This window comes from Heterodontus francisci, chromosome 2 (assembly GCF_036365525.1).
Source record: "Heterodontus francisci isolate sHetFra1 chromosome 2, sHetFra1.hap1, whole genome shotgun sequence".
NCBI lineage: Eukaryota > Metazoa > Chordata > Chondrichthyes > Heterodontiformes > Heterodontidae > Heterodontus > Heterodontus francisci.
In genome coordinates this window covers 174,617,689-174,689,777 of record NC_090372.1, presented here as the reverse complement: position 1 = coordinate 174,689,777, position 72,089 = coordinate 174,617,689, and the positions used below count along the sequence as shown (strand labels likewise).

The 72,089-nt window shown below is 44.6% G+C and overlaps 1 protein-coding gene across 1 annotated transcript; it reads right to left on the bottom strand.

The window, feature by feature from the left end:
• Positions 1-32,482: 32,482 nt before the first annotated feature.
• On the bottom strand, positions 32,483-67,017 carry LOC137380946 (myosin-IIIa-like). The gene is made up of 9 exons (XM_068053360.1): positions 66,923-67,017; positions 66,289-66,370; positions 65,101-65,178; positions 55,429-55,446; positions 52,549-52,554; positions 46,923-47,128; positions 44,723-44,834; positions 39,694-39,856; positions 32,483-32,610 (listed from the first exon to the last, which is right to left on the bottom strand). The coding sequence occupies exons 1-9, from the start codon at positions 67,015-67,017 to the stop codon at positions 32,483-32,485; spliced, it is 888 nt and encodes a 295-aa protein (XP_067909461.1).
• Between the last annotated feature and the right edge of the window lie 5,072 nt (positions 67,018-72,089).

Here is a 72,089-nt window from a genome sequence, read left to right as displayed (position 1 = left end):
TATCCAATCTTTCCTCATAGCTGCAGCTTTCAAGCCCTGGCAACATTCTTGTAAATCTCCTCTGTACTCTCTCCAGAGTAATTATGTCCTTCCCCTAATGCGGTGACCAGAACTATATGCAATACTCCAGCTGTGGCTTAACCAGCGTTTTATACAGGAACAACTGTGGAAAGCACTAGAAACCTGTACAATTATAGTGACAGCCAGAAGAAATAAACCAGCAACTCACCTGTAAGCAGTTGATGAATAAAAGCAAAATACTGCAGATGCTGGAAATCTGAAATAAAAACAGAAACTTCTGGAAATACTCAGCAGGTCAGGCAGCATCTGTGGAGAGATAAGCAGAGTTAACGTTTCAGGGCTGTAACCTTTCATCAGAATGGTTCTGATGAAAGGTCACAGACCTGAAATATTACCTCTGCTTCTCTCTCCACAGATGCTGCCAGACCTGCTGAATATTTCCAGCATTTTCTGTTTTTATGATTGTAAGCAGTTGATGATGCCTTTAAATAGCGCTGATGGGTGGGTTCTTCATGCTGCACAGTATGCGTTTAGCAGTGCAAAGTGAAGAGAGGCTGTCGGCTGGTGCGTGGAGCTGCAAAATGGCATGCTGATTAACACCGTGATCTGCCTGTTTTACATACAGTAACTGTGCACGTGCTAATTTCATAAAATATTTATAAAGGGCTATTTATTACAGGAGCAAGAATATAAAAGGATACAGGGAAAGGGCAGAGAATGGGAGGTAGAGTAAAAAATTCCAGGTATACAGTTAGCACCAGCACTGACTTGATGGGTTAAATTTCTATGGAATAGCTATAAGCATAACAAGATCGAACATATGCCATATGTCAACAGACTTACATGAATGAGATTGTAGTAGGTACTGTCTTCAGGTGTATTTAGCGTCTTTGGTGGTTGGGTTCGTCTGGGGGTTCTTTGCTGTTTCTGATCCTGTCCTTTATTTGGACCTAAAGAAGTAGAAAACAGTTAATTTTCCTACGCCACCTTCCTCCTCAGGTTTCTCAAGATTAAATATATTTCCGAGGTGAAGAAGATATCCTTACAAGAGCACTTGTTTTAGGTCCAGTGTCCTCCAAGGGCCGACTAATGACGAGGGAGGTAGATCTTCAATTTTGTATCTGATTCTGCTCTCACATCATTCAAGCACTCTTCTCCTCACCAGAGACTTGTCCTGCTCCCGACCTCTCCTGCTCCATTTTCCATTAACGTCTCATCCTACTCCTGGCTCACTCAATGTGCTGGATTTTAACAGCCCGCCGCCAATCTCTGTGGCGAGCTCAAAAAATGGCAGCCCCCCTGTGAGGGCTGCATGCCAAAGAGCCGCCGCAATCTCAAGCACAGCAGCTCATTTAAATAGCCTGGGCGGTCTGACCCCCCCTCCCCCCCACCCCCAATCTCGTGTAGGGGGTGGGCTGTTCATCCCTGGCAATGGCATCAGCTGCCTGTGCACAGGCCCTGGTGCTATTTTTAAAGGGCAGCTAGCCCTGCCACCCAATTTAAATTTTTAAAGTCCTACCCCACAAAATTAAATAGATAAATTTCTAAAGCACCTTTCCCACCCCCCCCCAGAAACAATTACACTAACTATTTGCCCTTCCCTCCCAAAACATTTACTTTTTACATCTGACCTTCTGCCCCCAAACTGCACAAAGTTTAAGGTTCAACCCTTCCCACTTTCTCCTACACCCATTATGTATATTTGACCCAACCGCACAACCCCTACCCCGGCACTGACAAATTTACCTCCTCCCCCCACCACCGATGTGGTGATGCGTTTCCCCGGGCGGGGATATGAAAGCGCGGGAGTGCCAGCCGCCGCACTGAAGATCACAGCGGGTCCTCAAGATCGCAGGTAAGTCGATTTAAATTTAATAATTTTATTCATTTGAATATTTTAATTGAGTTCCCGTCGCCCAGCAGTGGAGGGTGCCGCCATGGAGTCTTGCCGTCGCTGGGGAGGATTGGGCCAGGCTTTCCAGGGCGGGCCTCATCCAGACCCATCTTCAGGATCTCCCCCCCGTCACCCCCGCCATATGGAACCGATGTCTGGGGGAGAACAAAATCCACCCAATCACTTTGTTCCCCATCTGAGTTTTGTCTTGCTTCTGGCTCAGCCAAGTGCTCTACTATTGATTGAGTCTAGTACAACCTAAGTGCTGGAAATCACTTTGTCGCGTAGTCTTGATAAACAAAGATGTTTTGTTTGCAAACAGATAATTAATTTAAGTTGACTCCAAATGAGTTGGTTTTTCAAATTGTTATATGATGGTAATGTTGAACATAGTAGAGGTTGCATTGATGTATAATGGAAAGGTACTAAAACTGATCGATATATAATGTATGGTACCACGCACCTTTGGCTTTATGATAGATTAACAGTAAACAAAGAAACTCACCATAAAATATTTAATAGATACCGTCATAATCCATTTCTTGTTTTCACCCTGTGACCTTCCTGTGATAGTCACCAAGCAGCATTGTAAGTGTAATCAGGCAAACTGCCCCAGGCCTTTGCCAATGCCACCCTGTGACTATCTGCTAAGAGGTGCACAGAAACATCCTGCTGTGTTTAACTATTCTGTATTGCCTCCGTCGCTGATGTAAGTGCCTGTCTTCTGCTGGACATTTCACACTAATAGCATAGGATATCACCTGTAGGAAGTGACTGAGAAGATCCTTCTTCCTACTTCTCGGAGTTTAGAAGAATGAAAGGTGATTTGATTGAAACATGTAAGATTCTGAGAGGGCTTGATAAGGTAAATGCTGAATGGACGTTTCGCCTCATGGGAGGGATCTAAAACTAGGTGGCATAATTTCAGAATAAGGGGTTATCCATTTACGATGGAGATGAGGAAGAATTGCTTCTCTGAGAGCATAGTGAATCTTTGGAATTCTCTACCCCAGAGAGCCGTGGAGGCTGAGTCATTGAGTATATTCAAGGCTGAGCTAGACAGTTTCTTGTATTATAGGGGAGTCAAGGGTTATGGGGAACAAGCAGGAAAGTGGAGTTAAGACCAAGATCAGACCAGTCATGATCTTTTGAATGGCGGAGCAGGCTCGAGGGGCCGTATGGCCTACTCCTGCTCCTATTGTGTTCTTATGATTGAGAATAAATAACAAGAAAAAGTGAAAAACATGCTTTTGAGAACAGATTTTGGAAGATTGGATGCATTCTGCCCTGTTCCAAATTTGCTGGAGGCCAGTTAAAATCAAGTTTTTAAATTTGGAACGCCAACCCAGCACCCTTAGTAATGCTCGGCACCAGGGACATCCCTTCCACCAGTGCTGTTTGTGTGTAAATAGTGGAAACACACCATATGAAATACCATGAGGACTTGCTATAACTGGGTCCGGCTTCAAATTTCACACGTGTTTGCCCATATTATGTTGCTTCAGTGGCCAAAGGGCTGCAGAGTTATGGGTCCTTTCTTTGTCATGCTACTAATATTCCTACATCCCTTTCAACTTCTTCATCTGGTTTGACACCATTCATACAGTATACACATCGTTCATTTATTCTTTAAATATGCAGGTTTTTAAAAACTTATTTATGTAGAATTTAAGCTGTGATTATTCCACCCAGTTACACAGTTCATCTGTCTCCATTTGTAAGCCCCTTTCTGCCTCTTCAGACTCGCCCACTCCCCCCTACACTGTGTTCTAACACATTGTCTGCACTAACAACATTAGATGATCCAAATATCATTGCTTCCTGTAATAATTGGTGATATAACAGGTCTAACAACACTATGACGGATGATGGTAATTTAAAACTACACTGGTGTAAAATTATTACATTTCTTCATCAGGTTTTGTGTCACCAACAAACAGCCTTTCATAGGGGCTGTTGAAGATTGCAATAATACACAAATTCAATTAAATATAAATTTCCTATTGGGAAAAACATATTGCTCTTCTACATTATTTGTAATTGAGTGGAACAGTCAAGGTATAATTACATTGAACAAAATGGTTTAATATTAATAAAAAGTGCAAGTTTAGAAACATTACAGATTTTTTTTTAATCAGGCTTAAGTACCACTGAAATTTTGACTTCAGGATAATTTTCTTTGCTAAAATCTTATTAAGGAAAGACGGTAATGTCAGAAAGGTTTGCATGGATTGGAAAATGGAAAATCATCCTTTACGATTTCTTGGCCGGAGTATTGTTCAGGAGAGACAAAAAACAAAAAGGTAAAAAGACCCAAAAATAAAAAAATAAAACTTTGAGTTTGGTCTTCTTACCTTTTTTATTTCCTCCTTCAAAATAATCCTGTGGCAGGGCATGTCTAACCACTTTTGATGTCTCTTGGAAAATAGATTTCAGGATAGCCTTAATGATTTTGGACTGAAAAACTCATAGAAAATATCCCAAATCTCTTTAAAGCTTCAGAATTCTTCACTAGTTAATGTACATTTTTATGTTTTATTTTAGACAACACACTTATAAATTTCAATGCAGTAATAGATCTTGTGACTCTAGTATGCACCATCAGAGTTTTGTGAGGTGATTTCTGAGGTTTAAGAAAGTGTTGGCGTTAACCCATTTTCCATATCACAGAAAATATTCAGCTCAGATGATATAATTATTCAAATTTTCAATCAATTAAGTATGCCAAATATTTAAAACTGGTGAGATGTGATTAACATCTGTGAGTGAATTGTAAAACATTCTACCATGATTGTTATGGAATTCCTCTAATTATGGGACCACTGCCATGCAGGAACACATGACACAAAACACCTATAACATATTAAAAATCTTATGCCTGTACACTCTTCCTGTCAACTATATTCATGCTGTAATAACACCTCTTTATGCTGGAGGTGCTGTATGTTAGCATTTATAGCTGCATAAGTTTACATAGCCAATTTCATATACAAATGGGTGCATAGGAAATTATAATAGAGATATAAAAATAAGGACAGGCTTTAAAATAGGGACTGAATTACATATGTAATGATGGCCCAAATATCCTGCAGCCTGTTTCCCTACTTTGGTGAAGACTTCACTTGGAGCGGGATATTCCTTACGGAGGCAGGTAACAGGGGAAACAGTCACAGGCCCCAATTTTCACAGGGAAGCCCCCTTAATTGGTCTGGAGACGGGGTCGCCATCCAATTAAGGATGGTGGGTGGGCTCGCAAAGTTGGAGGACCAATTAGCCTTCCAGCTTGAAAGGAGCAGCAGGCTGCAACAGAGGGCAACTAAGGAGAGGGTGTTTCAAAATAGAGGCACCCTCTCTCCAATCTTTCTAAAATTAAATAAATAAATGGATTTTACAGCCAGGGCACCTCTGTGGGGCGGGGGTTGGTGGGGGCAGCCTGTGGCTGCCTCGGTACGCAGGCAGGCAGGCAGGGAGGGCCTCTAGGCCTTCCTGGAGTGCTGGCTCCCGACCTGCCACCTCCAAGCACCTAAACTGGCCGCTGCAGTCTGCGGGAACCTGGTGGCCAACTGGAAAATCCCATTTGACCTCCTTTAATTGGCCTCAATAGGCTCCTAATGTGCCATGTCAGCTACCTACCGCATGCAGGCAGGTAGCCTTCTGCACACCTTCCCATCCTCCTCCACAAAAATCCCCCAGGGGTGGGTTGAAACCAGGGAACTGGCATGCTGGGTGGCAGGGCTATTTTTAGCGCCCACCTGCCTCCATTCCCGGCCCCAGCAGGAGCTCAAAATCTAGCCCTTGGTCTTCACTATCTATATGCTTATTAAGGGAAATTGCCTAAGAAGAAGGAGAAGAAACTTATTAAGGCAGATTGACTAGTAAATATATTAAAAATCGTATGTCTACCAACACTTCCTGTAAACGTTTCCCATGATAAATGCATTTGTTAGTCTGGACTGAGCTTATACCCAACCCCTAGTCGAGCTAATACAATGCCATCACAAGGTTAATGTACAATTACAAAAATAAGGATAGAATCTATGACTAAAAATGGGGACTGAATTACATCTGTGCACCCTGAACCAATCATTCCATGCACTTTAACAACTTTACAGACCTGAAATGTTAACTCTGTTTCTCTCTCCACAAATGCTGCCAGATCTGTTGAATCTTTCCAGCATTTCCTGTTTTTGTTATATTTATATAGCACCTTTAACATAGTAAAATGTGCCAAAGCAATTCACAGGAGCATTATCAAACAAAATTTGACACTGAGCCACAGAAGGAGATATCAGGAGTGGTGACCAAAAGCTTACTCAAAGAGATAGGTTTTAAGAAGCATCTTAAAGGAGTGGGAGGTAGAGAGACAGAGAGGTTTAGGGGAAGAATTCCAGAGCTTAGGCTGCAGGGAATTGAATGCATGGCTGTCAACAGTGGAGCAATTAACACCACTTCACCTGAAGGCTACATTTGGTCTCCACTCCCTGGGCTGGATTTTCTGCAGGAGGTGGGGCTCCCAGTGCCGGGCTGAAAAGGTGGGGGGAACCTCGCCTCTCTATTTTTTCAGCCCCCCAGAGCGATCCTCCGGTCTTTTGGGGTGAAAGTTTAACGAGGTGGGATCCTCATCCCTTTAAAGACTTAATAGGGATGGGGATCCTGTGCTCAAGAGCTGCCAGCCAATCACACGGCCGGTGGCTCAGCAGTATTGACAGCACCATTGAGAGCAGGGGCCACTGCCAGCACTGCAGAGGCCTCAGACCCAAGCCCAGCGCTTGAACCGTGGAGAAGCTGTAGGTGAGGTAGGGTTACTGGGACCAGTCTGGAAGGCCCCGGCATGGGGGGGCGGTGGGTGGTGGGGGAGTGGGATTTTGTTCCAGTGGGCGGGGGATCAATTGGTTCCTGGTGGGGGTCCTCTGTGGGTCACAAACTGTCCACGAAGGAGAAACCGTCCTCCCCTCCACCCCCCCACCCCACCACAAGCCAGCAGGGAGGGCGCCTCATTTTCCAAGGTGTCCTCCCCACAGGGCAGAGGCCCTCCCCCCACCACCACCACCCCTTGCAGATAAGATCCAACGGCGGCAGGAAGAGGTCCTTAACTGGCCATTAATAGGCCACAATTGGCTTCTAGGTGGGGAGGCCGTCGTTGGTCTATCATGCCTCTGGGAGATTCGGAACAGGCAATCCCGGCGTCGGGTTCCATGGCGGCCACTGCTGCTCCAATTCTCTGGCACCCCCCCCCCCCCCTCCACCCAACCACGAAACCCGCCGTCAGGAGGAGATCAAGATTCAGCCCCCTGTATGCAATGCCATTGGTGATCAACCAGTAAAAATAAAAAGTCCCATTCATCCATCACCCCGACCTATATTGGTTCCCAATCTGGCAACATCAATTTTAAAATTCTCAACCTTGATTTCAAATCCCTCAATGGCCTCACCCCTCCCTGTCTCTGTAATCTCTTCCAGTCCCAAGTAACTGCGCTCCTCCAGTTCTGGCCTCTTGCTTGTCCCCGAATTTCATCACTCTACTATTGGTGGCCACGTCTTCAGTTGCCTAGGCTTAAGCTCTGGAATTTCTTCTCGAAACCTTTTGGCCTCCTTTAGATTGCTCCTTTAAATCTACCTCTTTGGCCAAGCTTTTGCTTACCTACTCTAATAGTTCCTTCTGTGGCTTGCAGTCAGATTTTGTTTGTTAAGGCTGTTGTGAAGCACCTTGGCAGCTTTTATTATGTTAAAGATGCTATATAAATCAAATTGTTGTTGTTCTGCAAGTCAAATTTGTCTCCAGCTGTTATTGTCTCCACTACAGCTGTCAATAACAAAGGAAGAGAAGAAAAAAGATCAGGTGAAACATAATAAAGGCTTCTTGCTCCATAAGCCTTCCATTTTTCCCTTCATCTTGGCAATGGCTTCCTACTACTGATACCAGTGGAACTAAATATGAGTCACCCAGTAACTTAACTTTTAGCATTTGTATCAGGTTATTTAAAAAAAAGAACTATTTGTCGTGAGCACCACTCCTGATCATCTCTGATTTGTTTTTAATAATCAGATAATGTGCCTCACTCTCAGAAGAACATAACTCATGCACTGGAAGGATTTCCAATCAACTTTCACTCGAACCTTAAGCTTTTCTGTGAGACTGATGAACTTGTATTGATTGAAGGATAAGCATTTCTACTGTGGATTGTCAGCCACCAGGAACTGTGTTGAGACTGTTGTAAATCGCTTCACTTAGCAATCAGAGCAGGGGCATTTGATTCTGTAACATAGTCAGATGTGAATCAATGCTCTGCTGAGCAATGAAGAACATCTAACTTTGACGCATCACAAAACCTCCCAGCAGAAACCTCAGAATCACTAAGGTAATTCTTCTTTCTTCTTTGGCCTCCTTGTCTCGAGAGACAATGGATAAGCGCTAGAGGTGGTCAGTGGTTTGTGGAGCAGCACCTGGAGTGGCTATAAAGGCCAATTCTAGAGTGACGGACTCTTCCACGGGTGCTGCAGATAAAATTAGTTGTTGGGGCTGTTACACAGTTGGCTCTCTCCTTGTGCTTCTGTCTTATTTCCTGCCAACTGTTAAGTCACTTTGACTTGCCACACTTTAACCCTGCCTTTATGGCTGCCCGCCAGCTCTGGCAATCACTGGCAACTGACTCCCATGACTTGTGATCAATGTCACAGGACTTCATGTCGCGTTTGCAGACGTCTTTAAAGCGGAGATATGGACGGCCAGTGGGTCTGATACCAGTGACTAGCTCGCTGTACAATGTGTCCTTGGGGATCCTGCCATCTTCCATGTGGCTCACATGGCCAAGCCATCTCAAGCGCCGCTGGCTCAGTAGGGTGTATATGCTTGGAATGTTGGCTGCCTCGAGGACTTCTGCGTTGGAGATACAGTCCTCCCACCTGATGCCAAGTATTCTCCGGTGGCAGCGAAGAAGGAATGAATTGAGACGTTGCTCTTGGCTGACATACGTTGTCCAGGCCTCACTGCCGTAGAGCAAGGTACTGAGGACACAGGCTTGATACACTCGGACCTTTGTGTTCCGTGTTAATGCGCCATTTTCCCACACTCTCTTGGCCAGTCTGGACATGGCAGTGGAAGCCTTTCCCATGCGCTTGTTGATTTCTGCTTCGAGAGACAGGGTACTGGTGATAGCAGGTGAACTCTTGAACCACTTCCAGAACGTGGTCATCGATATTGATGGATGGAGCATTTCTGACGTCCTGCCCCATGATGTTTGTTTTCTTGAGGCTGATGGTTAGGCCAAATTCATTGCAGGCAGCTGCAATCCTGTCGATGACTCTCTGCAGACACTCTTCAGTGTGAGATGTTAATGCAGCATCGTCAGCAAAGAGGAGTTCCCTGATGTGGACTTTCCGTACTTTGGTCTTTGCTCTAAGACGGGCAAGGTTGAACAACCTGCCATCTGATCTTGTGTGGAGGAAAATTCCTTCTTCTGAAGACTTGAACGCATGTGGGAGCAGCAGAGCGAAGAAGATCCCAAACAGTGTAGGTGCGGGAACACAGCCCTGTTTCACGCCACTCAGGATAGGAAAGGGGTCTGATGAGGCACCGCTATGCTGAATTGTGCCTTTCATATTGTCATGGAATGAGATGATAATACTTAGTAGCTTTGGTAGACAGCCGATCTTTTCTAGTAGTCTGAAGAGACCACGTCTGCTGACGAGGTCAAAGTTTTTGGTGAGATCAATGAAAGCAACGTAGAGGGGCATCTGTTGTTTGCGGCATTTCTCCTGTAGCTGGCAAAGGGAGAACAGCATGTCAATGGTGGATCTCTGCTCGAAAGCCACACTGTGCCTCAGGGTAGACACGCTCAGCCAGCTTCTGGAGCCTGTTTAAAATGACACGAGTGAAGATTTTCCCCACTATGCTGAGCAGGGAGATTCCACGGTAGTTGTTGCAGTCACCGTGGTCACTCTTATTCTTATAGAGGGTGATGATATTGGCATCGCGCATGTCCTGTGGTACTGCTCCCTCATCCCAGCACAGGCAAAGCAGTTCATGGAGTGCTGAGAGTATAGCAGGCTTGGCACTCTTGATTATTTCAGGGGTAATGCCGTCCTTTCCAGGGGCTTTTCCACTGGCTAGAGAATCAATGGCATCACTGAGTTCCGATTTTGTGGCTGTTCGTCCAGATCATCCATGACTGGCAGAGACTGGGCTGCATTGAGGGCAGTATCAGTGACAACATTTTCCCTGGAGTACAGTTCTAGGTAGTGCTCCACCCAGTGGTCCATTTGCTTGCATTGGTCAGTAATCATTTCTCCTGATTTAGACTTGAGGGGAGCGATTTTCTTGATGGTTGGCCCAAAAGCTCTCTTAATGCCATCATACATTCCTCTGATGTTTCTGGTGTCGGAGGCCAGCTGAATACAACTGCATAGGTGTTGCCAGTAGTCATTTGCACAGCGCCTGGCTGTTCTTTGTGCAGTGCTTCTGGCTACTTTAAGTGCTACGGATGTTAGCTCACTAGGGGCTTTCTTGTATTTCTACAGTGCAGTGAGCTTAGCGGCTATGACAGGTTCCAGCTCGTCAACGTTAGACTGAAACCAGTCTGCATTCTGCTTCTCATGTTTGCCAAAGGTGGTCATTGCTGAGTCATGGATGACATCTCTGATGTGGGCCCACTTCGTCTCTGCATCCCCTGCAGGAGTGTTTTGAAGGGCTTTTTCAAGTGAATTTAGAAACTTAGGTAACAGCTGTGGATAAGAAATTTCTCTTAGTGTTGATGCGCGGGCGGCCCTTCTGCTTAGAGTGATGTAGCTTCTTTGGTTTGAGTCTAACTTCGCTGCACACCAGGGAGTGGTCAGTGTCGCAGTCTGCACTGTGGAAGCTGTGTGTGATTTGGACACTGTTTATAGAGGCTTGCCTTGTGACGATGAGGTCTAGCTGGTGCCAACGAGGTGATCTTAGGTGTCTCCATGAAACCTGGTGACAGGGTTTAGTATGAAAGAACGATTTGTTGATGCAGAGGTTGTGATAGGTACACAACTCCAGCAGTCTCTGTCCATTCTCATCCATCCTTTCAATGCCAGAGCACCCAATACAGGAGGGCCATGAGTCATGGTCGGCCCCAAGCTGGCGTTAAAGCCCCCCAGCAGGAACAAATGTTCAGTATTAGGAATGCTACTAATGATATTATGGAGTTCCTTGTAGAACTGGTCTATAACTTCAGGTGCGGAGCAGAGTGTTGGAGCATAGATGCTGAGTAGGTGTACTGGGCCAGAGGCGGTGAGCAGTCGGATGGAGAGTTTGCATTCCGAGCCATTTGAAGGTGGCTCTATCATGCTGAGCAAAGAGTCACTCCATGCTGTCTTGGTTCTTCAGGATCCCTACCCTGCCAGTAGAAGATGTAGTCTTGCTCTCTTAGAGATCCGCTCGCAGGGAGGTGTGTCTCCTGCAGTGCTGCAATGCCCACATTGAGTCTACTGAGCTCAATGTTAATGATGGTGGTCTTCCGAGAGTCGTTGATTTGTGTAAGGTCTTCCGACAAGGCCAGGACACATAGTTCTGACGTTGCAGCTTGCAAAATGAAGGGCTGGTAACTTCTTTCCTTTTTTTGTCGTGCTGTTTGGTGTGGTGTTACAGTCCACTTGTCAGGCAATGACCCTGAGCTCCAAGCACCTATTGAAGCAGGTGGACTGTGGCGGGACAGAACCTTTCTGACCGGGGGCTGCCTGGTTTGAGACGGGCGGTAGCTGTCCAGTGAGATGCGATGACCTCTCCCACCAACAAAGCCAACCCATGGCGCCCAATCTCTACGCCAATTGAGCTGGACTTACAACCCGTAACTGCTGCCTTCCATGTTGTTTTGGTCGCTGTGTGGCGATTATGGAGTGACCTCTCCATGGCGCATGCCTGGGCGGAATGTATGGAGGTTGTGAGTTGCCCAAGCGTCAAAACCCCCCCCTCTCGGCCTTCCTAGTGGCGTCCAAAGGAGTGCAGAGCACGACGTTTGGCACCGGTATGGCTGTAGGAACTGCCGGAAACATGCCAAAGGTGACACATGACCGCCTTAGGGGTTCCGCTCCGGATTTACTGTTAGGGTTTACTCCCTTAGCTTTGGTCTTTCCCGAGACGCCCACAAGGCAGTGGCGTTGTTAGTTCTGATTCCTGAGCAGGGGCCCCAACAAGTAAACAGTGCGATTTCACGGAGGGCGAGGGAAGGGGGTGCGAGGGGGGAGGGGGTGGGGGGAAGTGGGGATTAAGGTAATTGTAATAGTTACTTTTATGTTAACAGCTAGAATAAATCATTCGGCACTCAAGAAATCCAAACTAGTCCAAATTTAATGCAGGAAAATCTAGTCAAAAACATTGTGGAATTGTCTTCATGAAAAAAATGATATATCTCATCCCTTTAGGGAGGGTAGCCATAAGAGTAATGCCTTTTTCCATGAGTGTCATTGCTTTTGAATGCAATTCATGTCAGTATGCAAGTTGCAAATAAATAATAAAAACTTTACCAAACATTTTAGCAGTGGAATACCATGGCCCTTTAATGTGACTTAATTCAAGACTTGGTAACTGGAATCCCACTGTTCCTGCCAGAAAGGTAGCACAACTGCATCAAAACAATCACCTGGGGATGTCAAAAGGGGTCAGCATAATCTATACAACCCCATCTGTTCTGAAGACTTTATTCTGGAGGGAGATGTCTGGACATGTTGATGTAGACTTGGTTGTAATTTAAATGATCTCAATCAGCTGAGAAATTGTTTTCACTCTGTTTATGACAACATGTGAGAGAGCTCTATTTCCAATGTTACCTCACCAAATAAAGTTTAGTTATCTGTCCTCAAATGGTGCAATTATTCTGTGTGGCAGAGTAATAATTTGATTTCAGCATTAAGGGAGTGTAGACTGAAAATTTGGCCTGCACCAAACCACATTAATGCTTGTTAATGAGCACACCCTGCATTAATAATATTTTAATTTGTTAAGCAGTGGTTAAAGGTGAGTGTGCAAGTTTCCACATAGTTTTTCTTTAGCCACAACATATTCTTGATGCCCACTGTTGAGAACACTACTCCTTTGGAAACACTTTCTCAGTTCCTCATGCCTTTTACTACATTCAGAAGATCTTTATCCATAAATACAGCTTCTGTGTTTTCCCTTACTTCCTTACAGATTATGCACTTTGCAGCTATATCCTCCCACAGTGTGCTATCTATATTGGTTAACTGGTTGATTAGTTAGTTAAGCAACATTCCTGCGGTTATTCCTTCATTTACCATACAGATATATTTTTAATGTATGCTTCCAGAAGGCATAGAATAAAGTTTTATGTCCCTGTGATTACTTAAAAAATGGCAAAAACTTCAAATAACATTTAACATACTCTGCATATTATGTTTAATCTCACCCCCTTGGTTGTTATTTTGTAATATTCTTTTAAACAGCTGCAATTTAAAATAAATGTGTCATGTCATCAAGATCACAGATTGGAAAGGAAAACAGATGGTTCAGATGAAATTAAATTTTTGATTCCCTCCATGCAGCCTCGGGGAGCGTGATATTTTGCATATGACAGTGGCCGGAGAGCCTTTCCACTGACATCAGTTTGTTGACAGATTTCTCCATATGATAGACTGGGATTGCCATCCTTTCCAACAACAACAACTTGCATTTATGTAGCGCCTTTAACATGGTAAAACATCCCAAAGTGCTTCACAGCAACGATTATCAAACTAAATTTGACATAAGGTCACATAAGGCGATATTAGGAGAGTTGATTAAAAACTTGACAAAGAGGTAGTTTTTAAGGAGTACCTTAAAGAAGGAGATAGAGATAGAGAGGCAGAGAGATTTGTGGAAGGAATGACAGAATTTGGGCTTAAGCAACTCAAGGCACAGCCACCAATGGTAAACATTGAAAAGTGCAGGAGGCCAGAATTGGAGGAGTCATTATTATCTGGAATCATTTGTGTTTTTGATATCCAGTGCATAAGCTCATTTTGTTACACCTTTACATATATATAATTATACTTCCAAGAATTCTCCCTAAGCTATAGGTTCACTGCAATATGTGGAACTGAGTCCTTCAGACCAGACATTCTCAGGTCAGGGTGCAAATCCCTGGTCTATGCTAAATGACTAATCTCAGCAGGACCAGCAGTGGGCTGGTTTCAATTGGCCTAGCACCCCTGCACTACGGACAGGAAAGTTCAGCCAGAGTTTCCAATGCTGATCTGTATCCCATGACCCATACTAGTTCATGCAAGTGTATGGATGTTGGTGGGGTGAGGGACAGGCTATGATGCCTGCCACAATCAAATTGCCTTCCAACACTCACTATCTGGGCTGATAATGTTTTTTTTTAAAACAGCCAATTGAAAGAAACACTGGCAACTGTAGAAACATACTCCAGTAAAGGTCAGAGGAGAAAGGCAATTCCCCAGGGACAGTCAATGCCATAGGTCGCCACTACCTGCGTGGCCCACGGTGGGAGTTCTTGCCTACACAGGTAAATCGATGTAAATCTTTGTAGCACTGCTTCTAACACATTTCTCCCCCTGAGTTTACAGGGAACGAAGGGAGAACACTGAAAATAAAATGATAATTTGAAGGCATTTTCATGCGACTGTTATCATTTTAGAATTCAACATTGAGGAGCACCGTTGACAGTATGCATAAGCATAAATCAGTCTGAGGGACTCATTTACCTATCATTTTAGACATTTTAAAAACTAATAGATATTTTGATACAATACCATTAGTGTCGCCCAAGTGCACTAGTGAGTTTGAGACAACCTCACATGAGCATTCTCTCACTGACTGGGCTTCACATTGACTGCAGGATGATTCCATTCTGGTTTGAAAAATGCAATCTGAAAGTGTCCTGGTGATCCATTGGACAGACTTGACAATGTTGTAAGGGCCAATGCCACCCCTCACTTATAGCATTAAGAAGTAGCAAAACCCATGCATAAAGTTCTGTAGTCAGTAGCATTACTTGGGTTTGCTAGCTAAACATGAACCTATACAGATACTGAGACAGGTATCTGCAGCATAATTGCAACCATTTGTGTGCACTGCTTGTTTTCTCTTTGCCAAAATCTGCACTGTCTTCTTTCTCACAGCCATTTACAGCGATAAGAACAGAATTAGGTTTTAGGTTTTTTACTTTTTTTAACTACATCCATTAAATGTAGGTCTCTTTTCTTAACTGTTTCAAATGGAATGAGTATCTTGAGTTGACCAGTAATCTTAAGGCATAACATTTTCAGCAATGCAATGCTGGGAGGCATATGGAAGCCAGTCAAAGAACTAGCTCAGAGAACTGCACACAAGGAGAACCCCATAATCTTCTGGACAGTAATGAGGCAACAGACTGCATTCAATGAATAAAGAACGTGGGGAGTTAAGATGTGTTTTGACAACTATTGTTAAGATTAACATGGTAATTATAAACATGGAGATGTGACCTATGTTGTTGATGTAATATAGATTTAGCTCTGGCATCCTACGATTAATGCCCTGGTTGTAAAGAGCAACTTCTGCCAGTGGGAAAGCCCAGATGACATTTGTGATAGGCAATCTTGTAGATTTTCCAGATTGCTTCAATGCAGGCTTATTTATTCCTTTGCTCATATTACTCACTTAATGAGATGAGTTGTTCCAGAAATAGCCTATTGAACACGTGGCTATATATTTTCGTTTTATATATGTGCAATAATAAATTATTACAGTTGATACGGCTGCATTGTCTGAAAATCTAAGTCTGCCCTTGGATGTGTATTAGCTCCATATGGTGTGTCAATTTGCTCTGTTTTTTGCTGCTTAAATTAGCAACCCTAACTACCTATTTCAGAATGCCACATTAGTGCAGGTTATAACAGAGCAGTTTGATTACGTAGGTCTTTAGGGCATAGCTTAAATGATGTGAGCACCTGTTTTGTGCTATCTATAGGCTTTCACGGTTTAATAGAGAGGTGAGAAGGAAGCAAAAATAAGCAAAAGTTCTTTGAAAGATACAGTGGGAGTTGAAGCACATTGCCCTATATCTACTTTCAGGATAGTGTAACCCAGGGGTGTAAGAGTAATCCTCCCTTGTGACATGGTTTGGATATTCATTTCTTTGGAACGTGTACTTCTTCATTTTCTCCAAAGACATACCAAGTAAACATTGTTGCTAATACAAATCATTAAACTACTTGATTTTATATCGAGTGAATATACAGAACAACAGTTATGATCAGATTCACTTTGTCCAATCCATCTATGCATAATAATACAAAAAAATCACATTTCCCTACATTACCACATCTTTCAATTTGAGAGAACTAAAGGCAGGAGTGCTGGCATTGCCTGTCTCAACTCATTGCTGTGAGGCCCAAATCAATTTGAGTGAGCCACGGATTGGACTTTCTTGCTGAGCTTTTATTTTCCAATGGAATGTATTTTTGCTGAACATTTTGAATTGTTTCTTTAAATGTTTCCCACTGTTCATTTACCGCCATACCTTTTAGACTATTTACCCAGTTCTCCCCTCATACCTATGTAATTGGCTTTGTTTAAGTTTAAGATTCTTTTCTGTGATTGGAGCATGTCACTTTCAAATTTAAGATGAAATTCAATGGTATTATGATCTCTATTACTATGACATTATTAATTAACCCTACTTCATTATACAATACTAGATCTAAGATAGCTTTAACCCTAGTCGGTTCCACCGCATATTGCTCCAAGAAACTATTACAGAAATATTCTACAAACTCATCATCTAGATCATTCTTGCCAATTTCATTGCCCCAGTCTATATGAAGATTAAAGTCCCCCACAGTTATTACATTGACTTTGTTATAGGCTCCAATAATTTTTTGTTTAATGCTCTGTCCAATGGTATAACCATTGTTAGGGGGCCTATAAACTCCTCCCACCAATATTTTCTGATTCTTGTTGTTCCCAATTTCCACCCATACTGATTTTATTTCATGATCTTCTGAGGCCATATCCTTTCTCACTAATGTCCTTATGCCATCCTTTACTATTGAAGCTACCCCTCCTCTTCTGCCATTCTGTCTGTCTTTCCAAAATATTGTGCAGCCTGGAATATTTATTTCCCAACTTTGATCACCTTGTAACCATGTCTCTGTAATGGTGATCAGATGAAAATCATTTACCTCTATTTGTGCCACTATCTATTTTATTGCAGATGATTTTTACATTCAGATAAAGATAAATTAATTTTATTTTTTTACTTCTATTCCCTGCAATGACACTATTCATTGATGTACAATTTTTGTTAAACTCTCTGTCCTTCCTCTCCCTTTCTGCTTGTCTTTACCCACAATGCTATACTGTTCTGATGCCTCGACCTAAACAGGCAATTAACTTCAATTTTAACGCGGTTTTCAGATTTTTTGAAGAATGCATGGGAACCACGAGTCTTCAGAGCCTTGTCTGGTATAACGAGGTGGTGAGTTAGCGGAAGATCAGTGCTCGCTGCAGATGACAGCCATCATGAATATTAGGAGGCTTGGCAGGGAGGGTGGCACAGCATTGGCACTGGCATTGCCAGTCAGGAGCAGGGACAAAGTTGCCAGCACTGCTGGGGCATACTGCCAGAGTGCACTTTTGGAGCTGGCATTTGTGTGGATAAAGGGGTCGGGTGGGGGTTTGGGGTGGTGGTAAGGGGCTCTAGAAACTGAGTGCATCTACCTGCCATGGGCCTCATTCACTCAGGTTTCAGGACCTCCAGTTAGGAGGAGCATTAGATGAGGAGAGAGAGCTGCAGCCACAGGCAGCAGGACAGCAGCAACTGGAGGGCCAAGAGGAGTGCCAGCCTCGGGGGAGGGGATGCAGGAGGAGGGCATAGAGGGCCACGCAACCAGCCTCCTGTGCACAGAAGATATTACCCACTAGAGAGGGTCTACTGTCCGAGGCTCAGCTACCTTCAAATATCAGAACAGCAGTGTCTTTCCAGGGAGGCTGTCAAAGAACTGTGTGTAATGATGGAGGATGAGCTGAGCCCCACGGGAAGTGGTGGCCACCCAATGCAAGAGGTGCTGAAGGTCACCGTGGCACTGAATTTCTATGCCTCAGAATCATTCCAGGGATCCACTGGAGATATGTGTGGGATCTCTCAATCTGTGGTTCAACACTGCATCAAGATGGTCACTAATGCCATCTTCAAGCGGGCCAGCCAATACATGCACTTTTCTACTGACCCAGACAGTCAAGCCGAGAGAGCTATAGGGTTCGGGGCCATTGCTGGGTTCCCCCAGGTGCAGGGTATTGAGTGCATGCCTTCATCAACAGGAAGGTCTTCCACTTGCTCGATGTACAACTAGTCTGCGGCCAACACAAGCAGTTCCTGGAGATGTGCACGGTTTCAGGGAAGCAGTCACGATGCCTACATTCTAAGGCAGTCCCAGATGCCAGAGCTTTTCAGGCCTTCCTACGGCCCTTCAAGGATAGATCCTCGATGATAAAGGCTTCCCACTGAAGATGTGGCTATTGATGCCTGTGAGGAGCACAAGCACTGCTGCAAAGGAGAGGTATAACACCTGTGACAGGACAACTCGAGGGACCATCTAGCAGGCCATAGGGCTTCTGAAGATGCGGTTCAGATGCCTAGACAGATCTGGTGGAGCCCTTCAGTATGCCCCAGCAAGGGTCTGTGTATCGTGATAGTGTGCTGTGTTCTGCAGAACCTGGTGCTAAAGAGGGGAGAGCACTTGGACAATGAGGATATCATGGAGTGCGATGCTTCCTCCTCTGGCAAGAAGATGGAGAAAGATGATGACCAGGCGCAGGATGCTGAAGAACCCCAGGCACCACAGGCAAGGTGCCATGAGATACACGCAAGGGAGGCTTGGGACTTGTATAAGCATATTTCAGATGATCCATACAAATGGATCCATGCAATGCAATAAAGCTTCACCTTTCTGCAGCCCTGTTGCCACTTCCTTCATTGAACGTACCAATTACCTGCACCCAGTAAGATATTAGACTGCGATATGGAGAATGCATTGACCTTTGGCGGTGTGGTCCCTCCTATCACACCCTTTGATAGAGTCAGGGCACTCCTGAAGGTCCAGCAGTCTGCAAGAAATGGAAGGATAACTCTTGCCTTGCCACATCCCATATTTATTGGAGAGGAAAAGAATTGCACAGCCGCATGCTTTAACAAATTATTAACCTATGAACCCTGAGTGCAGCGAGGTGCACTTATTAAATCCGTTACGTGTACTTCTGTGTCGTGCTCCCACTGTGCTGTCACCTGAGGTGGAAGCAGGCTGCTGATCTTGCTGTCCTGTGGCTTTGGATGACCTTGGCCATTGTCCTCTGGCTGCCTGAGGCCTGGAGGGCCCTAGTATATTGAGGGCCTCCTGTGCAAGTGCAGGAGCCTCCTCTGTCTTTGCGGCTAAGTGAGGCACTGGTGTCACTGACAGAGGGGCTGAGAAGTCACAGTCCACACTGGGAACGTCCTGAGAGGAGATCCTTGATGCACCAGGCAGCCGCTCCTCCTCCCTTTCAAGGCACACTTCTACCTCCCTGCACATCCGACAGTCCAAGAACCTGGCGTTGAGTCCAGGATCCTCACTCCCCCCACTCTTGCCCATCCATTGCTGCACAAAGCTCATGAAGTTGACAATGGCATGTAGGTCTGCAAGGATATCTGGCATCCACTGAGTGATCTGCTGGATACGTCTCTCCATGTGGGTCGCCAATCTCTTGATGGAGGAAGCCAAGTGCACACTCACCAGAGACCTGGCAGCCCTCATGGCCTGGATGGACTCCTCCATTGTCTGTGTCAGGGTGTGCATCACCTCTGTAAGCTCTGCTCGACGTTCCCACACCTCACACTGTACCTCCAGCATCTGCCGCCTTGCTGATGACCCCAGAGGCATGCCATTAGCCTGAGGCTCAGCACAGCCCTGTCCTCCTACAGTCCTCTGACTGTCAATGGTGTCAGCTGTCACAGCCTCCATTAGCTGTGCTCACCAGTTTGTGACCACAAATCTACACATGAGCATATACCCACTGACATGACAGTATCTGTGCTGGTGGAGGGTGTGGAGGAATGATGTGATGCTGCACCCCTTGAGGGTACCTCCTCCTCCTCCTCAGAGGTAGGCGTCTGATCCCCGGTCCCTGGAGCTGTCTGCTGTTGTCTTTGACCTGTGTGAGAGAGAAGATTAATTAGAGGATAATGCACATTCCATCACTCCCTTCAGACTACTCCTCATGTGGAGCTCCATGTGACCTGTGGTGGACACATGAGCACTATGCTTCGTGCTCACCACAGGCTCTCTTCTGCCCATCTCTCTCTCATGTCTCCACTCCCGTCTCAACATCAGCAATGGAATGGCCCCCATGCTGGCTTCCAAGTTTGAAAGCCTCCTCCTCCATGGGGATCAGGATGGCAAGGTAGGGGACCCTGCCGCCGGTCTTGGCCCTTTTTTTGGCATTGTGGACTGTCTTCTTCTGCAAGCCCATAAATGACCATTGTTAGTCGCCCAACAAAGCCAAGCAGAATGCCTATGCTGGTGACAGCCTGACTGTCTAAGATGAAGCCCAGGAATGCCTCCTGCATGCTGCCACTCAGAAGCGGCAGCGCAGGAGTCACTTCCAACGGTTTGGGGCCATTTACCAAGAGGCATTGCCGCTGCCTTGCCCCATTGCCACGAACTGTGTTGGCAGTCCCTTTCTACCAAACTCACCCTAACGCATTGGCACATGCAATGTGTAGTGCACTCACCTTGGCGGATAGCATGAGGTCATTAACCCACTTGCGGCACTGCAGCCAGGTTTGAGGGCGACCCCACAGCTATTAACTTCCTCTGCAATCACTGTCCGGGCTTGCTTGGTCTCAGGGGCAGGTCCCCTCCTCCTGTCCCGGAGGAAGAGGACTTCCCTCTTTGCCTGAGCAGCCTGGAGGAGAACCTGTAGGGAGGAATCGCTGAATCTTGAGCCACCTGGGATCTTCCTCTGCCATTCCTTAACAAGCCTTCTTCCTCAGAGCATCCACTGCTGCTTCTTTGTGGGAGGATTGATTTCAAAGAGTGCTGGAAGTCCTTTAAATATGGCACCAGCATTTCCAGTGTGTGATCTCACACTGCTACTGTTATGGTCAAGTAGGGGAGGTGGTGGTGTAGTGGTATTGTCACTGGACTAGTAACCCAGAGATCTAGGTATGGCTCTGGGGACATGGGTTCGAATCCCACCACAGCAGAAGGTGGAATTTGAATTCAATTAATAAATCTGGAATTTAAAGCTAGTTTAATGATGGCCATGAAACCATTGTCGATTGTTGTAAAAACCCATCTGGTTCACTAATGTCCTTTATGGAAGGAAATCTGCTGTCCTTACCTGGTCTGGCCTACATGTGACTCCAGATCCACAGAAATGTGGTTGACTCTTACATGCCCTCGAAAATGGCCTAGCAAGCCACTCAGTTCAAGGGCAATTAGGGATGGGCAATAAATGCTGACCTGGCCTGCGATGCCCACATCCCATGAAAGAATAAAAAAAAGTGAGGAATGGTCAAACGGCTTCCTTCTTTTCCCTCTCCTTGTTTGACCACAACAGGCTTAATTCTTTCTTAAAGTAGATGTACTGGCCAATTCAGTAGATGTTTGATTACTTACTTGCACTGATCATAACAAGAACCAATCGGACAAGTTTTCTAGAGTTAACAAAGAGGTTAACTTTATTGTACCTAAACCAAACTAATAAAACAATAAACATGCCAACTTTCACACTCACACACACACTAGAGGTTTACATACAAATGAATAGGTTACAGAGTGGGGATAGGTAGATTGGTTGAGTTAAAGTCCATAAAAAAGGTATATATTCTGGAGTTTGGTGATTCGGCTGGATTCTATCTGAATTCCATGGTCCTGACGCTTTTAGTTTGAAGAGGTAGATGACTGGTTCAGTGAGCCTCGATAGTGATGCAGATGATTTCCTCAAATGGGGTTTCGATTGTAGTCGGAGTGTGCAAAGGTGGTCAGTCAACAAGTAGGATTTGAAATCTTTCAAGCTGGAATGGAGAGAGGGACCGCCACTTAGGGTCTGCTTATGTCAGAGTTTAGTTGCTTCTCCTCTGCTGCATAGAAAACACCAGCTTAAAATCACAGATGAGGAGGGGCTTGTACACATGACAGTCACTCAGTGATTCAAACATAGTAGTTAGCAGTATTTCTCTGCTTGCTGAAAAGAACAGGTAGTTTCTTTAAACTTCCTGGGTCTTGGTTCTTGCTGAGAAATTTTGTCTCCCTCCTCAAAGCATTGCAGCATAGAGTACAGTGTTGCAAATTAGCTTGCCAACTTAAACTGCCAGCGAAATCATCCTTTTTTTAAATGTCTTAAATGTCTTTTTAAAAATGTCTTTTTAAAAAAAATACAAATTCAGATCTCCAGACAGTGGGTTAAAGAAAATTATAATTCAACAAAGCACATTCAACAGCCACCATCGTCTTACTGGATGCCTCCTTCACCTCCCAGCTGTTAATTGGCCAGCCACCACAGAATTCCACTCTGCAGCACACCCCCTGCCTGAGAAGCAGTAACTTCCACTTCCAGTCCCAACGGTGGGACATCAGGCCTTGCCACAAAATTCAGCTCTGGGTTTCCAACCTGCTACTTGCGGTCTATTCAGCTGAGATACCATCCACTAACTGTTTCTTTCTCCACAGTTGCAGACTGACCTGCTGAGTACTTACAGCATTTTCTGTTTTTATTTCAGATTTCCAGCATCTGCAGTATTTTGCTTTCGAGTTCTTGTTTTAAAGGCCTTTCTCTATTTATCTCTCTCTTCAGAAAGAAATAGGGATCAAGAAACAACAAGTGCGAAGTGTTCTTTAATTACCTAGACAAGTTAACAAAGTGCTTATTGTTTTGTTTATGAGGAAAACAACTTACATTTTGCCTTGTAACCACTTTTTATTTAGGACCGTTAAAAAAATGAGAATACTTTCTTTTTTAAAAGAATATTAAAGTAACTCCTATTTTCAAATCCTTTCTGTAGAAAATGATCAGAAGATTCTGTAATGTGATAATTATCTTTTCTGGAATATCTGATCTTTGAATTCTATTATCAATTTCATGCCAGTTTTCATATCCCTCCATGGTCTTTCTGGTCCCCTGCTCTGCAATTGACTTTAATCTCATGTTCCTGTGTGCACTTTCTAATCTTCCACCTCTGATCTATTGTGCATACCGTTCTCTCTTTATTCCATCATCACAGCATGCACCCTGGAATTTTCAGCCAAAACTTTCTGCTTTGCTCCCCACTCTCACCATCTTCAAAAGCCTTTTCCAAATCTATCTTTTCTACCTTCAGCCAGTTCCACTAATTCCTCTCCCTCTTCCTGTTTAGGTTCCTGACCTCTTCTCCTCAACCCAACCCCTATAAAGGATCTTGGGGCATTTTTATATGAGAAAAGCAGTATAAAAGTGCGAACTACTATTTCTTCAGGTGCTGATTTCCCAAGAAACGTCCCATTTCTGTAGCATATTAAAGTAAATTGCAACAGCAGACAAACCTGGTTGACACGGTGACAAAGAACTCCCATTTGGCTGCTTTTTCTCAAGGTGTGGATTCTGGGCCTTAGACGCCAGATATTGTGAGGCAATAACATCATTCAACTTCTTCTGGACAATCAGGAATTCATCGGAATGTATTTTTATCTGACAATAAGAACAAAACTCTTACTGGTTAAAAAAAAATCATTGCTTATGCATCATTCCAAGTAAATATAGAGTATCATTTAGAAAGAAAAAACAATCATCCTGAAGTGAATCTTTCAACATAATGCCATTATTGAAAAGGTTTCCTCACATTATGAAAGAAAGAGTGGGATAATCATCTGGTTGCAAATAAGACTGAAGTTTGGAAGATCAATTCCAGATAGAGACAAACGCAATTAACTTTATGAAACATTATAGTTTCTGAGCTGCTGAGTACATGAAAGTATCATATCAAAAATGGCAAGTATTGAAAGATGTACAATGTAGGATGTGAGTTTACAGAGATATTGTAGAGTTCCAATTGGTTTTATCTTTAGAGGAAACCATGAAGAAACTTGGCAGAACTTTTGCAGAAGGAGATTCATCCTCCCAGAGAAAAATGAGGCAATCAGTTCACCTACACCAGCTCATTAGGATAAGCTTGTAAAAGTTATGGCAACATTTCTAACAACAAGTATACAGAATTTAATCTATCGAATAGACTGGTTATCTAATAATGTTAGCTTGTCAGCTAGCTAAGGAATCTAAACCTAAATTAATCAGATGATGAAATTTGAAATCTGCTGTCCTTACCTGGTTTGGCCTACATGTGATTCCAGATGCACAGCAATGTGGTTGACTCTTAAATGCCCTCTGAAATGGCCAAGCAAGCCACTGAGTTCAAGGGCAATTAGGGACAGGCAATAAATGCTGGCCAAGCCAGCAAAGCCCACATCTCACAAACGAATAAAAAACTCACCAATTTATATCAATCGCAGATGCTGATCAGAACCATCAAGTTATGAGTAAGCAGTTACTGCTGATAATTGTTTGGTAGTACAGAACTTGAGAATTGCTGAAAATGTTGTTGAAACTTTTCGTCTTGCACTCATCAGGACAATACGCAAGAATAACCAATGTAAGGGAAAACAACAACTAATACTGCATGAGAAGAGAGTGCTGATTGGTTGGCAAGTGAACTCTGACTGGTAGGGGCACTGCCATGGAGAATGCACCAGTTTATGGTGACTGACAGTTAACTACCAAGCTTTGTTCTGAATTTAAACCAGGCAGCTTGACTCTGATTGTTCAAGGCATTGCCCTGAGGAATGAACCAGCAAATGGCTGTCACTTATTTTGTTCAGCTGAAACAGGCGCAATGTGTGTACATGTTCTTTCTGTCTGCAAGGAACGGGGTCCTGTGTATTAATATATGTAGCTTTCAGTATGCGCAAATGCGCCGCACTGTGATCCCTACTGACAATCTTAAATTAGTTGTCAGCATAATTCTTAGCACACTGTGAATTATTTAGCAAAAGTTGTCCAATCGTGGAATCACATCTAATGTTGGATATTGTGTTTTGAGTTTTGCAAGCACGGGCTGGTTGGATACGGCCTGCACCTTGCCTGTTGCTAACTGCGGAAGGGACATGTTGTTTGATACGATCTGCCAGTCTTTGGGACATATGGCCTATATACCTAGCATCACACTGGCATTGAAATTCATATATCACATTACTTATTTGTGCAATAGGCTGGACATCTTTTTGGCTTGACAGCAGCATCCTGTTAGTGGTGAACGCCACACGTATTGCTTGCATAGTAGTAGCATGACTAGCTTTACCTGTTGCTCAAATTTTTGGGATACATTACCCTTCCAGACTAATTTAGGTAGACTGGATTTCAGCAAAGCCTTTGACACGGTCCCACATGGGAGACTTATCAAGAAAGCAAATGCAAATGGGATACAGGGTAACTTGATAAGGTGGATTCAAAATTGGCTTAGCTGTAGGAGACAGAGAGTGATGACAGACAGTTGTTTTAGTGACTGGAAGCCAGTGTCCAGTGGCGTACCACAGGGATCTGTGTTGGGTCCCCTATTGTTTGTCATTTATATAAACGACATAGATGACTATGTGGAGGGTAGGATCAGTAAGTTCGCGGATCACACAAAGATTGGCCGAGTGGTTAACAGTGAGGTTAAGTGTCTTGGGTTACAGGAAGATATAGACGGGATGGTCAAATGGGCAGAAAAGTGGCAGATGGAATTTAATGCTGAAAAGTGTGAGGTGATACATTTTGGAAGGAGTAATGTGACACGAAAGTATTCAATGAATGGCCCGACACTGGGAAGTTCTGAGGAACAAAGGGACCTTGGCATGTTTGTCCATAGATCTCTGAAGGCAGAAGGACAGGTTAATAGGGTGGAGAAAAAGGCATATGGGACACTTGCCTTTATCAATCGAGGCATAGATTACAAAAGCAGGGAGGTCATGTTGGAGTTGTATAGAACTTTGGTAAGGCCACAGCTGGAGTACTGTGTGCAATTCTGGTCGCACATTATAGGAAGGATGTGAAACAAAAACAAGAAATGCTGGAATCACTCAGCAGGTCTGGCAGCATCTGTGGAAAGAGAAGCAGAGTTAACGTTTCGGGTCAGTGACCCTTCTTCGGAACCCTTGTTCCGAAGAAGGGTCACTGACCCGAAACGTTAACTCTGCTTCTCTTTCCACAGATGCTGCCAGACCTGCTGAGTGATTCCAGCATTTCTTGTTTTTGTTTCAGATTTCCAGCATCCGCAGTATTTTGCTTTTATAGGAAGGATGTGATTGCACTAGAGGGAGTGCAGAGGTGATTCACCAGGATGGTGCCTGGGATGGAACATTTAAGCTATGAAGAGAGGTTGGATAGGCTTGGGTTGTTTTCACTGGAGCAGAGAAGACTGAGGGGTGACCTGATCGAGGTGTACAAGATTATGAGGGGCATGGACAGGGTGGATAGGGAGCAGCTGTTCCCCTTAGTTGAAGGGTCAGTTATGAGGGGACACAAGTTTAAGGTGAGGAGCAGGAGGTTTAAGGGGGATTTGAGGAAGAACTTTTTTACCCAGAGGGTGGTGACAGTCTGGAATGCACTGCCTGGGAGGGTGGTAGAGGCGGGTTGCCTCACATCCTTTAAAAAGTACCTGGATGAGCACTTGGCACGTCATAACATTCAAGGCTATGGGCCAAGTGCTGGCAAACGGGATTAGATAGACAGGTCAGGAGTCTTTAATGCATCGGTGCAGACTCGATCGGTCGAAGGACCTCTTCTGCACTGTATTATTCTGTGATTCTGTGACTGGGCACTTTTCAGGGCCAAAAATGATATCTTAGGCCCATTCATAAGTTTGCGCAATATACATCGAGAAATTTTCTGATCAGGGTACCCAACCAGGCTGTGCTTGCAAAACTCAAAACACAGTATCCAACATTAGATGTGATTCCGCGATTGGACAACATTTGCTAAATAATCCACAGTGTGGTAAGAATTACGCTGACAACCAATTTAAGATTGTCAGTAGGGCTCGCAGTGTAGCGCATTTGCGCATACTGAAAGCTACATATATTAATACACAGGGCCCTGTTCTTTGCAAACAGAAAGAACATGTACACACATTGTGCCTGTTTCAGCTGAACAAAATAAGTGACAGCCATTTGCTGGTCATTCCTCAGGGCAATGCCTTGACCAATCAGAGTCAAGCTGCCTGGTTTAAATTTCAAACGAAGCTTGGCAGTTAACTGTCAGTCACCATAAACTGGTGCATTCTCCATGGCAATGCCTCTACCAATCAGAGTTCGCTTCCTAACCAATCAGCACTCTCTTCTCATGCAGTGAAACTTGTTGCTTTCCCTTACATTGCTTATTCTTATTTATTGTCCTGATGAGTGCAAAATGAAAAGCTTTGACAACATGCCTTTATTTTCAGCAGTTCTCAGTTACTGCTGAATTGCTGTGACATAACTGAACTGCCTTTGTAGTCTCTATTATTTATTTCATCAGTTAATCCTATCTCTTAGTTATTTTCATACCTAACTTTTCAGCTTATGTGCCGCTATTTATGATTTTGAGCTTAATAAATTTTTATGACTTGTTATCTAGCTTCTTCTTTGAAGGTTTAGCAAAAAGGGGTTAATTTGTTCACTCAACAGCTTGTGTGTATCTTAATTGGAGGTTGGTAATGTAAATGCTAATACAATCTGAATTGATTGATAGAAGACAGTTGGGCAAGCAGATTTAGGTAAACCTGAGACAATTCCTTGATAAGGAGTTAGGGTGATGGGTTAAGGATTTGTCTTGTTAGAGTATTGATCTCGATGCTCTTTACAAAACACAGGCCTGTTCTTTGGCATATCAGATGGTAATGCCGTATTTCATTCCCATTGTCTAAACTGGACTTTGAAATTTAATATCCCACAGATGAAAATGAGCAAATTCCTAATATCACCCACCTGCTTTGAAAAGGTAGCAAACATTTCTCCGTCTCTTTCAGTATTTTCTTGAATTTGTTTTCTTTCCTTAAAGCCTCTGTAATTGCTTTGAATTTTCACTGCTGCTTGCGCTTCATCTTCATTAGAACTGATTGGCTCTTTTGTTGGCTTTAATATAGATTCTTCACTGACTGTCATTTCTCCATTTCCATCTAATGTCCTTTCTTTTTTCAGCTGTTTCCTTTCCTTGTGTTCTCGGACATCATTCTGAATAACTGTTGTAGCTCTTTCTTCACTGATTTCTTTTCCTGACACTTCTATTTCCTTGGTTTTAACTGGCACCTTGTTCTCTTGTAGTCTGTTTATCTCCCGGTGACCTCGATAATTACTTTGAATAACAATAGCAGCCTTGTTTTCATCATCTTCTACATCAGTTGTATTTGTGGCATGGCCTGACAGTGTTCTTTCTGAATTTTCCTGATGCTTGCCTTTAGTGCTATTATTGGATGCTCGGTTGTTACTCTGAATCAGAATATCACCTTTAATGTCCGTGTTCCCGTCACCCTCCACCATTTTCCTGGAATGTTTTCCTACAGGATGCATTCTTTTTGTTTCTTGCACCTCTTCTTCATCATTTATATCAGAGCTATCTGTTTGCTTTTCATATGGATACTTTATCTCATATCCTCTACATTAAAGAAAAAAGGAAAAGTTATTCTGGGACATCATTAGAAACAAGGCAATCATTAGAAATCAACCATATTTGTCTTGTTACAGTAAATAATTTTACAGTAGAGGTAACAGATTGGCCTTGTCGACACCAGTACTTTCTTTACAGGGGTGTTAAGTAAAAGCATTAAATTACGTTGAAGGCCTGAACACATGCTTGCATTCCATCACTAAAGTTTTTAAAGTTAGTAACATAAAAATTGTCCTATCAGCTCTTTATTTACTTTAAAATCGGAAAGGTGGACTGCCTGGAATTTTCTGAAAACTTCATTTTCAAAGGTGTCTTCACATCAGTTATACATATACTGTCGCTACCCTATTGAGTTGGTCTCACAGCATTTGAGAAAAAAAAAGACATAACTGGCACCTATTTGGCCCCTTTCACATCTTCAACATTTCCTCAAATGCTTGACAACCATTTGATAATTTCAAAGTGCCAGCTGACCCCGCACTTAAACATTTAGTTCCCTGTGAGGGCCACAAATGACTGAAAGGTGGAATAAAAACAGTAAGTGCTGGAAATACTCTGCGGGTCCGGCAGCATCCATGGAGAGAGAAGCAGAGTTAACGTTTCAGGTCGATGAACTTTCATCAGAACTGGCAAAAGTCAGAAATGTAATGGGCTTTGAACAAGTGAAAGGGGGAGGGGAGGCAGAAGAACAACAGGGAAGGTGTGAGATAGGGCAGAGAACAGGAGAGATTAACGACAGAGATGTCACAAAATAAAAGGCAAAGAGAGTGCTAATAGTTGTCGTAAAAGACAAAGCGTTAGTCCAGAGACAGTGTTAATGGCAGAATAATGAACAGCTCTGTCCAAAAGCAAAAACATGAAAAACAGGTTTAAGACAGGCACATGGTAAAACATAAAATAAATTTAAAAAAATTAAAATGGCAGTCATTTAAAAAATGTTTTAATTAATTTTATTTCCAGCACTTTCTGTTTTTATTTCAGATTTCCAGCATCCACAGTAGTTTGCTTTTGTTTTGAAATGTGGAATTTGTGTGAAATGGGACAGGGTTATGTGGAGCAAAGATTCCACCTTGAGAATCTCCGGGAGTAGAGAAGCGCTAGGCCGGGATAAAGAATTCCTGGCGATCTTGGATAGCGAGACCAAGAAAGATCGGGGAGAGGAAATGGTGGAGGCTTAGAAATAATTGAGCTGGGAGGCAGATCTCTGAAATAAGAGCTGGATAGGGAAACAAAATGAAAAAGTGTTGACAACCGAACCCTGGAAAACAGAGCAGGACTAAGGATCAAATAGAAACAAATATGGGAGACTTCGAAGTCTTGGGGAAAAAAATGGACTGGGAACTAAAATTAACAGAAACAGAGCAGGCAACCAGCATGAAAAACAGCATGAGCCATCAGAACAGATAAAAGGGAAGAAAATCCCTGGCAATGAAGGAGTAAAGCTAGGGAAACACATCTGGAGAGAACTGCTGCTTGAGCCAGGCCTTCTGAGCCACAACAGGACTGGGAGTCGGGGGCGGGGTGGTGGGTGGTCACTGAATCATGCGATCATCTCCAGCCATTGCCATTGGCACAAGTCTATAAATAAACATTGGTGTCAGAGCATCAGCTAGCTGGAAGATTTAGTTAGAAATGCTGAACCAGCATCACTGAACTAAATAGCAAACTTGAAGCCTTACAGCTATAGCATGAAAATCAGGCATGTCTAAATGCTGACATGAAGTAAGTGTGACAAACAGGAAGTGGACATTGGATACAAGACTCTTAATATTTTGTAGATAAATATATTTTAGGTGAAATTTATGATAGTCTGCATTTATTTAATACTTTAAATGGCAGATTTTCTGATTGCGCACTGCTGGTGGGGAACTTCACCTGCTGCACACCTGAAACAGGAAATCACAGCCTCATGACCCAAGACTTAGTATTCATTCAAATTAATAGTTGAAAAATCATAGGTAACACACCAGTGATTTCCCAATCTGCACAGTCAGCAGGCAGAAGGTGCAGTAATAAACCAATTTGTCACAATTTGGTAAAAGATGGCACATGATTTATTTATCTATGGCTTCCTTCCCGTAAGCTGATGCGATTTCATCCTGCCCTGATATTAGAATGTTTCCTCCTTTCTTTTGGGCAATCTACAATTAGTTATGTGAAGAAACTGGGCTACTAATAAGGTGGTGCTAATGGAAGATCCGGATAGAAGGCTGAATTTTATTTCCGTGCTGCTGTGGTGGATGAAAATAAAAATGGTGGCTCACATGCACAGGCCATGGGCCCCCACGATATAGTGTGCGGTGGCTCATTTAAATATGCAGGGCGGGCCGCCACCCCCCCCAATCACGTGACGGAGGCGGGCTTTGCGACGTGTGAACGACATCAGCTGCCTCTGAGCAGGCTCTGGCGCCATTTTTAAAGTGCTGTCAGGCCTGCACAGTTGAACCCCGTACTCCCCCACAACCACACTGTAAATACATTTCTGTCTCGTACCACCCCCCCCAATATGATGAAAATAAATGGCTGCCCAATTCCCACGCCCCCCAGAACACTTACATTGAACATTTGACCTCTCTCCCACCAACTGCACAAAGTGCAGAGGTCACCCTTTCCGCGCCCCCACCCCACACTAGAAATGCAGAGTTGACCCTGTCCCCCACCACTTCACTAAAACTCCTAAGTTCCCCGCTTCCCCACCTCAGCTGCACCAGCTTTCCATGGATGGGAAAGTGAAGGCGCATGGGTGTCGGCTATCACACAGAAGATCCCGGGCAGCCAGTAAGATCGCGGTGAATGATATTTAAATTTATTCATTTCCATTTTTTTTAAATATTTAAAGTTGGGTCCCATTGCTGAGTGCTGGGGCGGGGGGCGGTGCCCGGCAATCCTGGCGTCAGGCTCAGTCAGCAGCCCCCACCACAGAGCTCAACGTCGGGAGCTCAACAAAATCCCGGCCATAGAGTGGGAAAGTTCAGAAATCAAAACTAAACAGTGCAAATTATTTCTAAAAAAACAAATTCATTCAGGATGTAAATAGTTTCAAGATCCGATCAGTACGTAAACTGCTGATGTTCCACTCTCTGGCTTCCAATGTCACTGCGACCCATATGGTTCTTTCAACCTTGTAACACAATTTGGGGTAGATTTTTAACTTGTGTGATACCGTGGCCATGATTTTATCTGGGTGACGGGGGTCTCAACCACCAGCTAAAGTGCCAACTAGAGCCCACTGCACCTCCTCTGGGGAAGGCCTGCCAAATCAAGAGCCAATTAGGAACTTTTGTGGACAGCGGCAGGCCTTCCCCTGGATCAAGGATCCCGGCGGAGGCGGTGGCGGCTGACGTTAATGCACCCATCGGTGGCTGTGGATTGCCAGGGGACCCAGGCCACAGGTAAGTCAGGGCAGGAGGGGTTTTGTGGAGTGGGGCTCGCAGGGGAGAGGAGTGTAGGGAGATCGGCAGAATGGGCAGGGTCTTGCTATTAGTGGGCCCCACCCCTTCCCAATGCTGGGTCCCTCATTCAGGCACTAAATACCTTTTAACAAGGGCCTCCCCACCCCACCCCGGAGCCGGCAAGCAACCCGCACAGGTTTGTTTGGTGTGCTCCCTGTGCGGCAACAGGCCCGCCCACCGCTCGGCTAATCCCGACACCGGGGTGGGTGAGGCCCTTAATTGGGCATTATTTGCCCACTTAAGGGCCTCAATTGGTGGTGTAGTGGGAAGGCCGTTCCATTTCTTCCAGTGTGTGTAAAACTAGTGATAGTGAGCTGTCTGTTTGTCTTACATCTCTCCTGATTGTTATTTTCAGTAATGTCAATCAGGAGAGATGCAAAATGTTCCAAAATAGTTTTATACTATTGCACAAAGTCAAAATCCACCACTCCCAGTTCTTGTTTCAGTTCTATTTAATAACAGTGCTTACATATTCTGGTTGAAGCTTTTTCTGTCCTTATAGCCTCTGTAGTGGGCCTGGATTTTAATTGTAGCATTTCTCTTTTCCTCCAGCATTTCTCTGTATTCTTTTCTGCTCAGGTATCCTCTTGCAACTGAGATAAGCAAATGGTAAATATTCATTTTAGATCTCAATATAAAAGTAAGGCACAGCTTCAATATTTTAGCTACTTTAAATATTTTTTCCTTCTTTGTGCCATGACCTCTACTTTAGCCCTCATGTATCCTATAGAATGTGAGTGTGATTTAGTTTCACAAACTTCCACTATTTTTAGCTTCTCTGCTGCCTGGAAGCAGATAGTCATTGCTCAGTGTCACATTGCCCTGGGTCTTCCATTGCTTACAGGCTCCCTTTGCTCTGTGTCTCCCTCTGCTCTGGGTTCCCTGTTGCTCAGTTCCCCATTGCTCAGTCTCTCGTTGCTCAGTGACCCCATTGCTCAGGGTCTCCCATCACTCCATTGCGCAGTCTCCCGTTGCTCAAAGTCCCCCATTGTTCAGTGTCTCCCATTGTTCAGTGTCTCCCATTGCTCAGTGTCTCCCATTGCTCAGAGCCTCCCTCTGTCTAATGCCTCCCATTTTGCAGTGTCTCCCATTGCTCAGTGTCTCCCATTGCCCAGTGTCTCCCATTGCCCAGTGTCTCCCATTGCCCAGTGTCTCCCATTGCCCAATGTCTCCCATTGCCCAATGTCTCCCATTGCTCAGAGTCTCCCATTCCTCAATGTTCCTCTCTGTCTCAGTGTCTCCCTCTGTCTCAGTGTCTCCCTCTGTCTCAGTGTCTCCCATTGCTCAGTGTCTCCCTCTGTCTCAGTGTCTCCCATTGCTCAGTGTCTCCCTCTGTATCAGTGTCTCCCTCTGTATCAGTGTCTCCCTCTGTATCAGAGTCTCCCTCTGTATCAGAGTCTCCCTCTGTCTCAGTGTCTCCCACTGTCTCAGTGTCTCCCACTGTCTCAGTCTCCCATTGTTCAGTCTCTCCCTCTGTCTCAGTGTCTCCCTCTGTCTCAGTGTCTCCCTCTGTCTCAGTGTCTCCCTCTGTATCAGTCTCCCATTGCTCAGTGTCTCCCATTGCTCAGTGTCTCCCATTGCTCAGTGTCTCCCTCTGTCTCAGTGTCTCCCTCTGTCTCAGTGTCTCCCTCTGTCTCAGTGTCTCCCACTGTCTCAGTGTCTCCCACTGTCAGTGTCCCATTGCTCAGTCTCCCATTGCTCAGAGTCTCCCATTGCTCAGAGTCTCCCATTGCTCAGTATCGCCCTCTGTATCAGTGTCTCCCACTGTATCAGTGTCTCCCACTGTATCAGTGTCTCCCATTGCTCAGAGTCTCCCATTGCTCAGAGTCTCCCATTGCTCAGTGTCTCCCATTGCTCAGTGTCTCCCATTGCTCAGACTCTCCCATTGCTCAGTGTCTCCCATTGCTCAGTGTCTCCCATTGCTCAGTGTCTCCCTCTGTCTCAGTCTTCCATTGCTCAGTGTCTCCCTCTGTATCAGTGTCTCCCTCTGTATCAGTGTCTCCCATTGCTCAGTGTCTCCCATTGCTCAGTGTCTCCCTCTGTATCAGTGTCTCCCTCTGTATCAGTGTCTCCCATTGCTCAGAGTATCCCTCTGTATCAGTGTCTCCCATTGCTCAGACTCTCCCATTGCTCAGACTCTCCCATTGCTCAGACTCTCCCATTGCTCAGTGACTCCCTCTGTATCAGTGTCTCCCTCTGTCTCAGTGTCTCCCATTGCTCAGTGTCTCCCATTGCTCAGTGTCTCCCATTGTTCAGTGTCTCTCATTGCTCTGTGTTAATTCCTCTGTCTCAGTGTCTCCTGTTGCTCAGTGCCAGATTCACCTTTTAAACCAGACATTTTAACTTTAAATACATTCTAAAAGATAATAACTGATTATAGTTAGAGTGGAAATGTTAAGAAGTCCTGTAAAAGTCCTTACCAGCCTGGAGTTTAATAATTGTCTGCTCTAGCTTCTGTTTTTCAACAGCAATGTCCCTCCTCACCTTGTGCCCTCTATAACCTGCAAAAAGGATAATATGTTAATCTTTTCATTTATAGATGTGTTATTGTTAAAGCAATGGATAATTCTAATGGTTATAATGATAACAAAGTTTCAACGTTCGCCATCATTACTCTTTGAAACTGACAGCAACTTCTGGCATCCGCCCCCCCAGGCATAGTTAAATGCAGAAATCAAGCATCTGCACCACAGGCATAGTTAAATGCAGAAATCCAGATGTTGCTGTCAATGACTCCCTGCTCCTCCATGGGGTTCGCTGTTAAAGTCCTTGCCGATGGAAATCATCTTGAAATCATTGAACTATGTGAACTTCAGCTTTTTACACTCTATCCTCACTCCAAAAAAAGCCTTGCAAATGTTACCCCTTGTCGAATGAAGTTTAACTGGGTTTTTAATGGTGTACTAGGTCATATTTCCTGCTGAACAACCTCTCTGTCCCTGAAAACCTGCTTTTATATTTGTGAAATCTCAAATTCCTCCATTCCATGATAGAAATTCAATAGATTTTTAAAATAACTTTAAAAAAAAATATTTATGATATTTCATCTTCTACCATAGTCCCATATATATATCCCAATCTTTATTTTGCTTTCTGTAAAATTATAAAATGTGAATGATAAAAACCTGCTTGTTACTTCCTGGCTTGCTATCTGTGAGACTGCTTAGCCTGCTTAATGACATCACTGTTGCTGAATGCCAGAGCTCCCCTATAGCTGATGCCAGAATAAAATTAACATTGGAAAAGCGGAAATCCATGCCACAGAGCTTGCTGATCTTTGTGGGCAGCTTTCTTCAAGGTCAGCAACAAGTGCTGTCATTTTGCTGTGGCCAGCAAAATCCAGGCCCCCAACTTCTCTCTTATCTCCACAGATGCTCATTGACCCTGCTGTGTCTTTCCTGCATTTGCTCTTTTTGTTTCAAACTCTCGCATGTCAGGTATTGCACTACAGAGTAAAGTTTCTTTTACTTGGCCTCAGCAACAACCCTCAGCCTCTAATTTTGAAAGAGCATCCCTACTGCTTTCTAATGTATCATTTCTCTCCTTTCCCACACTAGTCATTTTGTGGGCTCCGTGAGTGAGATTATGAATTTCAGGGTGGTTTTGTACTGTGGGCGAAAAGATTTATCAGACTACATCTTTTTTTATAGAAAGAAAGACTTGCATATGCAAAGCACCTTTCACAATCTCAGGATGTCCCAAAGCATTTTATAGCCAATGAAGTACTTTTGAAGTGTAATCACTGTTGTAATGTAGAAAACATGGCAGCCAATTAATGACCAGATTAATTTGCTTAAGTGATGGTGCTTGAGGGATAAATATAAATACTGGCCAGGACACGGAGGAAAACTCCCCTGCTCTTCTTCAAAACAGAGCTGTGGGATCTTTTACGTCCACCTGAGAGGGTAAACGAGCCCTCAGTTTAACATTTCATCTGAAAGTTGACGCCTCTGACATTGCAGTGCTCCCTCAGTACTGCACTGGAGTGTCAGCCTAGGTTTTCTGCTCAAGTCTCATGAGTGGGGGCTTAAACCTACAACCTTCTGACTCCGAGGCAAGAGGGCTGCCAACTGAGCCATAACTGACACCTAATATTGGGTTCTTGCAGCTGTAAGACAGAGGGAACTTTACTTCCATTAGCCTAGGTTGTATTCACTGAGGTCATAAAACCAAAAGACTAGCTTTTCACCTTAGTTCCTATTGATCTGAAATAGAATGTAGTACTCTGTTCAGAATAGCGTGCTGCATATAAAATATGTGGTGAACTGTTTGAATTTGGAAAGGTTTAAGCAAATTTAAAACGATTTGTCAGGGATCAGAACAATTGTATTTCACTTATTAATAAACCTGGAGACAGGATGAAAAAGATAGAAATCTAATCATAAATACAACAGTAACAAAAGCAACTTGTTTTATATAAATTTAATAAATAGAATCAGATCTTGCATGAAATAAAGCTTTCACTTACAAGAATGTAATTAGAGTTTGGTATTTGTGCTGTTTTAAACATTGTAATGCAATAGCACATTCCATGAATGTAACAAATACTTGTCTGTAGATCTGTAAGGTAGAACTAAATCTTCATATGAACTGTTGGTGTAGTTTTAGTCGGAGTACAGGTTGTTAAAAGGAACTATAATACACTCATTCATTGCTGCATTCTATTAATATGACTTTGCTCCTGATGTGTATTTTTCATAGTTTTGTGTTTTTTTCTCCTGTTTGTCATCATTTTATGGTCTTCATTTAAATTAGATGCTAACATACTACTTTGATTTGATAGTTTGACCATCAATATTTTCTTTCCATCCCTCAATTTCTCCCATTTTCTTGTCTTCTGGCTGCAAGTAATTCAGGCTGAAATATGGCTTCATGGAACAAAGCAACCATTAATACATTCTTTGTGTGTGCAATTCTAGTCTACCGATCTGCAGAAGTTACAGTGGGAGATAGGGACAACTCCCATGGAAGTTCAGGGCCACATCTAATTGCTAGAGCTGTATCTGAAAGTAGACTATGATGTTTTGGAGAAAGTTTAGCATAGAGTGATAAGGAAAACTCCATGCTTTAGTAGTTTAACGTGTGGAAATATGTAGTAACGAATAGGATAGAATGTTATAGAGTTAAATTCATCAAAGCTTAAAGTTGAAGCTTGCTCCAGGAGTAGAGTATATAGTCTATATTGATACTTCAGGCAGGAGTAAGGGAGTAAGTAAATGCCGAATTGTCGAGGTGCCACCTTTTGGACAAGATGTTAAACTGAGGCTCTGTCTGCCTGTTTGAAATAGTGTAAAAGGAGAGAAGGGAGACATGACGATGTACTGATCAATATTTATCCCTCAACAAGCACCTATCTCAGTTACTGTTTGTGGGAACTTGCTATGTGCAAATTGGCTGCCTTAGTTTGCTTAAATAGCAAAGTTACTACACTCAAAGCTCATTAATTGGCTGTGAAGCAGTTTGAGATATCCCTAAGACATGAAAGGTAATATATCAATACAAGTTCTTTCTTTCTTTACGTTTCAGCTGAACTTTATCAATGGATAGAAATGAGGGTTTAAATAACATAAAAGTTTTCTCAATTATATGGTCAGGGAGAAATTTTCATGTTTCTCTCAGAAGATTAAATAAGTTGGGGTAGAATTTGGTCCTCCTTGCACCTATTTTCTGGGTAACAAATTGGGGCAAAAACGATTTGGTTCAAGGCACAACATCCAACGTTTGATCAATGCTTGCATTATGGGCACTGCCATATTGGTGAAAACAGCTTTGTTAGTATCTCAAGCAGGCACCTAAAACAGACTTTAGGCCCCTTACCGATATCAATGAGGGATCTAAGCACGTTTTAAGTTCCCTCAGTTGTCCAAAACTGGTTGGTGATCAGTGGAAACTGCTAATGAGAGCTAAGTTTATTTCTTTATTGGTCTATTAGAAGTCATTGCTGTGGTACCAAGAGGAGCAGGAGTGCTCCCCTTACTCCATAATCCTTGCAGTTGGCACCCCCCACTATCCACTGCCTCTCCAATTCCCTCCCTCCCCTCTTACCCTAGGACTTGCATTCAGGCCACTGCTGGCATTGCAAATAGCCCTGCATTTTTGAAAAAAGGATAAACTGTCTGTGGAGGCATGTTAGGTGCTAGCAGCTCAAGCAAATGAGGCCCGAGGACCAATCTTTGGGCAGCCTTGGACATCCCAGTTGGGGCGGACACTAATGGTATGCCATAGGTCATGGACCCCAATTTCTATCCCTCAGGAATTGATCTAAGGGATAACTGTCCTTGTTTTATATTTCCTAATTCTCTTATGTCTTCTTTATTATAGGAGAAATGACAGAAAGATCCAAGCTCTTAGCTATCATAGTCTTTATACTGGAACTGAAGATAAAAAGAAACTGGCAATAAGAGGAACTCCTGTTTTAAATAGGGAATTCATCTTATTGAAATGAATCAGGAAGATTCCAAATATGGAGCAAACTTGTTCTTATCAGGATTTCTCATTAAATCAACAGTCTGCAGTCCTTAAAGCAATTGTAATGGACCTTTTAATCAAGCTTTGCATTCTACTTCAGCATTATCCTTTGCTTGTGTTCAATTAACTATTTTTAAAGTTCATGAAAATAATGGTCGATGGCATTTGAATTAATGGAACTATTTGTCTCTTGAATATTTGTTTGAAGGGAATGCAGTAAATCCAAACTGCATAATAGCCTTGTTAATTTTTAATTATAGCATGAAGAGAATACTTGATTAAGACCCATAGTACATGATCTATAACTTGCTCATGGTAGCCTCCACCCTTGTTGCAACATAGTTTAAGTGGACTAAATATTTTGCTTACAGTGTGACTTGAAAGTCCCAAAGCACAGAATAAATCAGAGCCAGGACCCAACAGCTTTATAACAAACAAGTGCTAAAGTGGAGAAACTTTTTTTAATGAGATTGGATCAAAACTACTTCAAAAACCAGATCAGGCCTCAACTATGACTAGGTGTGGTAGATTTAAAATTTTGAATGGTTGACTGGCAGAGCCATAGGTAAAGAGACCACAGCCATCTTGAGGCAGAAAATCAAAGAACTGCAAATGCCAAACAAGCATTCCAATGCAGCCCAAATCCAAATTGGGTCACTGCAACGTCAGATAGCCTGAAGGTCACCTGGTCAGCAGCTAGGTAAGTCCTGGGAGCAGAGTTATAATCATGGCGGAATGGGGTATTGGCAATGGCTCCTTCTCCTCTGGGTCCCACAAAATGAATTTTAAACTTACTTTTTTGGACCTGTTCTACTGTTTCATTGTAAAACTGGGTGAAGCCTGTATGGTATGCATTCTGCCAAGCTGAGAATAGCAATTGGAATCCCATGTACATCATAGGGCCCCAATTTGTATTAGTAAAGGGCTTACTGCCTGAAACAGGTGGTTTGCCCAATGGTAGGCCCATTCCATGATGCCTAGGTGTGGTGGAAATTGATAGCGGGAATGAGACAGTCAGTATTGCAGAGCAATTTTAAAATCATTACTGCCCTGCTTATGCCATGCATCTTAAGTTAAAATCTACCCCTATCAATGAGATATATTTGTCTGCAATAATTGTTTTGGCTCTTTATAGGCTTGGTATATCTAACTAAGCAAGGTTGATGGTATTCTGAAAGATGGCAACATGGTCAAAGATGAGAATTTACCTGACTGAATGGCAACTGCACTCTGATGTCTCTTCTCTTGTATCCTTCTGTACCTTTTAGCTCCAAGCCAGCCTTTCACATAGGCCTGTACAAGTACTATTCGATCCGTCAGTTCTTTCATCATGAGATTTAGCTGTTCCACATGGTAATATTTAAGAAACACCTGGAAGTGAAGAGCAGAACAATGATTAATATATCAAATAACATCAGGGGTGAAGGAGGTTTTAATAAAAATGTTCATTTCTCCGAAAGTTGCTTAGCACATTGAAATGTTTTATCAAAATGTACTGATGAGTTCTGCAAATTGAAACTAAAATTTGCTGTACTATCAGCAACCTTTCAAATAGTTACATTGAATTTTTACTCTCTTTTTAGTAATTGTTCTTCTCTGATATATTCTCTTACATCACAGACTATTTCCTAGCTGAAGGTGTAGTTGGCGGACCAACTGTGTCCAAGTCTTTAGCAGTGTGGAATTGAATTGGCATTTGAGTAGCTTGATTACGGAAATATCAGTCTATGACCTAAAAATGGCCTGACTGGAATTCCCTTGAAATACCAGCAGTCTAAGGATAATGTAGGCAATTTTCAACTTTACAATCTGGTTGGTAATCTGGGGTATCAGATCGTTCGCCTGTTGTAGAGCCCAGACAATTTGTGTTAAAATTAAATCAATGAAATGAAAATCAGACAGGTTCTATAAAGGGCAGGAGATCTGTTCCACCAGGTTACTGCCTAGTGAAGTTAAAAATTACCCCCCAAAATATTTTATTCTATAAATGTTTGTTGCCCCAATTATAATCCAACTGAAATGATTTCTCATGAACCTGCCCAATTATGAAGAAAAATGAATCTACTTTGCAATGGTATGTTGGTGACAGACTGATGCCAGCCAATTAGTTACAGATCTTGCATTTGACCACTACATGCCTTCTGGGAAAATGTACCAGCACAGATTTCAGTGATCAAACTTTATTACAAACTTTATATCAAATTTGTGTGATGCCCACCTCGATCTGAACAGGCGCGGGCAGGCCACAAATCGTGACTCACGCCCAAAAAACAGAGCACACAAATTTCTAGCCCCAGGTGTTTCTTTCATATTAATCTGTAAATATTGAGATTTTATCCATATTTTCACAAAATGAATGACTTTATGCTGAGTGTCCAAGGGGCTTGTTTGTGAATGGGGGAAACATCAGGTGACGCTGTGAACAGTGTTTCCATTGCCACTCCTGCCATGTGATTGCGGGCAACGGCCGCCGCCATTATGCAAAATGCTCACATCACAAGCAGGACTGCCGCCATTTTGGCAGTGTGATCATAAAATTCAGCCCTGAATATAGAAAGTTCAGAGGGGAAGTTAAAAGATGAAATAAGTGCAGCAAAGATAGAGTATGAAGAGAGACTGGCAACTGATATAAACGGAAAACCAAAAATCCTCTATAGGCATATAAGCAGTAAAAGAGTGGTAAAAGGAGTAGGGCCGATTCGGGACCATAAAGGGATTTACATATGGAGGCACAGGACATGGCTGATGTACTAAAGGAGTACTTTGTATCTATCTTTAACAAAGTCACCAAAGTCGTAGTATAAGAGGAGGTAGTTGAGACATTGGATGGGCTAAAAATTGAAAAAGAGGGGCTATCAAAAAGGCTGCACTTAAACTTGATTAGTCGCTAGGACTGGATCAAATGCACCCAAAGATACTGAGCCAAGTAAGGGTGGAAATTCCGGAGGCACTGGCCATAAACTTCCAATCCTCCTTAAATACAGGGTGGTTCCAGAGGACTGGAGAATTGCAAATATTACACTCGCTGTTCAAAAAAGTGTGTTAAGGAAAGACCCAGCAACTACAGGCCAGTCAGTTCAACCTCAGTGGTGGAAAAATTTTTAGAAATGATAATTCGGGATTAAATTGAGAGTCAGTTGGAGCAATGTGAATTAATTAAGGAAAATCAGCACAGATTTGTTAAGGGCAAATCGTGTTTAACTAATTCGATTGAGTTTTTTGATGAAAAAGCAGAGAGAACTGATGAGGGTAATACTGTTGATGCGGTGTACATGGACTTCCAAAAGGTGTCTGATATGATGCCACATAACAGGCTTGTCAGCAAAGTTGAAACCCATGGAATAAAAGGGACAGTAGCAGCATGGGTATGAAATTGACTGAGTCACAGGAAACAGAGAGTAGTGGTGAATTTTAGGCTGGAAGAAGGTATATTGAAGAGTTTCACAGGGGTCAGTAACAGGACCGCTGCTTTTCTTGAGTGGTCAAGAAGGCATACGGCATGCTTTCCTTCATCGGACGGGGTATTGAGTACAAGAGTTGGCAGGTCATGTTACAGTTGTATAGGACTTTGGTTCGGCCACATTTGGAATACTGCGTGCAGTTCTGGTTGCCACATTACCAAAAGGATGTGGATGCTTTGGAGAGGGTGCAGAGGAGGTTCACCAGGATGTTGCCTGGTATAGAGGGCGCTAGCTATGAAGAGAGGTTGAGTAGATTAGGATTATTTTCATTAGAAAGGCGGAGGTTGAGGGGGACCTGAATGAGGTGTACAAAATCATGAGAGGTATAGACAGGGTGGATAGCAAGAAGCTTTTTCCCAGAGTGGGGGATTCAAATTCTAGGGGTCACGAGTTCAAAGTGAGAGGGGAAAAGTTTAGGGGGGATATGCGTGGAAAGTTCTTTACGCAGAGGGTGGTGGGTGCCTGGAACGCGTTGCCAGCGGAGGTGGTAGATGCGAACACGATAGCGTCTTTTAAGATGTATCTAGACAGATACATGAATGGGCAGGAAGCAAAGAGATACAGACCCTTAGAAAATAGGCGACATGTTTAGGTAGAGGATTTGGATGGGCGCAGGCTTGGAGGGCCGAAGGGCCTGTTCCTGTGCTGTAATTTTCTTTGTTCTTTTGTTCTATATTAATGACTTAGACTTGGGTGTGCAGGGCACAATTTCAAAATTTGCGGATGACACAAAACTTGGAAGTATTGTGACCTGCAGAGGAGGATAGTGGTAAACTTCAAGAGGACATAGACAGGCTGGTGGTATGGGCGGACATGTTGCAGATGAAATTTAATGCAGAGAAATGTGAAGTGATACATTTTGTGCTGTGCTGAATTCTATGCTGAAACCATTTAATGATTCAATGTAAAATAATATCTTTAATCAGTCTGACATATATGTGAATCTAGTCACACATCAACATGGTTGATTGTTAATTACACTCTGCAATGGCCTGACAAGACACTCAATTTATAAAACCCTAATGCATAGTTCAAGAAAGAAGGCCCACCAGTACCTTTCCAAGCCAACTAGAGATGCACAATAAATGCCATAATAAAAACAAGAAATGCTGGAAATACTCAGCAGGTCTGGCAACATCTGTGGAGAGAGAAGCAGAGTTAAAGTTTCAGGTCAGTGACCTTTCATCAGAACTGGCAAAGGTTAGAAATGTAATAGGGTTTAAGCAAATAAAGTGGGGGTGGGGCAAGAGATAACAAAAGGGAAGGTGTTGATAGGGCAGGGTCACAGAGAATAACTGACAAGAAGGTCATGGAGCAAAGGCAAACAGTATGTTATGGTGTGCTGAAAGACAAAGCGTTAGTGCAGAGAGGGTGTTAATGGACAGAAAAGTGAACAGCCCTGGCCCAGAGCACAAACATGAAAAAGAAATCAGTGGGAAGGCACATGGTAAAAAAAAATTAATAATGAAACATACTAAAATAAAATAAAAATACAAAATAAAAAAGAAAAATTACTCCAACTAAAAAGGGGGCCCGTCATGCTCTGAAGTTATTGAACTCAATGTTCAGTCCAACAGGCTGCAGCGTGCCTAATCGGTAAGTGAGATGCTGTTCCTTGAGCTTGTATTGATGTTCACTGGAATACTGCAGCAATCCCAGTATAGATATGTGGGCATGAGATCAGGGGAGTGTGTTGAAATGGCAAGCAACAGGAAGCTCGGGGGCATGCTTGCGCCCTGAGCAGAGGTGTTCCGCAAAGCAGTCACCCAATCTGCGTTTGGTCTCCCCAATGTAGAGGAGACCACATTGTGAGCAGCGAATACAGTATAAATTGAAAGAAGTACAAGTAAATCGCTGCTTCACCTGAAAGGAGTGTTTGGGGCCTGGGATAGTGAGGAGAGAGGAGGTAAATGGGCAGGTATTACACCTCCTGCGATTGCATGGGAAGGTGCTGTGGGAAGGGGACGAGGCATTGGGGGTAATGGAAGAGTGGACTAGGGTGTCGCGGAGGGAACAATCTCTTCGGAATGCTGACAGGGGAGGGGAGGGGAAGATGCATTTGGTAGTAGCATCACGCTGGACGTGGCGGAAATGGTGGAAGATGAAGATGGAGGCTGGTGGGGTGGAATGTGAGGACAAGGGGAACCCTGTCGCGGTGCTGGGAGGGAGGTAAATGGTCCGGACATGGCTGAGGGCCCTGTCAACCATAGTGGGGGGGGCGGGGGGGGGGGATTCCTTGGTTGAGGAAAAAGGAAGACATGTCAGAAGCGCTGTCATGCAAGGTTGCATCATCAGAGCAGATGCGTTTTAGACGGAGAAACTGGGAGAATAGGATGGAGTACTTAAAGAAGGCAGGGAGTGAAGAAGTGTGAGTTTACCTATTACATTTCTAACCTTTGCCAGTTCTGATGAAAGGTCACTGACCTGAAACATTAACTCTGCTTCGCTCTCCACAGATGCTGCCAGACCTGCTGAATATTTCCAGCATTTCTTGTTTTTATTTCAGATTTCCAGCATCTGCAGTATTTTGCTTTTATTACAATAAATGCCAGCTTTGCTGGCATCACCTGAACCCTGAGAATGAAAAAAAATGTCTGGAGTGGGGTTTAACTTCACAACCTTTGGACTCAAGTTACACAAGTGCGACCACTGAGCTGAGGCTGACACAAATCAAACAAATGTCGATTTAGAAGTTATATAATTTGACTAAAGAAAACTTAAATGGCAAATTAGGCATGCAACTGAATGAACAGGTAAGTACAGAAAAAAACCCTACTTTGGTCTTCCCCAGAACCCAGTTGTCGAGTTTAGCTTTTTCCAAAATGGCAACACATATATCAGGACTCACTGGTGGTTCTTCAATGGACTTAAATGCAAGCATATAGTACCTGTAAAGAATTAGAATGAACAGTACAGTGAAACACATTTTGTAGAATATCATATGATATTTACCAAATCATAGACATTGTAGTAATTTTCCATCCAAGAAAATTAATGGAAGGAATATTGTAGGGAGCATATTGGATCTGTAGATTTCTCTGCAACTGCTGGCACCATGTGTAAGGCTGCCTGGTCCTCCACATTATCTGTCATATCCAGTTATTTGAGTGGGGAGGGTGGGTGTATGGCAACACTATTGAGATACAGGCTGAAATTTAATGTTGGGTAGCAGGCCTGCCCACCGGCCAAAATGTCGGGGGGACAGCCTGCCTCAGCTGGGCCTGGGGAGCCACGCTGGGATTTCTCGCTCCCCAAGGCCTTAATTGGTCTTGGGCTAGGCTTCCACCTCCTTAAAGCAGAAAATCCTGCCTAATGGAGCTCCCGGCCAATCAGCGGGCTGGCAGCTTTTAGTCCCCGCAGCGCCACCGGGAGTGGTGGCCACTGCTGGAATTATACCCAGCTTCAGAAGAAAGTGGAAGAATGGCCCGGGAAAGGAGGTAAGTTTTTGGGGCCTCACCAGGGACAATCGGCAGGGGCCTGGTGAGGCAAGGGCGGGGGAGGTCGGTTGGGTGGGGGCAGGTGCTGTGCATTCGGGGCACTGGAGCTTCGGGGGCAGCCCTCTATAGAGCACAGAGTGCCCGATCAGGAGGGCCCCCCCTCAGCCCGCAAGAAGGCTGCCAGGTTTTACTAAGCGGGGTTCTTGGGGCATTTGCCATCTGGCTGCCGAGGGTAAAATACCAGCGGTGGGAGGAGGAGGCCCTTAAGTGGCAGTTAATTGGCCACTTAAGGGCTTTGATTGACCAAGGTTGGGTGGACCGTTTCTCGTCACCGCCGCCCCATGTAAAACTGCAGTGGAGGCAGGAACGCATCGGGAATGGCCCCCTCCCCACACCACTCAATTTTTTGGCCGTCCCTGGCAGCAGCCCACTCATTGGAGGGCCGTAAAATTCCGACCACAGTTTCATTATCTGTTCCTGGATCAAGGATCTATCTTTGGTCCCATCCTATTGCTCACCTACATGCTGCCCCTCAGCGGCATCATCCAAAAACACATCAGGTTCCACATGTACACTATGACACCTAGCTCTACCTCACTAGCACCTCTCTCAACCACTCAACTGTCTCTGATTTGTCACATTGCTTGCCTGACATTCAGTCCTGGATGAGCAGAATTTCCTCCAACTAAATATTGAGAGAAGACCTAAGCCATTGTCTTTGTCCCTGCCACAAACTAGCCACTATCCCTCTCCCTGGTCATTGTCTGAGGCTGAACCAGACTGTACACAACCTTGGCATTCTATTTGATCCTGAGATTAGCTTAGAACCACGTATGCACGGCATCACTCAGACTGCCTACTTTCACCTCATCCATGCCTGTTACCTCTATGCTTGACAATTTGGGTGGGGTGTGGTGGGTTCCATTTATCTCCCATCTGCTCCTCTTTCTGAAGCAATATCAGATGGTAGGTCTGGGGTAGTGGTGGGAAGAGTTCGACATGGGGCAAATAGAAGAGAGACTATTTGCAGGCATCTTCTCCACCTGATAGTTTACCTGTTGAAGGATTCTGTGCTACTCCACTGTTCAGAGCCCTTTGACCTCTTGCATGTGGCTCCCACCTCCAGAGGTACAGCAGTGGATCCACTGTAGCACCACCTTGGTTTTCCTTGGGGGCCATTGATGGGCTCTGACTTGCTCGTTGGACATCTGGTAGAAGCCCACTGTGAATACCTGATGGCTGTCAAGCCAGGAAATTGGGTTGGAACCATGGTGAGGTAGAGAGAGGCAGCTGGCAGAAGTTCCACCTTGATCCTTTTGGGATGGGATCAGGAAGATCTACTGACAGTCAAGTGAGTCTCTCAGTGCTTTAGGGAAACTAGAGATACACAATAACTGAAGCTTCACAAAAAATAATGCATAGATAAATATGTCAGGCACATCAATCACACAATATCTTCCTTCTGCCAGGGTTTTAACAATGTCCTGGTGCTACAGAAGTTTACATCACACAGTAAAACTGACGAGTTGCATTATTCACCTTTCAATGAAAATTGCAAAGAGAATGCGGTGTGAATATCCTTGTCTACGGATACGGGCTGTCTCCAAAACTCCCGTGTAACGAAGCTGCACCAACACCTTTTCTTGATCAAATTTCTTGGCCTGGCGGTCATTGTTTGGTTTTATGCAACGAATGAAATGAGGCAGGCCGCCCACCATCTTGGAGAGGAGATCCATGAGTGAGTACTGAAATTCAAACAATCGTCAGTCACAATAAGAGGTTTACAAAAGTGGTAGGCTTAATTTTAAGTTTCACTGTAGATTTTACTGAAATTTTTGATTATTTATTTCTTTGAAAAGTGTTGTTGGATCCAAATAATAGGGCATACAGGGCCTCAGTTTAATATCTTATCTGAAAGAAAGTACCTCTGATAAAGCTCCCTCAGTACAATGATTGAAATAATACCCTAGATTATATGTACAAGTGCTGGAGTGGGGCTTGAACCCAATCTGAGTAATAAGAGTCATAAGCTGGAATTTTAGGTTGGGTGGGAGGCCCAGCCCACCATCCGCAAAGTCGGTGGCGAGCCTGCCTGCCTCCACTGAGCCTGTGGAGCTACACCAGGATTTTTCACTCCCCAGGCACTTAACTGGTTTTATTTAGATTTTTTTTTTAGATTTAGAGATACAGCACTGAAACAGGCCCTTCGGCCCACCCATTTATACTAATCCTACACTAATCCCATATTCCTACCACAGCCTCACCTATCCCTATATTCCCCTACCTATACTAGGGGTAATTTATAATGGCCAATTATACTAATCCTACACTAATCCCATATTCCTACCACAGCCTCACCTATCCCTATATTCCCCTACCTATACTAGGGGTAATTTATAATGGCCAATTTACCTATCAACCTGCAAGTCTTTTGGCTGTTGGAGGAAACCGGAGCACCCGGAGGAAACCCACGCAGACACAGGGAGAACTTGCAAACTCCACACAGGCAGTACCCAGAATTGAACCCGGGTCACTGGAGCTGTGAGGCTGCGTCACTGTGACTTACACCTCCTTGAGGACAATCAGTGGGCCGGCAGTTCTTAGTTTCAGCAGCATCACTGGGAGCAGTGGCTACTCCTGGGACTACACCCAACCATTGGAAAATAGAGGAAGGACGGCCCCGGAACAACCATACGTTTTTGGGGCTTCCCAGGGGAAAATCGGTCAGGTCCTGGCGAGGCAAGGTGGGTCGGTTGGGGATTGGGCGGGCCAGAACGTTGTACTGTGGGAGCAGTTGGGGCTTCGGGGGAGGCCCTCCGTGGGACACAGGGTGCTCAAACAGGGGGGCCCCCCACTGCCCGCAAGAAGGCCTCCAGGTTTTACCTGGCGGTCATCTTGGGGCCTTTGCCAACCACCTGCTGCAGGTAAAATACCCGCGATGGCGTGAGGAGGCCCTTACGTGGCAGTTCATTGGCCACTTAAGGCCTTGATTGGCCTGGGGCGGGCGCCTCCAGCCCGCGTAAAATTGCAGCAGGGGCGGGAACGGCCCCCCACCCCTCACCTTCCACTCGATTTTAAGTCCCCTCCCCAGCAGCCTGCTCATTGGGGGGGTCATAACATTCCGGCCATACAGTCAGTGTGGCACAGAAGGAGGTTATTCAGCCTATTGAGTCCATGTTAGCTCTTTGTAGAGCAAGCCAAAGAATCCAAAGATGCAAAGGCACTGGGGGGAAATTTATACTCTCCCTCACGGTGAGTTTGGAAGCAGGGAGAGTATCAAATCAGGTGGCATGGTGGTGAGGCGGGGGGGACCCTGCCACCTTCCTCCCTCTGCCAAAATTAAGTCTGCATAGGGAAGGCCTGTGAACGGCCATCCCACCTCGCCGCTATTTGAGGCCTTTAACCGGGCAATTAATACCCAGTTAAGGGCCTCATCCTGCCGCCACGGCCTTTAGCTGAGTGGCAGGCAACCCTGTCGCTGCACGGGAGGCATGGAATGAAAAACCATGCGGGCTGCTTCCCTGCTCCTGGGTGGAGGTGTCCCTCATTAAAAGGCACTTAGTGCCTGAACAAGGGGCCCTGCATTGGGAAGGGTTGGGGGGGGGTGCGGGGAGCTGAGAGGCACCCTCCTGCCCTTGCTAGCGAACCCCCTACATGCCCCATGACCCCCCATCCTGCGATAGCTCTCCTGCCCTGCCCTCCCATTGGCCCGGATCCTGCGACGCTCCTGGGTCTCAGGTCGGTGCTCCTCTGGAAGCAGCCACTGTCTCTGGGATGGCGCACTCAGAGGAAGTGCTGCTGGCCTCTGATTGGCCAGCAGTGCTCAGAGGGTGGAATTTCCATCGTTGGGGTCCTTGACCCCATGGAAGGCCCGTCTGATTGGCAATAGATTTGGCAGGCCTTCTGGAGAAGAGGTGGCACGGGGTTCTCAGCGTCGCATACAATTTCACTTTTTCTGTTATTTTTAATTTATAGTTAATGTTAATGATAAACTCTCTGAGTTTAGTATTTATATCCTATCCTGCAATTAGTCCCACATCTACATTGCCCCTAAACTCACTGCCCTACATTGGCTCCCTGTCCCCTAACACATAGAAACATAGAAAATAGGAGCAGGAGTAGGCCATTCAGCCCTTAGAGCCTGCTCCACCATTCGTTATGATCATGGCTGATCATCCAACTCAGTAACCTGTTCCCGCTTTCGCCCCATATCCTTTGATCCCTTTAAACCCAAGAGCTATATCTAACTCCTTCTTGAAAACATACAACGTTTTGGCCTCAACTGCTTTCTGTGATAGCAAATTCCACAGGTTCACTACTCTCTGTGTGAAGAAATTTCTCCTCATCTCAGTCCTGAATGGTTTACCCCGTATCCTTAGACTATGACTCCTGGTTCAGGACTCCCCCACCATCAGGAACATCCTTCCTGCATCCACCCTGTCAAGTCTTGTTAGAATTTTATAGTTTTCTATGAGATCCCCCCTCACTCTTCTGAACTCCAGGGAATATAATCCTAACCGACTCAATCTCTCCTCCTACGTCAGTCCCACCATCCCAGGAATCAGTCTGGTAAACCTTCGCTGCACTCCCTCTATAGCAAGAACATCCTTCCTCAGATAAAGAGACCAAAATTGCACACAATATTCCAGGTGTGGCCTCACCAAGGCCCTGTATAATTGCAGCAAGACATCCCTGCTTCTGCACTCGAATCCTCTCGCTATGAAGGCCAAGATACCATTTGCCTTTTTTACCGCCTGTTGGACCTGCATGCTTACCTTGAGCGACTGGTGTACGAGAACACCCAGGTCTCGTTGCATATTCCCCTCTCTCAGTTTACAGCCATTCAGATAATAATCTGCCTTCCTGTTTTTGCTACCAAAGTGGATAACCTCACATTTATCCACATTATACTGCATCTGCCATGCATTTGCCCACTCATTCAACTTGTCCAAATCACCCTGAAACCTCTCTGCATCCTCCTCACAACTCACCCTCCCACCCAGTTTTGTGTCATCTGCAAATTTGGAGATATTACATTTAGTTCCCCTCATCTAAATCATTCATATGTATTGTGAATAGCTGGGGTCCTAGCACCAATCCCTGTGGTACCCAACTAGTCACTGTGTGCCGTTCGGAAAAAAACCCATTTATCCCTACTCTTTGTTTCCTGTCTGCAAACCAATGTTCTGTCCATTAAAATTCTGCTCCTCATTTTCAGGTCAATTCATGGTCTGGTCCGTTCTACCTCTGAAACCATCTCCATAATTTTAATAAAAGCAAAATACTGCGGTAGCTGGAAATCTGAAATAAAAACAAGAAATGCTGGAAATACTCAGCGGGTCTGGCACTATCTGTGGAGAGAGAAACAGAGTTAACGTTTCTGGTCAGTGAAACCTTCTTCGGAACCAAAGAAGTTGCGAAGAAGGGTCACTGACCCGAAATGTTAATTCTGCTTCTCTCTCCACAGATGCTGCCAGACCTGCTGAGTATTTCCAGCATTTCTTGTTTTTATTCCATAATTTTAATTCTTTCTCACATGCTTTGGTCCTTTGACTCCAGTGTTGTGTGACCTACCCCGCACCCCAATATGTGCCAAACTTGGGAGGTATATGGGAAAGAAGCAGACGAGTGAGACTACCTGGATTCATTGAAAGAGCAGACAAAGACTCAATGGGCCGAATGTCCTCTATCTGGGTTGTATTATTCTGTGACCCAAGTCCTCAATGGTACAGCAGGTGAAGGAAGACTGTGTGTCTCATTGACTGCGAAAGCAGAAGAAGGCTGCAGCGGCAAGGTGGTCCCGGTCATCGTGGTTCGACACGTCACTGAAATCTGACCACTAATCTGTCAAGATCTTATGGACAATGACAGTGCCCCAAGGTGTCATGCAGGCTTCTAAAAGGGTCCATTTGCCACATCCTGTGGCGATGGAGAATTGGTAATGGGGACAGGGCTGTGAACCTGGGAGTCCCTAGTCAAGAATCTGTACACAGGCGACAGATGTATTGGATACATGTGTTGGGACTGAGGTGTCTTTGGGAAGCAGCACCTGCAACTGAACGGTCCTCTTCACGAGACCCTCTGCTCACCCCAATGTGGAGGGGCTAGAAAAGGTGCCCGAAAAATAGGCTGTCCCACTTTCTCTTGGCTGGGGAATCACACCCTGCAGGATCACCATCTTCGTGGTCACAGAAAGAAAACTTTAAATTTTGCAACTTAGAATGCCAGAACACTATGGATAATCTCAATGGAAAAGCCAATGCAAATGGTGTCCTCCTGCTGACAAACTGTACTCAGCAAAGCCTCATTATAACAAACACCCACTTCTGCCAGAAGCACAATTACAAAACCACTTGGAGGCATCCTGGATCAAAGAACTGGTACTTTTTAAAAAATTCATTCAGGGATGTGAGCGTCGCTGGCTAGGACAGCATTTATTGCCCATCCCTAATTGCCCTTGAGAAGGTGGTGGTGAGCTGCCTTCTTGAACTGCTGCAGTCCATTTGGGGTAGACACACCCACAGTGCTGTTAAGAAGGGAGTTCCAGGATTTTGACCCAGCGACTGTGAAGGAACGGAGATATAGTTCCAAGTCAGGATGGTGTGTGACTTGGAGGGCAACTTGCAGGTGGTGGTGTTCCTATGCATTTGCTGCCCTTGTCCTTCTAGTTGGTAGAGGTCGCGGGTTTGGAAGGTGCTGTCGAAGGAGCCTTGGTGCATTGCTGCAGTGCATGTTGTAGATGGTGCACACTGCTGCCACTGTGTTCGGTAGTGGAGGGAGTGAATGTTTGTAGATGGGGTGCCAATCAAGCGGGCTGCTTTGTCCTGGATGGTGTTGAGCTTCTTGACAGTTGTTGGAACTGCACCTATCCAGGCAAGTGGAGAGTATTCCATCACACTCCTGACTTGTGCCTTGTAGATGGTGGACAGGCTTTGGGGAGTCAGAAGGTGAGTTACTCACCTCAGGATTCCCAGCTGCTGACCTGCTCTTGTAGCCACAGTATTTATGTGGCTATTCCAGTTCCGGTTCTGGTCAATGGTGGTCCCTAGGATGTTGATGTTGGGGATTCAGCGATGGTAATGCCGTTGAATGTCAAGGGGCGATGGTTAGATTCTCTCTTGTCGGAAATGGTCATTGCCTGGCACTTGTGTGGCGCAAATGTTACTTGCCACTTATCAGCCCAAGCCTGGATATTGTCCAGGTCTTGCTGCATTTCTACACTGACTGCTTCAGTATCTGAGGAGTCACGAATGGTGCTGAACATTGTGCAATCATCAGCGAACATCCCCACTTCTGACCTTATGATTGAAGGTAGATCATTGATGAAGCAGCTGAAGATGGTTGGGCCTAGGACACTACCCTGAGGAACTCCTGCAGTGATGTCCTGGAGCTCAGATGATTGACCTCCAACAACCACAACCATCTTCCTTTGCGCTAGGTATGACACCAGCCAGCGCAGGGTTTTCTCCCTGATTCCCATTGACAGTTTTGTTCGGGCTCTTTGATGCCATATTCGGTCAAATGCTTCCTTGATGTCAAGGGTAGTCACTCTCACCTCACCTCTCGAGTTCAGCTCTTTTGTCCATGTTTGAACCAAGGCTGTAATGAGGTCAGGAGCTGAGTGGCCCTGGCGGAACCCAAACTGAGCGTCACTGAGCAGGTTATTGCTAAGCAAGTGCCGCTTGGTGGCACTGTTGATGGCACCTTCCATCACTTTACTGATGATTGAGAGTTGGCTGATGGGGAGGTAATTGGCTGGGTTGGACTTGTCCAGCTTTTTGTGTACAGGACATACCTGTGCAATTTTCCACATTGCAGGGTAGATGCCAGTGTTGTAGCTGTACTGGAACAGCTTGGCTAGTGGCGCGGCAAGTTCTGGAGCACAGATCTTCAGTACTATTGCCAGAATATTGTCAGGGCCCATAGCCTTTGCAGTATCCAGTGCCTTCAGTCGTTTCATGATATCACGTGGAGTGAATCAAATTGGCTGAAGTCTGGCATCTGTGATGCTGGGGACTTCAGGAGGAGGCCGAGATGGATCATCAACTCGGCACTTCTGGCTGAAGATTGTTGCAAATGCTTCAGCCTTATCTTTCGCACTGATGTGCTGGGCTCCCCCATCATTGAGGATGGGGATATTTGTGGAGCCACCTCCTCCAGTTAGTTGTTTAATTGTCCACCACCATTCATGGCTGGATGTGGCAGGACTGCAGAGCTGAGATCTGATCCGTTGGTTATGGGATCGCTTAGCTCTGTCTATCGCATGCTGCTCACGCAGTTTGGCACGCAGATAGTCCTTTGTTGTAGCATCACCAGGTTGACACCTCATTTTGAGGTATCCCTGGTGCTGCTCCTGGCATGCCCTCCTGCACTCTTCATTGAACCAGGGTTGGTCTCCTGGCTTGATGGTAATGGTAAAGTGGGGGATATGTCGGGCCATGAGGTCACAGATTGTGGTTGAGTACAATTCTGCTGCTGCTGATGGCCCACAGCACCTCATGGATGCCCGGTTTTGCATTGCTAGATCTGTTCGAAATCTATCCCATTTAGCATGGTGGTAGTGCCACACAACACGATGGACAGTATCGTCAATGTGAAGGCGGGACTTCGTCTCCACAACGACTGTGCGGTGGTCACTCCTACCAATACTGTCATGGACAGAAGCATCTGCAGCAGGCAGATTGGTGAGGGTGAGGTCAAGTATGTTTTTCCCTCGTGTTGGTTCCCTCACCACCTGCTGCAGACCCAGTCTAGCAGCTATGTCCTTTAGGACTCGGCCAGCTCGGTCAATAGTGGTGCTACCGAGCCACTCTTGGAGATGAACATTGAAGTCCCCCACCCAGAGTACATTTTGTGCCCTTGCCACCCTCAGTGCTTCCTCCAAGTGCTGTTTAACATGGAGGAGTACTGAGTCCTCAGCTGAGGGAGGGCGGTAGGTGGTCATCAGTAGGAGGTTACCTTGTCCATGTTTCACCTGATGCCATGAGACTTCATGGGGTCCGGAGTCAATGTTGAGGACTCCCAGGGCAACTCCCTCCCTACTGGATACCACTGTGCTGCCACTTCTGCTGGGTTTGTCCTGCCAGTGGGACAGGACATACCTGGGGATGGTGATGGCAGTGTCTGGGACATTGTCTGTAAGGTATGATTCCGTGAGTATGACTATGTCAGGCTGGTGCTTGACTAGTCTGTGGGACAGCTCTCCCAACTTTGGTACAAGACTCCAGATGTTAGTAAGGAGGACTTTGCAGGCCCGACAGGGCTGGGTTTGCCGTTGTCGTTTCCAGTGCCTAGGTCAATGCCGGGTGGTCCATCCGTTTTCATTCCTTTTTATTGACTTTGTAGCGGTTAGGTACAACTGAGTGGCTTGCTAGGCCATTTCAGAGGGCATGTAAAAGTTAACCACATTGCTGTGGGTCTGGAGTCACATGTAGGCCAGACCAGGTAAGGACAGCAGATTTCCTTCCCTAAAGGACATTAGTGAACCAGATGGGTTTTTACAACAATCGATAATGGTTTCATGGCCATCATTAGATGATTAGACTAGCTTTTAATTCCAGATTTATTAATTGAATTCAAATTCCTCCTTCTGTCGTGGTGGGATTTGAACCCATGTCCCTCGAGAAATACCCTGGGTCTCTGCGTTACTAGTCCAGTGATAATACCACTACACCACTGCCGATTTCTTGGATTATGTCATTGTTCATGTTAAAGATCTAAGTGATGTCTATATCACGCGATCTATGCAGAGAACTGATGCCTCCAGGACAGATCATCAACTTGTTCGATCAGTGATGAACATTCATCAAGAACCAAGGCATCACAAGACCCAAATGTCCAAAAGGAAGAAGATAAATGTCTCAGCCCTAAAGCAGCCTGACAGAAGAGAGGAATTCCAAGTGCAGCTCACAATAATCTGGTAAATCTTCACACATCCAACTCAATTTCAGAACAATAGGGAGAAATGAAGTCAGTTGTACTAGACTCCTGTGTCCAGACCATTGGGTTCGAGCATTGTCATCATCAGGACTGGTTCAACGAAAACGATTCTGAAATATGTTACCTCCTGGAACAAAAACAAGCAGCTTTCATTGCTTGACAGAACAACCCATGTTCACAAGCCAAGAAGGCAGCATTCCAACAGCTCAAGGCGACACCCAAAGACAAATCCAGAAGATGAAGGACGTGTTGGGAAGGGAAAGCCCGGGAGATCCAACAATATGCCGACCATCGTGAAGCCACCAGGGCCATCTATAGACCAAGGTCAAATGGACAAAATCCCTTTCGCTCACAGGATGGTGTTTCTCTTCTTTACAATGAAAATGCCATCCGTCAATGCTGGAAAGAACATTTTCAACCACTCCTCAACTGTGAATCCACAGTGGCAGCTGATTCTCTCCAGACTATCCTCCAGTATCTATGGAAGAACCACCACTGTTGGGAGAGCTACAACAAACAACCAAAAAGATGAAAAACAACAAAGCCTGCAACCCCGATGGTATTCCAGCTGAGGCCTTCAAAGCTGCTGGGCTTTTGCTCACTTCAAAACTCCTTTCACTCATCCTATGGATTTGGGAGGAAAAAGGAACTCCCCCCTTGACTTCAGGAATGTGACAATTGTAACTATTTTCAAGAAGGGAGATAAATCATGCTGAGGGTGGGTGGGGAGTGGGGGGCGAGATCCTCATTGTGGGAGGTCCCAATTGAAGGGTTAAGGTCCGATCATGGAAGGAGGGTCTTATGGTGGTCGGGGGTGGGTGGGGAGTGGGTGGTTGGTGGGGGTGGGGGGGTCATTGGTTTTCCTGGGAGTCTGATGGGGAGGTCATTGAGTCCAGTGGTGGTCAGGGTTGGGGGAGCAGACAGGGAGGAGGGGAGAGGGGGGCTGGTATGGTTCCCTGGGTAGCTTGTTGGGCCTGGAGGAAACACTCTTTCTCCTCCTGATCCCCAAGCAGTGCTGTAAAGACACTTATTGCAAGGATTCAGCCCTTCTCAACTTCTTTAAGTTGCTCCTGGTAAAATTCCATGGCTTTGGGAAGGTGACGGGCACTCCACCCAACTTTCCTCACCTTCCCAATGCCATTTTACCTCCTCCCCACCCACAGCACCTCCCAGCTCATGTCTAGAGGGCTGGTAAAATCCAGCCCAATGACAGGAATTGTGAAATAATGTTGCGCAATTCATTCACATCCAGGAATATCCACCTTAACTCAAATTAAAATGAAAATAAATATTCACGTAAGGAAATACTGAGGCATGCCTTAAAATTTTCTTTGTGAAGAAAATAAAAAAGTTTTTAGAATGTGGATTTAAACAGCTTATTTGTTGTTATAACTTCTTTGGGAATCAACATTAAGTAAAGACATCCACACTGAGAATAGCTCTTTTTTTTCTGCCTCAATTTCTTGTGCAATAAACAAGAGAAGGTAACATCTGATTGGTTCCTATTTGGTCTCAACACGTTCTTGTCCTATTTCTGAAATAATCTGATTGGCTGATACGGCAACATCCAATGCCAGTGGCAAAATTGGATTTTTCTTCTAAAATACTGACAAGTTGATACATGAGTTGAAAAGCTGAATGTGAACTTTAAAAGCCAACAGTTGGCATGCAGACTCCTCACTTCACCCCACCATTGACAGCAGAACCATCAGCCACTTTTGTCCTGCTTGCTGAAACGACCTCTCTGAACCCTCCAATTCTCTCTCTCCCTTTGAAACCTATCTTTTTGACCAAGCATTTAGTCACTCTCCTAAATTCCTCCTCCATGGCCCAGCATCCATTCCCCATTCTATTTCCATTTGGGATGGGGATTATTTTTTCTTAAAGGTGTTATATAATTGCAAGTAGTAGTTGCTGTTGATAAAGGAAGTTGAAGGCTTGTGAGAACTTCACTGAATCTGGAGCTTCCAATCTTACCATTCATACCTTTGGGCTTTTACAAGTTGGTTTTTAATGATTAGTATTTCAACCTTTTAACAACCGCAGTAATGGAAAGGAGCACGACTTTCAGGATAGAGTGAAATATGCTGGTAGAATCGTGAGCTCGCGAACACCAGATGCTCTGGCATGTGGGGTAGTTTGAGAGTTCTCAGTGCATCTGCCTGATTATACCAATTAACATCAATTAGGCACAGAGTTAGTGACTCTGAAAGGAGTAATTAGAGATGAACTGAAACTCAGACTAACAGAACCATGCAGATTCTTACAAAAGGAACCTTGAGTTTATAACCCCATACAGATACAGAAACAATATACACTGGTGTTTTCAGCTGAACCCTATTGATAATTTATTTAACTGACAACTTTTTCATCAGTCGATGTGTGAAATGATAGTTACACTAAGGAAGTGCAATCTCCCTCATATTTTAGATGTAAAACCTTCGAAACAGAATCTGAGAAAAATTGTACTGTCAAAGTGTAGTTACTCGTTTCTACACTCTGAGAGGTTGGCTAAGTGTATAAATGCATTTCAACCAATTAATATTCCTGACCAGAAATGTGGTTGTGCACAGTTATTATTTTCAGATAGCAACAGTTTACCTAGAACCATCAGACATATAAAATTCTGCAACCGAGTTCGCAATCTCTGGCAGGTCAGATACTTGCCACAGATGAGAACCTAACATATATATATGTGTCTATCAGCACATCATGATGCTTTGATCATAATTTTCTGCCCATTGATGTCAATGGCTAAGAATATGACAGCAGAATATGACATCAATTCTGTGATGTGAGAGACGCCAGGCGAGTTTCCTCCAGCTGTCAGAATATGCAGGTCACCCCCAAGATGTTTTTTCAGAGGGTGGGGAGGGGGGGGGGGGCTGGTACAGGGAAAAGTCTTAAAGTGAACCAGCCTATGCTGCTCTCCTGCACCACGTAGAGGTTTGAGAGGTGGTTTGACGTAAGCCATGGAATAGCTTGTCCATCTCTCAGCATTGGGAGGACCCAAAAGGAAGAGAAATGAATAAATGAATGAGGGTCAATAAAAATCACAGACACACACTGCTGTCCTAAATCAAGATTTCGAATTAGCTTTAACATGTGTAGAACCATAGAACCACAGAAAGTTTACAGCACAGAAAGAGGCCATTCAGCCCATCATTTCTGCGCCGGCTGAAAAAACTAGCTGCCCAATCATATCCCACCTACCAGCACCTGGTCCGTAGCCTTGCAGGTTACAGCAGTTCAGGTGCATGTCCAAGTACCTTTTAAATGAGTTGACGGTTTCTGCCTCCACCACCGATCCGGACAGTGAATTCCAGACACCCACCACCCTCTGGGTGAAAAAGTTTTTCCTCATGTCCTCTCTAATCCTTCTACCAATCACCTTAAATCTGTGCCCCCTGGTAATTGACCTCTCCGCTAGGGGAAACAGGTCCTTCCTGTCTAATCTATCTAGGTCCCACATAACACCTCAATTAAGTCACCCCTCAGCCTTCTCTGTTCGAAGAAAAAGAACCCTAGCCAATCCAATCTTTCCTTATAGCTTCAACTTTCAAGCCGTGGCAACATTCTTGTAAATCTCCTCTGTACTCTCTCCAGAGCAATTATGTCCTCTCTGTAATGTGGTCACCAGAACTGTACACAATACTCCAGCTGTGGCTTAACCAGCATTTTATATAGTTCCAGCATTACATCCCTGCTTTTGTATTCTATACCTCGGCCAATAAAGGAAAGCATTCTATATGCCTTCTTCACCACTTTATCGACTTGTCCTGTCACCTTCAGGGACCTGTGGGCATGAACTCGAAGATCTCTCACTTCTTCTACCCTTCTCAATATCCTCCCGTTTATTGTGTATTCTCTTGCTTTATTTGCCCTCCACAAATGCATTACCTCACACTTCTCTGGATTGAATTCCATTTGCCAGTTTTCCGCCCACTCAACCAAACCATTGATATAATTCTGGAGTCTACAGCCACCCTCTACACTATCGATTACATGGCCAATTTTTGTGTCATCTGCAAATTTCCCAATCATGCCTCCCACATTTACGTCCAAATCATTAATATATACCACAAACGGCAAGGGACCCTAAACTGAGCCCTGTGGAACGCTACAGAAAACTGCCTTGCATTTGCAAAAACATCTGTTCGTGAGTATCCTTTGTTTCCTGTCACTGAGCCAATTTTGGATCCAACTTGCCACATTCCCCTATATCCGATGGGCTTTTATTTTTCTGACCAGTCTGCCATTTGGGACCTTGCCAAGTGCCATACTAAGATCTATGTAGACCACATCCACTGCACTACCCTCATCAATCTCCTTTGTTACTTCCTCCAAAAATTCAATTAAGTTAGTAAGATACGACCTTCCCTTAAGAAATCCATGCTGATTATCCCTGATTAATCTATGCTTTTCTAAGTGGCAGTTTATCCTATCTCTCAGAATTGATTCTACTAATTTGCCTACCACTGAAGTCAGACTGACTGGCCTATAATTATTTGGCCTATCCTTCGCACCCTTTCTAAACAATGGTACAACGTTTGCAGACCTCCAATCCTCTGGTACCTCTCCTGTATCTAGTGAGGATTTTAAAATGATTCTCAGAGCATCCACTCTGTCTTCCTTTAACAGCCTGGGGTACAATCCATCCGGCCCTGGTGATTTAAAAGCAAGAACTTTACTAGACACACTGGGCGGGATTTCCATTCTGAGGTCAGAACCCCAACATCACGGTCACTTCCGGGTGCCGATCCCACACCATGTCGGCAATGCGCTTGCACTATGATTTCATTATGGCAATAAGATAATTGGCCTGGAGTTGCATTTGCGGTGAATGGTGGGAAGGAGGCAGGACTTAGGCGGCGGAGCGCCTGATTTAAAGGGCAGGCGGCAGCCATTGTTGAGGTTGCCTTTCGCCCAAAAGATGGAGGTAGGTGCAGGGTAAAAGGCACTGAGAAAGAAGTCCCCCTGTGCCAAGGCAGCTACCCAATTTTAGGACGTCTCACTGGAGGTGCTGCTGGAGGCAGTGACTGAGAGAAGAAATATCCTGTTCCCTGCCAGTAGCAAGAGAAAGTCATGGCAGGAGGTGGCTCATGAGGACAGCAGCAGAGGAGTGGAAAGGTAAGTCCAAAGGTAGACCCAGATCACCAGTCACCAGAGTGCAAAGGAGAGGGACATTCTGAAGGTGCATAGAGTTGTGACCTTGGGAGAGATGTGTGCTCAGCTGCCCTGATGACCCATAAGCATAGGTCAGAACCCTATTGCTACTGGACAAGAGGCTGGAGTGCATACTGCAGCAGCTATATGATTGAAAAGCTGCAAGTGTTGAGGGAGAGAGGCATTGTCCTAAATGCATTTTTATTCACCTTGCAGGCCAAATGGGAGTTGAATGCCAGGGAGAACACGAGGGCACCCCTGGACAGCAGGGTGCTACAGATAGCATCACTGATGCACTTTGAGGAGCTGGTCCTTGACATGGCCAGAGTCTCAAGCCACAGGGACACTGGGGATGGAGAAATGGGGGCCCGCTGTAGACAGGGTGAAATCATCTCAACATCTCCACGTTCAGGGGTTGCATGGCAATGCACCCTGTGCAATGATCTATCAATGTCTAAGTCCCAAAGCCTTTTATTCATATATAAGGAGCAAGAGGGTAACTAGAGAAAGGATTGGCCCACTCAAGGACAAAGGAGGAAAATTATGCGTGGAGTCAGAGAAAATGGGTGAGATTCTAAACGAGTACTTTGCATCGGTATTCACCGAGGAGAGGGACATTACGGATGTTGAGGTTAGGGATAGATGTTTGATTACTCTAGGTCAAGTCGGCATAAGGAGGGAGGAAGTGTTGGGTATTCTAAAAGACATTAAGGTGGACAAGTCCCCAGGTCCGGATGGGATCTATCCCAGGTTACTGAGGGAAGCGAGAGAGGAAATAACTGGGGCCTTAACAGATATCTTTGCAGCATCCTTAAACACGGGTGAGGTCCCGGAGGACAGGAGAATTGCTAATGTTGTCCCCTTGTTTAAGAAGAGTAGCAGGGATAATCCAGGTAATTATAGACCGGTGAGCCTGACGTCAGTGGTAGGGAAGCTGCTGGAGAAGATACTGAGGGATAGGATCTATTCCCATTTGGAAGAAAATGGGCTTATCAGTGATAGGCAACATGGTTTTGTGCAGGGAAGGTCATGTCTTACCAACTTAATACAATTCTTTGAGGAAGTGACAAAGTTGATTGATGAGGGAAAGGCTGTAGATGGACTTCAGTAAGGCGTTTGATAAGGCTCCCCATGGTAGGTTGATGGAGAAAGTGAAGTCGCATGGGGTCCAGGGTGTACTAGCCAGATGGATAAAGAACTGGCTGGGCAACAGGAGACAGAGAGTAGCAGTGGAAGGAAGTTTCTCAAAATGGAGACGTGCGACCAGTGGTGTTCCACAGGGATCCGTGCTGGGACCACTGTTGTTTGTGATATACATTAATGATTTGGAGGAAAGTATAGGTGGTCTGATTAGCAAGTTTGCAGACAACACTAAGATTGGTGTAGTAGCAGATAGTGAAGGGGACTGTCAGAGAATACAGCAGAATATAGATAGGTTGGAGAGTTGGGCAGAGAAATGGCAGATGGAGTTCAATCCGGGCAAATGCGAGGTGATGCATTTTGGAAGATCCAATTCAAGAGTGAACTATACAGTAAATGGAAAAGTCCTGGGGAAAATTGATGTACAGAGAGATTTGGGTGTTCAGGTCCATTGTTCCCTGAAGGTGGCAACGCAGGTCAATAGACTGGTCAAGAAGGCATACGGCATGCTTTCCTTCATCGGACGGGGTATTGAGTACAAGAGTTGGCAGGTCATGTTACAGTTGTATAAGACTTTGCTTCGGCCACATTTGGAATACTGCGTGCAGTTCTGGTCGCCACATTACCAAAAGGATGTAGATGCTTTGGAGAGGGTGCAGAGGAGGTTCACCAGGATGTTGCCTGGTATGGAGGGCGCTAGCTATGAAGAGAGGTTGAGTAGATTATGATTATTTTCATTAGAAAGACGGAGGTTGAGGGGGGACCTGATTGAGGTGTACAAAATCATGAGAGGTATAGACAGGGTGGATAGCAAGAAGTTTTTTCCCAGAGTGGGGGATTCAATTATTAGGGGTCACGAGTTCAAAGTGAGAGGGGAAAAGTTTAGGGGGGATATGCGTGGAAAGTTCTTTACGCAGAGGGTGGTGGGTGCCTGGAACGCGTTGCCAGCAGAGGTTGAAGACGCGGGCACGATAGCGTCTTTTAAGATGTATCTAGACAGATACATGAATGGGCAGGAAGCAAAGAGATACAGACCCTGAAAAAATAGGCGACAGTTTAGATAGAGGATCTGGATCGGCGCAGTCTTGGAGGGCTGAAGGGCCTGTTCCTGTGCTGTAATTTTCTTTGTTCTTTGTTCTTTCTTTGTCATTTCATTGTTTTTAGCAGTATCAGCATCTGTTAACTGCCGAGATCTCTCTTAACCACCTTCTCTTATGTCTCCCATAAGGCCAGATGCAGAGGGGCAGAAGGTCAGACAAAGAAAACAAGTTCCCAAGAAGTCAGAGGAGGATGACACGTTGGATCTGTACCATCACCTCTTTCCTGTGCACCCTTCACCAGCACAGATAGTCGCACCTCAGTGGGTCCTTGCACATTATTAGAGACGGTGGCACAGGGTGAAGCGCACCACATATAGAGCTGGAGGATTTAGGGGAGGCAGAGTCCCCCTTGGAGGATGGAGTACAGGCACAGCCCTGCTCAGCAGAGGGGAGATGCAGAGCCTTGAAACTCATGAAACAGGTAGCTCTACCTGGAGAACTACTATGAGATGTGAGCCCACATGTCGGAATTACCTGAAGCACTGCTGAGTCTTAGGATGAGAATAGAAGAGTCCATTCATCTCATGTGCTCCACAATGTCTCAGTGTTTTGAATGTATGAGCTCCTCCATTGAGAGGGTGGCCAAACTTGTGGAGAGTCATATGCGGCAGTACTCAGAGTGGATACATGAACAGCACGTTGTCATGCATGGAATGGATGCTGCAGTCTGTAGCATTGCCCAGTCAGTGGCACAAAAGATGCAATGAAATATGGAGTGGATGACAGCTGCGCTCCAGCAGCTGGACCCGCCAGTGATCAAGGGTGCCATGAAAAGGCTGAGGAGGCGACAGATGGTGATAAGGGGGCCACCCTTCATGGAGCTCCCTCATCATCATCCATCTCCATGGCCCCTCCGAAGGGTGAAGCATCCTGTGACAGAGGCTGGCCCCGCAGCACTGCCAGTGCAGCAGCCTTTGAAGATGCCCCCCACACCACCCTCCCACCCCCCCCCAGCACTTACACCGCGAGGTCAATTGCCAAAGTCACTACTGAGCAGATTGCTTCCACCTCATCCTCAGGCACAGCGGGAGCACCTCGTACGGGTGGCTGTGAACACAGGCAACCACATAGGTAATGTCACTTTGTGGATCACAAGGGCATTTCTGATGTAAATAATAGTGAAATGTTAAGCAATAAAGCACTGGGAAAGTTACTGCACTAAGGCTGACTTGTGTGTTTCCATTTCATGTTGGTGAGATGCAGGAGAATGGGAAGTGAGGATTGGCAGAGTGATGGAGTGTGCTGGTGAAGAATGTGCAAACTGGAGAGTCTGGCGTCTTCCTGCACCTCCTTCCTCATCCCTTCATGCCCATTGCCCAGCGGAGTGCCTCTGCTCTAGCAGATGCTGCTCCTCATCGCTCGTCAGAGCAGCTCAGAGAAACTTGATCCCATTTCCTCTAATGCCCTTTCTTCATTGGAAATGGAATGTGGAGTCCTTCTAAACACCACCAACCCCCCCCCCCCCCCCACATCATCCATCATGAGCCCGTGAGACCCATTAGCAGAAAGACCCAACCCACCTCCTCTTTCCCCCATCCCAATCCTATTGCACCCCCCCTCTCAAAATTCCCTTGTCAAGAGTGCAGAGATGTGAAAGATAATTCTTCTCACTGAGCATAACTGGTTGTGTGTGAATGAAGGCCCTCACTGAGCCTTCCCTTTTCAATGCTGCTTCTTGCTTCTGTTCGCCATTCCACCTCACTCCGCTGCTCATCCTCCCTGTCGTGTTCTGATGGTGCATTGAACCCACACATTAGAAAGAAGATACAAAACTGACCCTCTAATGAGCTGACAACAAGCTCATTAATGGGTTTAAGTGGCCATCTGCATTGAACGGGTGGGTCGCCTCTTCTCCTCCCAACACTACCCTTTGAATTCAGAGCATGCCGGTTTCACTTTGGAAATCAAGAAGAAAAACAATCCCAATTCAGTGCATAATGGAATTCTGCCTAGCAGAATAATTGAAAGAGGCATGCAAGTAAAACACGATTCATCTAATTGAATGAAAATAAATATGGCAGAAAATGAAGAGAGAATAATATCAATTTAAAATAAAGTGGTATTGGTGATGTTGTGAAATGGTGCAGCCATACGTAGTGCCATGGATTGATAAGCAACACATTCGTACCCACATTTCCCCAAGTGTTGTCTCTCTGACCTGTGACCCTGTTTTCAGGAGGAGGTGCCAATGCTCCCTCATCATGGGGAAGCGGCAACAACCTGGAGAATGAAATGCCCAGTTCAAGAGTGCCATTGGTAAAAGTCAGCATGTAGTTTCCTTGCCCATTCAGTCAAAGAAGACTGTGTGAAATGAGTTGGCTCCTAAAGAGAGGTTAAAAGTAGTGACTAGTAAAAGAAGCAATGTGCCATACCCTGAAGTAAGAGGCAACGGTCTGTGTCTTCATGTTTGTAGTTTCTCTGGGATGAAGTGCAGACTCTGCATTGTCAACCTATGAAAAGAAAAATACAGTACATACTTTACTCAGATGCAGATAGTTTGATGGTCATCTTTTAGGTATGAAGGTTTGGGTAAATCATTTACATAATAGCTCCAAACTATCCTTAAAAAATCTTTTCTGGGCATAACTGATGGAACTAAAGAAGCTAATTCTGGAAATAGAACTTTCTTTTTATTTTTTCATGGGATGTGGGCATCACTGGCTAGGCCAACATTTATTGCCCATCCCTAATTGCCCTTGAGAAGGTGATGGTGAGTCACCTTTTTGAAGTGCAGCAGTCCATCTGGTGTGGGTACACCCACAGTGCTGTTGGGAAGGGAGTTCCAGGATTGTGATCTATAACAAAGTATATCACCCAAGTTATTTGGCTTATTAGAACTGCAATGTCTGAGGCAATTTTGGTTCAGCAGGCAAAGAGACAAGGTCAGAGTCAGAACTGGCCTACGTCTTTTTGATTGTTTTACCAATAGTTGTGTAGCCAGCCACTGCTGTGAACTCCTATCTTCGTGGCTTTCTGGAGTCTGTGGTTATGCAGAGATCTATCAGTCTACTAGTTTTCACTACATATTGAAGGCCACTGCTGCTTTCCAAAAGCAGAACAGCAGCAGTGAGCTACTCAACAGTTCCATGTTGTAGGTGACTTTCCAACGGTAGTTGGTGTCATTAATTGCCATTAAGTTTACTTTGGTAAGAAAGGAATCTGATCTATAATCCTGTTGATAGTTTGTAATGTTCAAATATTACAGGCTTGATGCATGAATTTCTTCTTGTTTCTCAATCTACTCTGACCAAAGCAATTGAGACAGAGAGCAGACAATGTGGATGATTGGGGAGTTAATATATACGGAATTAAGTCATGGATGATGAATCTACTGCATAATGTACAGAATCTTGCAGAGAAAAGTTGTAAGCAATCTCCTAAATTATGGTTCCTTTGTCTGGGCAGGTGCTCATCAATATTTCTCAGAGAAGCTGTACAAGTTATTTGTTGTATTCTGTGTACTGGATAATACTGCTAAATAGCATGACATTACTGCAAATCTAGCTAACAAAAGGCTATGCAACCTATTCATGGAAGATGTGTATCTATCTCCTTCATACCTGCCAGGAAAAAAAAATCTGGCCACTAAACAAAATCAAGTAAAAAATAAAGACGGCAAATATCCCTCCTCTAATTGGAATACTGCCAAATAACACAAATTTTTGTTGGTCAAATCACGAAAGCTAGATATAAAATTCCAAAAGGCAACAAACGGGACCATGAAAGTAAACTCCCTGAAAGTTCCTCACTTTTTATGCAGTCAAAACTACATTTGATTAACTGGATAAAAATATTTAATGCACATCATCAGCGACCCGGGTTCAATTCTGGGTACTGCCTGTGTGGAGTTTGCAAGTTCTCCCTGTGTCTGCGTGGGTTTCCTCTGGGTGCTCCGGTTTCCTCCCACATGCCAAAGACTTGCAGGTTGATAGGTAAATTGGCCATTAGCAATTGCCCCTAGTATAGGTAAGTGGTAGGGAAATATAGGGACAGGTGGGGATGTGGTAGGAATATGGAATTAGTGTAGGATTAGTATAAATGGGTGGTTGATGGTCGGCACAGACTCGGTGGGCCGAAGGGCCTGTTTCAGTGCTGTCTCTCTAAACTAAACTAAACTAAACTAAACTAAAACTAAACTCCCAACCCTCTGCCCCAAGCCCTCACTGTCACCACATCCTTAATCCACACCTTTACCATGTCATGGCGAGCCTTGTATCCTTGCCAATGTCCTTGTTTCCAAGATCCATTAGCTGCATGCAATCCAAAATGCCATGGAACAGACCACCCATCATCCATCACTCCTGTCCTGGCTAAACTGGCTTTTCATGTCCCAGAAGATTGACTTGAAGATTCTTGTCTTCATCCTTCAAATCCCTCCACAGTCTTGCCCCTTTGTACCTCTGCAAATTCCTCCAGCTATAGTCTCTACACAGACTCTGCTCCTTTAACACTTATTGTTCCTTGCCCCTTCTACTCTATCCCATCAGCAGCTGCTCGCTTATCCAAAATGCCCCCACTTTCCCTCCCTCTGAAACTCCCTCCCTCAGCATCTGCACCTTGCTACTCGCCTCCCTGTTTTCAAATGCTTCTTTAACACCCTTTCCATTGACCATCTTTTACTCCTTCCTGACCCCCTGTTCCCTTTATCTCTCCTGCTTGGTGTCCTCTTGAGGAAGGTAACATCGCTGAGACATCGTAATCTGTGTAATAAGCACCAAAGAAATGTAAGTTGATGTATATAAAGTAACTATAGAAGAAGCATCACACAAGAATATTGTATGCCATTGTGTTTTTTTGCATTTGCTGTGGAGACAGCAGAAATATAAAGGTAAAAATTATGCTGGTGCACATGAATCTAACAGTGAGAAATGAGGGAGTAGAGTCTGGAATTTGCATGGCACTGATGTTCCCACTTGATCCGATGCAAGTTATTCCAGTATACCACCCAGTTTGGACTGCAATTTTCTTTGAGAAGCAGGCCCTCTGATATTTTGCTAAGGCAGAAGACTGGCTGGCCCTCCAAGCAACAGGTCCCTGCTCCTTCACTGCCCCTTCAACTTGCTCCTCCTCAGTGATGTTCAGTTCTTTACACAGTTCCCTCTACATAAACCCACTATTTGAATCTCCTAGGGTGGATGTACCTGTGCTGGTGCTTGTGACAGGTAGAATGTGTGACGAAGGCTGTTGTGAGTTGCTGACTTCTTGAGTGGCATTAGGTGCTGTCGCTTTTCCTGGTGGCATGTCTGGAGAAACAGAGAAGGAAGAGAAAGAAATGTTAGCATACTGCATGCAATCCACCCCTTCAACTGGGACTTATGTGGCAAGTACTGTGTAGCATGCTATTGTGCTTGACAGTGAGCAAGTGAGTAGACTGTGAAGGACATAACAAAAGAAGCATAGATGGGAGAGACTTGCAGCTTCCAGCTTCACCTTGCTTCATTCACTCTATGCTCTCATAACCAATAAGGTTCCAGTGGGCTCTCCTCTTGTGTCAGTATACTCTCTAGTGTTGTAAGCTAATTTGGTCTATAACCAGAGAAGAATTGTAAGTTTGAACCATTGCACCCAAGTAGCCACCTTGCTTCCCAGTGTGTTTTAAGGCTTTTTGGTATAAGAACCTTTTAAGGCATGAATGTGGCAACAGCGTGAGTAGCAATTTACAGTTTGTGCCCTACATTTGTATGGTCATGCATGTCAAAAGCTGTTAGATTGTCTGAATGCTTTGCACAGGACATCCATACATGTGCAAAAGGTTGAAAGGAAACAGTTCATAATACGTACAAACAGCCCACCTATCTGCCTGGGCTGCCTTACCTTCAGTGCTCTCTTCAATTTTGACAATTTCTTTCACATTTGGATCCACACCCAAGTGGAGACAGTGTTTACTCTTGTGGCAACGTCCTATGAGGAGCATGCTCCGGAATCACAAGCAGGACAGACCTTCTTGCATGCATATCACAAACAGGATCTCTGTTGCTGCTTCACAAAAATCTTGCTGTTCTGTAGCTTTGTCACTCCATTTGTCTTAATTATACAGCATTGCCAAACTTTTCAGTCATTTTAGTTTGCAGATTGATAATATTCTTCCTAGCTCTGCTCCACATTAGAAGGCTGCTGCATCAGCACTCTATAACTCTGGACACATGGATGTTCAGCCTCAAGCCCCGTCCACATCATGGGCAGACACCCACCACAAAAATACAATTTGTGGTCAGACCAGAAGTTCAGGCAGAAATCTGTATGCATGATTCATTGGGTGGTAGTCTTGCCACGTTCAGTTTCCGCCAGAAAAATATTATTGGAATTTTTCCATATAGACTTCCAACAACTGTAGGAAAATGCTGGTTATAAATTGGACAATGCCTATGGTTCAGGCGCCCATCTCAGAGCAAGTTCCTTTGCCTTCTCTTCTCAGATCCATTGTGGAGTGGCTTGATTTGATTTGGTTTGAGAGTGGTCCAGACAGGGCGATTGCAGAACAGAGCACATCGTAAACAGGGGAAAAGTTGGAAATTTGATCCGAGTTGGACTCTCTGGCCAGTATACTGGCTGAGTGGTATCTAACTGAAAGTTAGTTCAACTTTTTAGCTTTTCATTTAATTTTTGAATTAAATTTAGAACTTTAAAACTATGAAAGAAACTGCAAGTTAGTCAGCACTTACCAGAAACTGCCTGCAAATGGCAGTTAACTGTCAATCAGCTGTGAGTGATTGCCTGAATAGGTGCGAAGCACTGTGAGTAGGAAGCTTAGCCAGCATTGTAACTTGGGTGTGGCTCAAAAAAGTGGACAAAAGTAGACAATATCGGATGACGCACATAATGGTTGGCACGGAGTGATCCAAGAACAGAGTGATCGCAGAACTGAGGATCAGAGAACAGAGTGATTGCAGAACGGGGTGCAAAAGCTGGGAATTCGGTGCAGTTTTGTCCAGTGTTTTAGTGCTTAGTGCAAGTTAGTGTGTAGAAAAAAACCTAAAAGATGCAAATAATATAGACTAAGATGTGGCAGAGTGGGTTGTGAGTGGACTGGACAAGAGAAATTAGAGATAGCATTAGATCCAAGGAAGAGGCATATAAATTCGCCAGAAAAAACAACAGACTTGAGGATTGGGAGCAGTTTAGAATTCAGCAAAGGAGGACCCAAGGGATTGATTAAGAAGGGGAAAATAGGGTACGAGAGCAAGCTTGCAGGGAACATAAAAACTGACTGTAAAGGTTTCTATAGGTATGTGAAGAGAAAAAGATTGGTGAAGACAAATGTAGGTCCCTTACAGTCAGAAACAGGGGAATTTATTATGCGGAGCAAAGAAATGGCTGACCAACTAAATGCATACTTTAGTTCTGAATTCACAAAGGAGGACACAAATATCATACCAGAAATGTTGGGGAACACAGGGTTCAGCGAGAGAGAAGAACTGAAGGAAATCAGTATTAGTAGAGAAATGGTGTTGGGGAAATTGATGGGATTGAAGGCCTATATATCTCCAGGGCCTGATGGTATGCATCACAGAGTACCTAAGGAAGTGGCCCTAGAAATAGTGGATGCATTGGTGGTCATCTTCCAAGATTCTATAGACTCTTGAACAGTTCCTACAGATTGGAGGGTAGCTAATGTAACCCCACTATTTAAAAAGGGAGGTAGAGAGAAAACAGGGAATTATAGACCAGTCAGCCTGACGTCGGTAGTGGGGAAAATTCCAGAGTCCATTATCACAGACTGTATAGCAGAGCACTTGGAGAACAGTGGTAGAATCGGACAGAGTCAGCATGGATTTACGAAAGGGAAATCATGCTTGACAAATCTCCTCGAATTCTTTGAGGATATAACTAGCACAGTTGATGATGGGGAGCCAGTGGATGTGGTTTATTTGGACTTTCAGAAGCCTTTCGACAAAGTTCCACATAAGAGATTAGCATGTAAAATAAAAGCGCATGGGATTGGGGTAGTGTATTGCGATGGATAGAAAATTGTTTGGCAGACAGGAAACAAAGAGTAGGGATAAATCGGTCTTTTTCCAAATGGCAAGCAGTGACTAGTGGGGTACCGCAGGGATTGGTGCTAGGACCCCAGCTATTCACAATATATATTAATGATTTAGTTGAGGGAACTAAATGTAATATCTCCAAATTTGCAGATGATATAAAACTGGGTGGGAGGGTGAGTTGTGAGGAGGATGCAGAGAGGCTTCAGGGTGATTGGACAAGTTGAATGAGTGGGCAAATGCATGGCAGATGCAGTATAATGTGGATAAATGTGAGGTTATCCACTTTAGTAGCAAAAACAGGAAGGCAGATTATTATCTGAACGGCGATAAACTGAGAGAGGGGAATATGCAACGAGACCTGGGTGTTCTCGTACACCAGTCGCTGAAGGTAAGGATGCAGGTGCAACAGGCGGTAAAAAAGGCATATGGTATCTTGGCCTTCATAACAAGAGGATTCAAGTACAGGAGCAGGGATGTCTTGCTGCAATTATACAGGGCCTTGGTGAGGCCACACCTGGAATATTGTGTGCAATTTTGGTCTCATCTGAGGAAGGATGTTCTTGCTATAGAGGGAGTGCAGCGAAGGTTTATCAGACTGATTCCTGGGATGGCGGGACTGGCGCATGAGGAGAGATTGAGTCGGTTAGGATTATATTCGCTGGAGTTCAGAAGAGTGAGGGGGGACCTCATAGAAACCTATAAAATTCTAGCAGGACTTTACAGGGCAGATGCAGGAAGGATGTTCCCAATGGTGGGGGAGTCTAGAACCAGGGGTCATAGTCTAAGGATATGGGGTAAACCATTCAGGACTGAGATGAGGAGAAATTTCTTCACCCAGAGAGTTGTGAACCTCTGGAATTCACTGCCACAGAAAGCAGTTGAGGCCAAAACAATGTATGTTTTTTTGACGGAGTTAGATATAGCTCTTGGGTTTAAAGGAATCAAAGGGTATGGGGCGAAAGTAGGAACAGGTTACTGAGTCAGATGATCAGCCATGATCATAATGAATGGCAGAGCAGTCTTGAAGGGCCGAATGGCCTACTCCTGCTCCTATTTTTCATGTTTCTATGTTTCTATGTTGTATGTGGGAGTTTAAAAACAGTGAGACTGTCCAGAGTAAAGACATCTTTCGTAGATGTCGCTGTCTTGAATCCCTCCTGCTTAGAGTCATTGAGCTTCAGTGTAAGTTGGAGACACTATAACACATAGGGGAGAGGGAGAAGTACCTAGGCAGTTTGCTCCAGACTTCGATTACACCTTGTAGAGAGGTATGGGGAAGCCAGGTGAGATAGAGAACGAGGATCCACAGAAATTAATCCTATTCAACATGAGGATAAGGATAAAGACTGTCAAAAGGACAGCCAGAATGTGGACCA

Bases quoted from the DNA above. Each gene is read 5' to 3' on its own strand.
- LOC137380946 (XM_068053360.1), bottom strand. From the start codon at position 67,017: ATGGGTGGTCTGTTCCATGGCATTTTGGATTGCATGCAGCTAATGGAT. The intron at 66,371-66,922 runs GTAAAGGTGTGG...GTTATTTGGCAG, and splicing joins ACAAGGCTCGCCATGACATG to TATTCCAATTAGAGGAGGGA. The intron at 32,611-39,693 runs GTAAATTCTCAT...TGCTTATCTCAG, and splicing joins TGCAGTTGCCATTCAGTCAG to TTGCAAGAGGATACCTGAGC.